The sequence below is a fragment of the Chenopodium album genome, chromosome 8 (genome assembly GCF_948465745.1).
Source record: "Chenopodium album chromosome 8, dcCheAlbu1.1, whole genome shotgun sequence".
In the NCBI taxonomy this organism is placed as follows: Eukaryota; Viridiplantae; Streptophyta; class Magnoliopsida; order Caryophyllales; family Amaranthaceae; genus Chenopodium; species Chenopodium album.
In genome coordinates this window covers 68,470,876-68,526,651 of record NC_137841.1, presented here as the reverse complement: position 1 = coordinate 68,526,651, position 55,776 = coordinate 68,470,876, and the positions used below count along the sequence as shown (strand labels likewise).

Here is a 55,776-nt window from a genome sequence, read left to right as displayed (position 1 = left end):
GTCACACGGATGTCCCTATTAACGAGTATGCTTGGGGAACAGCTGCACTGGCCTACTTGTATCGGCAACTGGGCACGGCATCACGGAAAGGTGCTGATTCGATTGCTGGTTGTCTCACGCTTCTGCAAGCGTGGATTTACGAGTACTTTCCGTGCTTTCGGCCACAGCAGGGTACCTTGACCCGGGACCTTCAAATGCCTCGTGCGTCTGCTTGGGATGTAGGAGCGGGATGTCCTAGCAAGAACCTGGAGCGCCTGTTAGCTTTTCGTACTAGGATTGATGCGCTTACTGACCGTGAGGTGAACTGGCTACCGTACGGAGCTGATCCTGCATTACGAGTGCCCCCCACTTTATTCATTGGCTGCATCCAGTACCGTAACATCATTGAGCCGTACATGCCTGATAGAGTGGTGCGCCAGCTTGGTTTCGTGCAAGGCATTCCCCGCGAGATCATCAGGCCAGAGAAGGCCAAGAGGCCGACTAACTTGAAGATGTATCGGGTAGACTTCCCGACTGAGATGACAGCTGTGATGTGGAACAGGTTTGTCGCTGGGGTATCTCAGAGTGTTGTTTTAGGTGCCCTCCCCAGGCTTAGTGCTGCAGCTCCTTCGGTTGCGCCCGGTTACATGCAGTGGCTGTACAGGTTTTCTCACCCGCGGGTATCTCCAGGTGCAGGAGTTACAAGCAACCTGCCTGAGCGGACTAACACTGATTACGTAAGTATTTATGCTTATTATTATATTAACAATGACTTATATGAATTTTTGTGTTTAAAATATGTTATTGTTTGATTTGCAGTGGATGGGTCGGTCCATGGAGATTCACCAAAGAGCACTAGCTGAGTATCCTGAAATGTCGAGTGAGACTCGAACAATGACTGAGCAGCTTGTATTTGATTGGAAGTCAAAAATGGGACTTTAGATTATTTAGATTATTTTGATTAGACTTATTTTATTTTATATTTGATGTTTTGTTGCATATCATGTTAGATTAAAAGCAAATACATTTAAAATTAATTTCATAATTCTAATTTTCTTACAAATGTTCAAAGTTAGTAAATGTACATTACAAACTACCTAACTAATGCATCCCACATGTCCCTTCTCAACTGATATGCTTGATCCCATCCATTGACACTATCCTCGTGGTTTTGCGTCCACCAACCGGCGATCGGCGGGAGTGGTGAATCAGGTACAAGGTCAAGACGGATAAAATGTGATCCACCAACTGTAGCAATCACAAACTCTCGAGTCGGTGACCGAACCCCGTTGCGTGCCCTAAGCGGTAAGACTGTGATGCATGGGTAGTAGCAAGTTGGTACTAGGCCTACTCCGAGACAAATCACCCTTGCGTTGAACCACGTAGCAATAGGAAATAAATCTTGAATTGTAACCATCCAATGCCGCTCCCCGACAGCCCCACCATCCCATCGAATACGCTCCACGTTCATCCAAAGTCGCCCAAGCCCGTAAATCCGTTCGTACAAATCAGGATGACCAGCGACCTCGTTCGCTATTGTTTCCCGAGCGTCAAACCACTTATTTTGATCGCCAAAGAAGAAGTCGGCGACACAACGAAAGCCACAGTTCCCATCACCAATGACATCCTTCCAAGACGAAATGTACGGCAACATTGGGGCTGGAAGCAAGTTCAAATACCTGCATTGACTAATGTCACTTGGATCTACAACACAAAATTAAAAGATAAATTATTAGTAAAGCTATAAGTATTAAGTTTACATATTTTTATATTAAATATAGAATTTTAGTATTACCTGGTTCTGGGTCACCACCACGTTGAGTGTGTTGACGGTTCACATGCTCGAAATAGCTACGATCACGCCTGGTGTTATTTCTTTTCGGTCGACCACGAGTGTTAAGGTTGATATGTGGTTCTTCAAGGTGTGAATGATCTGGATGTAGCTGCTCTTCAATGATTCGCGTTACATTTCGACGTACGGCCGGGTCACTTTCCATGACTTCGTCGATTAGGGACCGAAAATGTGCAGCCTCCTCGGTCGAATCATTTACCACTTCAGGAATGTTAACACCATCACCAATAACCAATATCTTCCAGAAAGAATGAATTTGGCTGCTATACAATCCTGTCTGTGCAACTATCGAATCATGTATCTGGCAAGCACATGGAAGACCATGGGTCAGACGCATAGCACATCCACACCGTTCATGGACCTGGTAACTCAAATCTCGCATCCTTTTCGTCTCGTTATCCAGAACTTTCAAGCAATGTTGAGACACTTTGCCATTTATACATGACAGTGGCAACTGTCTGTACATCTGACCAATTTTAGACCTTGATGCCTCCAAGTCATTACGAATTTGTATGATGCGATTACCGATATGACAATGGACTCGGGCCCATACGGTATCCAAAGCACCTGCCAATGATTCTAATTAGTAAATTCAAATACAATTACAATTACAATTACAATTACGTAACAACGAGAACAACTAATAAAATAATACAACTAACCTGTGGATGATTCTAACCAAGTTTTCACTGCTGAATGTTGGCTCTCAACTCTGCAGTTGGTGGTGTTACCAAAATGAAGAACCTGGTTCGTCCAAAATTTCACAAATTTCTCCTTATGACAAAGCCAAGTTCTCTGAACATACTGAATCACTTCCGGATATTTTCCCCACCTCACTTGCATGGCAGTTAGAGCACGATCATACTCCGCCTGTGTTGTTGCATTCACGATTTTGAACCATCTCCCAGCTCTAAAACTGACACCAACCATCTTGTTTCCAAACATCTTCGTCACCTTAGCCTCCACATCTCTGTTGATGTGCCATAGACAGAGTAAATGTGACGTCCCTGGAAAGACTTCTCTCAAAGCCGCACATAGCCCAAGATCACGGTCTGAAATAAATACAGATGGCTCTTTATCAAACCCAATCAACTCCCTTAATCTCTGCAACACCCACCGATAGCTAGCCGTGCACTCGTCGCGCATGAAAACATATCCAACTAGAAAATTCTGGTTTGTCGGTGTCACGCCTACTATCTCAAAGAAAGGCATGTTATATCGATTGGTCTTGTAAGTAGAATCCATACCTATGACATGTGGGTATGTGCGGAGTATGTTGACCATGATCGGGTGCACCATAAATGCATGTTGCAAAACGTTGTGATCATCGTTCGTGAACCAGTAAATGTATTTACTCTCTCTCGCCAGATGAAGAAATTGCTGAACAACTCCTCTTCCTTCGGACATTTCCATCCTGAAGTCATTTCGGCAATTGTAAATGTGTCGGATGTTTGGATGATCATCAGGAAATTGCTCGGCAATAGTGGACATGATGTTACGGGGAGCAACCTTGGACTTTGTCATGTCCCGCACAACCTGTTTTGCACCCGGACTCAATCCGCTCACTTTACGGTGACCCTCTGGGTACACAATCATTGGGTGGTTATGTGTCCCGGTGTGATCATTTTTCGCAATGATCTTCCAACTTTCGGTGCTGACATCATAATATATCTTGATGTAGAATGGACAACCATTAGCTTTGGTTTTGGTGTCCTTCCGTATCGCGTTCTCCAAATCTCTCGGCTTGCTCCTTCGTGACCGATCACATCGCAAATACCGATACGGCCGACCATCTCTGGTTTTGTTATAAGACGATTTCACCAATATAAATCCCAATTTTATGAAAACACCATCAGCCCATGTAACAGCATCGTCAAATGTAGGAAAAAACGTATCGGTGACAAAATTCCCACTATAATTCACACCGTCACCGCCTTCCTCAGATTCCATATCCTATACAAATTAAACAAAACATGCTTTATGTCAAAATAATAATAATAAAAACAAAAATAATAATAATTATTATAATTAAAATAATAAAAATAATAAAAACAATACTAATAATAATAATAATAATAATAATAATAATAATAATAATAATAATAATAATAATAATAATAATAATAATAATAATAATAACAATACTAATAACAATACTAATAATAATAACAACAAATACAAAACAATAACAATATTAATGATAATAAAAAATTATAACAACAACTACAAAACAATTTATAAGACCATAACATTAATTAATAACAATAATAATAATAATAATAACAATAATAATAATAATAATAATAATAATAATAATAATAATATTAATATTAATATTAAAATTATATTTCTACTAATTAATAATAACAATATCAACAACAACAATAAAAATAACAGCAACAACAACAATAATAATATCAACTACAACAACAACAATAATATCAACATATTACTAATAATAATAATAATAATAATAATAATAATAATAATAATAATAATAATAATAATAATAATGAAACAAAAAATAAACATATTACTAATAATCATATTAATACAACAAAATTACATTAATTATCAAATACTAAATCACAACAATAATCACAAGACCACGAAAAAAAAATACATAAAAAAAAAAACTTAATAAACATAAAAAAATTAAATAAATGTACTTAACATTTAAAAAAAAAATTAATAGGGACATCCGCCTAAAATTTCCGGATGTCCCTAGGTACATCCGCCTGAAATTTCCGGATGTACCATGGAACATCCGGATTTTTTAGGCGGATCCCATCTTCCGCTTGAAATTTCCGGATGTTCCATGGTACATCCGGAAATTTTAGGCGGATGTACCTAGGACATCCGGAAATTTTAGGCGGATGTCCTAATTACCGAAAATAAAAAAAAAAAAAAAATAAAAAAAAAACTTACAGAATGATCCGACGCATTCTCCGGCGTACGTATGTTCCACTCGCCATCCATGACCCAAGACCCGTCGGAAAATTTAACGATTTTTGAAAATAGAAAATTTAGGTGGTCGTGGGGAAAGATTTTGGGAAGCTCGGGACAGCAATGTCGTGAAGTGAGGGGACCGTTTCATGTATTGTGTCCAAATGGGGAACAAGGTCATTTTTATAACCCACATTGCATAAAGGGCATAGTGGTCCATTCAAGTCAAAAAGGGAGCGTTACCTGGTAATTTGGGAGCGACAAATAGCAGTTGAGTAATGAAAAGAATGCAATAATAATCTTAGTAAGGGTATTCTTGTAAAATTGTTATTTATTCCTTATATATTCTCACTTACTATCCAAACATGGTATTGGCATATTTTCATGTATTCCCATCAATTAATTCTCCATCACATTCCCACCTTTTAATCCTCAAACTCCCATTCCCACAATCCAAACGCCCCGTGTATCTTTTAATTAAAATACACCAATCAATTTATACTACTATATATATTTAAAAAAAAAAAAAAAAAAAAAAAAAAAAAAACATGCGCACGTGAGGCATGCGGCGCATGCCCGTTTTGTTTACAAGATAACAAAAATATTATTTATTGGGTCACAATGGATTGATTCAAACATAATTAGTTTGATTTATTTAGGAATATTAATCTCTATTATGCGTTAAATAGTAGTAGTGTGTCATAGTGGAGTTTATGTCGATATTTGATCATGGCTTATGGGCCCTAATCTAGCAATATTGTTAATTGTTATGGTTCCTTTTCCAGTTTTCCTGTAAATTGATTCAAAGGATTGTGGAAAGTTATTCTTTTTCCCTTCATTTCCATTTATGATTTCAACATCTATTCCGATCCATACTAACGCTCCTTTGATTAGTTTTTGTGCTTAATTAATTAATTAAAGTTGTATTGGTGTTACTTTGAATTATTAAAGTTTCCACTTTAATCTTTCACTTTAGATTATTTTGTAAATGTATTACTCCGTATTTAGGAAAATACACTTTAATAATCTCAACTAGGCGATTTACTTTTGATAATCTCATCTAAGGTTTATTACCAAATATTCCCAATTATGCTATCTCTTTACCTATTATAGTCCCAATGATAAGTAACCTGTTGAAAGTTGGTTTTTTTTTTTTTTTTTTTTTTTTTTTTTTTAAGTCCATGTGCTTATAATTTGCTCTAATTTACCTAGAGGTAATGTTTTTCACCTAATTGTTATTAAAGCATATTACTGAATAGTGTGTTATAGTCATTTATAAAAACCTTAAATAAAATTATAAGATTACCCTTAAAAATAGTGTGTTATATGTCAATTATAGCCTTCAAAATATACATTTACATGTTTATCTTCATTTATATATACAAGTTTTTATTTCGCCATTATTAATGTTAATAGGTTTTTTTTTTTTTTTGTCTTTATTAATGTTAATTGTCTTTTCTTTGAGCTATTTATAATAGTATGCAGAAATTTACATCCTTAAAAATATTTGTTTATATAATTTCCCTTATTGATGTAACTAACAATTAAAAGAGTCCCTGAACATGGCTTGGAATGACACGTGCATTAGTTGTCCTAACCTATATCTATCTATTTATCTATTGGTCTATCTATCTATACTTCGTATTTAAAAACACAAATCACAAATCTTTCATATACCATATGTTATCATAAATTACTCATATGCCACATGTCACCTCCCTTAATCTTTCTTTTTTGTATTACCTTTTTAATATAAAAGTTGAAATAAATATATTATATAATTAATGTTAAAAGTCGTTTTTTTTTTAATTTTGTAAACAAATGTTAAAGTATGACACATGCATTAGCTGCCCTAATCTATGTTAATAAAGTCGTTAGGCATTCCATAACTTGCAAATTTAAGTAAGAAAATGAATTATTTTATTTCCACCATAATTAAATAAAATTGAACTAATAGTGCACATTTCATAAACATATATATGAAGTACTCAATAGAATTAGTCTTTTCATCTATTAAAGTTAAAATATAACTAAAACTAATATGCCTTTTTCATAATATTCATGTATAGATACCTAACTAAATTCGTTCAACTTCTTTCACAACTTTACCCTCACACTATATTTCTTATAAGTTTTAGCACATGAAGCTTTATTCACCTCGATGGTAACAATTACTTCGTACTTTATATTAAAAGTTAATTTATAATTTCAAACACCAAATAATTGGTGGTAGCTCCAAGCGCAGGAAAAAAAAAATAAAAAAAAAAAAAAAAAAAAGTATATTTGAAGGAGGAAGAGAGGAAAAGGTGAAGTGAGCTCTCCTGACCTTCTAGAGAAGCTATTAATTAATGCATGCTCGAAACATGTAACGTAGTTTTTTATAGTACTAAATAATTTCGAAGCATTAGTTATATATTACTTGCGAGTATACCACTATTGACTTGCCCACCATTGCTCAAATAAAAGGTTTCTTTAGAGTGAGCTTCCAAGAAAAATATAATCCATCAAATATGTCTCCATTCATTGATCTTGCATTCTTATTCTTAAACAAATTAAACGGGTATAATTGTATTAAAGAGACAAACACGAGTACAAAATTGCAAGAAAACTTGTACATGAATTCCCTCCCATAAAAAATGGAAGCACAAATAAAAAGAAGCCGGTCACTTGCTATAACAAGGCTATATGATGCAGCACTCGAGGGAGATGTACCTTCGTTGCTTAACTTGCTCGAGGAAGATCCACTTATCCTTGATCGATGCATCATCGAAAAGTCAGGAAGCTATATGCAGTCACCGTTACATGTTTCAGCTAATTTTGGGCATGTAAACTTTACTAACAAGATAATAGAAAAAAAGCCAAAACTAGTAGAGGTGGTTGATCAATTTAAAAGATCAACTCCCCTACACATTGCTTGTGCTGAAGGGCAATTGCAAATCGTCGAAGACTTGCTTGTGGTGAATTCAAGCATTTTCTACACACATGACCAAGATGGTAAGACGCCTGTTCATGTAGCTGCCTTGAATGGTCAAATCGAAGTACTTAAAATTCTTTTGAGGGTAGAGCCACAAGCTGCTTGGGAGAGGACTATTGGTGGTGAAACTATTTTGCATTTATGTGTGAAACATAAACAAGCAATGGCTCTAAAGTTTTTGGTAGAAACTATGGACGATGATGAGTTGCTTAACTTCGATGATGCCCTTGGCAATACGGTCTTGCACCTAGCTGTAGCTGCCAAACAATCGGAGGTATGATGAAAATGAACTAGTCTTTTTCTATCCTATCCTTCTTATTTAAACAAAGTACGTACTATTATAATGTTTGAATATATATATATATATATATATATATATTGAGTAGCACTGTCAAAACGGTTTGACAGTTCAGTTTCGGTTCGGTTTGAAATCGGTTCGGTATTTAATCGGGTCGGTTTGGAATCGGTTTAATTGTCTCACGTGTCGGTTTTGGTTCGGTTTAAATAGTTATCGGTCCGATTCGGTTTCGGTTTATTCTTAAGCGGTTTTAATTCGGTTCGGGTTGTAAACAGTTCGGATAGCAAACGGTTCGGTGCAGACGGGTTGCGGTTTGTTAACGGTGCGGTGTAAATGGTTTTTATCCCGGTTCAAACAGTTTCGGGTAGGAAACGGTTTCGGGTTAGAAACAGTTCGGTTCTTTTTTGGTTCAGTTTATAACTGGTTCGATTTTTTTCGGTTCAGTTTTTAACTGGTTCGGTTCTTTTTTGGTTCAGTTTATAACTAGTTCGGTTCTTCGATTGTTTAACCACTTTAACGTTATTCATATCGGTTCCATTTCAAGTTTACTAAATTATAGTTGAATTTGAATTAAAACATAGTCTATCCATAGTATATTCATGTCACTAGCACACTCCCATCTTTATTTCATTATTACTCACAGAATCAATGTAATCATATGCTTAATAGTCTCTGTGAATTAATTTTATTTATTACGCCTTCAGCCAAGCCTTGGTACTTAATATTACAAGCTTTTTGTTCATTTGGTTTCATCACCTCAAATGTATACATGACTAGAGGCAGTAGTGTTGCTAATAGTTTGAGGCAGGGCCTGGGCCTGCTTGTTTTGCTCTTGTTTGTGAACACTGATTATCCTTAAGACCTTAATGAATGATTTGCCTTGCTATTTTAAAAAAAATATTCTAAGATTTCTAATATTTAATCCATAATTATATCCCCGTAAAAAAAAAAAAAATCCATTTAATTATATAAAAAAGTTTGTAAACGGTTTGATTTAGAAGCGGTTTGGTTCATAAACGGTTCGGTTTATAACCAGTTCGGTTTACAATCAGTTCAGTTTTTAAATGGTTTGGTGCAAACGGGTAGCAGTTTGCTAACGGTTCGGTGTAAGCGGTTTTTTTGCCAGTTTAAACGATTTCGGGTTGGAACCGGTTTCGGGTTAGATACGGTTCGGTTTTTTTTCGGTTCGGTTTTCTTTTAATTCGGTTTATATTCGGTTCGGTTTGTTAACGGATTCGGTTCTTATACGGTTTAACATTATTCGGGTCGATTCGGTTTCGGGTTTACTAAAATACAGTTCGGGTCGGTTTTCGGTTTCAAAAAAATCGGTTTTTAATCGGTTCGGTTCTCATTTGGGTCGGTCGGTTTCGGGCAGTTAAACGGTTTTGGTTTGAAATTTGACAGCACTAATATTGAGGAAAGAATATAATGTTTCTTTCATCAAATAATGATATCATGCACTGCATTTGTTTTATCTTTTAATTAAAGGTAAAATTGGTATAAATTACCTTTTTTGTCCAACTTTTTTTTTGAAAAAACCACCTTTTATGTTTTTTTATTTACTAAACCACCTTTTAATTACCTAAATTTTTTATTGTACCACCCCTATTTCAAATCTAACAAATTGCATCTCAACCACCCACTTCCAAATCATCAACCATAGCAAAACCTTCCCTTCCATCTCAACCATCACTTCAATTACCTGAATTTAGGGTTTGAGAATAAACAAATACTACAATTTAATTTTTGTTGCAAAACTAGGTTTGGGTTTTTAGAGTTTTACTCAATTTAGTCACATATTTATATAGAGGGAAGAGTCAAATGTTTTTGGGGTGAAAAAATTCATGATTTAGAAGCGAAAGGCACAAGTTGTGGGTCCCTTTGACGTCTCAGTTAAATTTTTTGTCAAAATTTGAAATAGGGGTGGTACAATCAAGAATTTATGTATTTAAAAGGTGGTTTAATAAATAAAAAAATAAAAGGTTATTTTTTCAAAAAAGTTGGACAAATAAGGTGGTTTATACCAATTTTGCCTTAATTTAATCCCATTTTGCATTTTAATTGGACTCAATAGTCCAAGTGGATCTACATATACATTTATAATTTAAATGTGTAATCATGTTTGGGTTGAATATGGGTCGTAAATACAAAGCCAATCAATTGTGTACATCATCAATCATCATTGTTATGCGTGCAGATGGTAAAATTTATACGTGAACATCCAAAGATTAAAAAGAATGCTATAAACAAAAAAGGATCAACAGCCGTGGATATTCACAAACGAAGTAAGATGAATTCAACGAGTAGCAATGGACAGATTTGGCAATATCTCAATAGTGCCACAGCATTGCCAGCAAAAGAAGCCTTAAAACCGAAAAAAGACCATGCTTGGTTGGAGAACCAACGCGCAGCTCTAATGGTGGTGGCGTCCTTGATAGCAACCATGGCCTTCCAAGCCGGAGTCAATCCCCCAGGAGGCGTTTGGCAGGAAACAAACAATAACTTAGGAGGAGAAGATGTTAACCACTCAGCAGGCACTGCTATATTGTCGTCTGAATTTGGAATGGTCTATAAATGGTTACTAATTAGCAACACAATAGGACTATTATCATCCATAAGTGTCATTCTTCTCCTTATAAGCGGCCTTCCCTGCAAGCGATATTTCTTGTTATTTTTGAGGATTACCTTGTGGACTGCTGTCTCTGCAATTGTATTGACTTACATGTTCTCAGTATCAATTCTAATCGATGATGGATATGGATTTAAGATGGTCGACGTGATTTTGAACACCGTGCCAGTGGTGATGGGAATTATACTCCTAGGACATGCTTTGCGGTTCATATGGAAGCTTGTTGGTTGGCAAAAGAGGCAATCAATTATTACATTTTGCAAGATGTGTTATCCAAGGTCAACAAACACTACGAATGAATCAAACTTGAACAACATCAACAACGTCTAATAATGGTCACAACTCAAATGTCTGTTGTCATCACATTCTTCGCAATTATCTACTCCAATCATGTTTGCTTTCGAGTGTGTACGGGCACCCGGCCTGCCTCCTTATAAAGTTATTATAATTAGCTTATTTGTGAAATGTTGTTCACAATTTTCATGCATGTAATAGTAAATGAAAATAAAACATCATCAATTTTAATTAGACAAACTTTTAAATAAAACGGATGTTCAGTAAATTATTGAACATATGTTATAAAATGACAATAAAATGTGTAAAAGTTACACTAAAACGCACAAAAGTTACCCTGACATATATATAAGTTATTTATGCTTCATTGATAAATTTGACAAAAGTGACACTAAATTTGACAAAAGTGACACAAAAGTGTACCCGATGTTCAGTAAATTACTGAAAACCGGGTGTATACAAAAGTTTTCCTTTTAATTAACCTATCTTCATTTTTAATGACAGCACTCTTATCTATTACATAATTACTTAAGTTTGCATCCCAGAACGTATATATTGTTAAATAGTCTGTAGGAGATAGTACTGTTTACTTACGCTAAAAAAAAGTCAGAATTACGTTTTAGAGCTGTGTGTCACGTGCTGACTGATCCCTTTAGTCTCTTGCACGCGCGCCCACTAACTTCCTTCCCTAAGGTTGCTAGTCAAGGCTTTCCCCGAGTACTGTTTGTAGCAACTATGGCAACGAAAGCTAAAGTAAGTGAGTAAGTAAAGCACAAGTGAGAGAATGATTAAGAGAACTTTGTATTGCTTGAGAGAGAGTGTTTACAAATGCTTGGATGGTCTACAAAATGAGGGGAAGGACCCTATTTATAGTCCTCCCAAGTAGCTAGAATGTTCTATTCTAGAGCTTTCTAACCTCCTTAAATGGAGGGTCCTAGAAGCTTATTCTTCTAGAGACTTCTATTCATTTCTGAGTCCCTACTCATATGTACAAGTTTCCGGAGTATTCTACATTACTCTAGAGGTTACAAGTATGTACAAGAGCAACCTAGATACTTCTAGAAGCTTCCGGACGTATCCCGAGCCTTGTAGCACGTTCTGGAAGTTTCCGGACCTTTCCTCGAAATTCTGGCTGCACCATTGTGTTTATTGGGCCCAAAAACGGTGGACCACCAAGTTTGGGTTCATTTGGATTCCATTTGGTCTCCCAAATGACCCATTATTGTGTTACTGTCACTTGAGTGTTCACTAGGTTTATAAGCAGGTTGCTATTTAAAGCTCTTTAGGGGAGTGGTGCTTCCTAGCACCCATGGGCAACTCCCTTGGCCCGATCTGTTGCCTAGTGCCCAAGTGACGTTGCTTGCTGCCATTGTGGGTGTAGAGCTTGAGTTGTGACATGCTTCCCCACCCAAGTCTTGACGACCCCGTCAAGGCCGCCCCTCGAACTCCGAGATCTTGTCCTTGAACTGCCACAAGTCTTCCTCTCGTTCCCATGATGCTTCACTGTCCGGAAGACCCTTCCATCGGACAAGATATTCGTTATAGCTTGGCACACCTCTTTTCCTTATGGCCCTCTTGGCCTCAATGACCTCGATGTCCCGATCATACGAAGTCACTACCGCTGTCGGTGCTCGGTGTGACTCACCCCTTGATGGATCTTCCTTGTCTTCATGATAGGGTTTGAGCATACTCACATGGAACACCGGGTGGATTTTGATCTTTGGTGGTAGCTCAAGCTTATAGGAGACCTTCCCAACCTTCTTGATCACCGGGAAAGGTCCCTCGTACTTCCGCACAAGGCCTTTGTGTACCTTGCGGAAGACTTTAAATTGCTGAGGTAGCAGCTTGACCATGACTAAGTCGCCCTCCATGAATTCCAACGGGCGTCTATGCTTGTCCGCCCACTTCTTCATCTTCTTGGCGGCTTTGTCAAGATGAGCCTTTGTTATGTCCAACTGCTCGTGCCACCCCTTGGCTAACTTGTAGGCTGCTACCCGCGTAGCCCGATGCAACGGCTTGTGGTGTCAAAGGTTGTTGCCCCATGACTATCTCGAAAGGACTTTGTTGTGTTGCCTCGGACCTTTGTAGATTGAAAGAGAATTGGGCTATGTCCATGAGCTTCGCCCAATCTCGCTGATTGGCACTCACATAGTGCCTTAGATACAACTCGAGCAAAGCATTCACCCTCTCTGTCTGCCCATCTGATTGTGGGTGAAAGCTTGTTGAAAAATGTAGCCCTGACCCAAGGAGCTTGAACAACTCCGTCCAGAATTTGGCGGTGAACCTCGGGTCCCTATCACTGATGATGCTCCGCGGTAAGCCCCAATACTTCACCACATGCTTGAAGAACAACTTGGCGGCTTGCTCCGCGGTGCAGTCCTTTGGTGCCGGTATGAAAGTGCCATACTTGGAAAAGCGATCGACGACCACCATTATTGAACCACACCCATCTGACTTGGGCAAGGCTGATATAAAATCCAATGAGACGCTTTCCCATGGTTTTTCTGGGATTGGCAATGGCTGCAACAGACCCGCCGGCACTCGTTGCTCCACCTTGTCTTGCTGGCACACAAGACAAGTCTTGACATATGCTTCCACATCGTCTCGCATATGAGGCCAATAATAGATCTCCTCCACGAGAGCCATAGTGCGTTGGATGCCTGGGTGTCCCGCCCATAAAGAATCATGGCACTCCTTTAACACATCGCGCCTAAGATTGTCCCACTTAGGCACGTAGACGCGTCTTCCGACGGTGAAGAGTATCCCATCCTCTACCCAGAACCGTCGGGTCTTCCCTTCTTTGGCCAAGTCAACAAGCCCTTTGGCCATTGAATCATGTTCTAATCCCTCTTTGATCCGTCCAAGGACGTTGCTAGCGATACTGCTAACACTAGCAAAGATGGCTTTTCGGCTAAGAGCGTCAACAACCACATTGACCCTTCCTGGCTTGTACTCCATCACATAATCAAAATCGGCCAAGAAGTCTTGCCACCGAGCTTGTTTGGGGCTGAGCTTCTTCTGATTTTGAAAATAGCTTGTTGCTATGTTGTCGGTCATGATGGTGAACCGACTCCCCAATAGATAGTGCCTCCATATTCGCAAACAATGAATGATCGCCGTCATTTCCTTATCATGTACCGGATACCTCTTCTCGGTGTCATTCAGCTTGCGTGACTCGTAGGCAATTGGATGCCCCTCTTGCATGAGAACCCCTCCAATGGCAAAATCGGAGGCATCCGTATGTAGCTCAAATGGCTTGGAGTAATCTGGCAAGGCCAAGACAGGTTCTTCGGTGACCGCCTTTTTTAAGTCATCGAAGGCTGCCTGGCATTTGTGATCCCAGCACCATTGCATCTTCTTCTTCAAGAGGTCGGTCAGTGGTGCTGCTCGTGCTGAATAGCTCTTAATGAATCGCCTGTATTAGTTGGCAAGCCCAAGGAAAGAACGCAACTCTGAGACGTTCTTGGGCTCCTCCCATTCATTGATGGAGCGCACCTTATCATGCTCCATCATGATCTTTCCAGCCCTGATGCGGTGCCCTAGGAAAGACACCTCTTCTTGGGCGAATGAGCACTTTTCTTACTTCACATAAAGCTCGTTCTCCCGGAGTACTTGGAACACCTGTCTCAAATGCTCCAAGTGACTTGTTAGGTCGTTGCTATACACGACGATATCGTCGAGATAGACAACGACAAATTTATCAAGAAAAGGCTGGAAAATTCTATTCATTAATGTACAAAATGTGGCCGGGGCGTTGGTGAGACCGAAAGGCATCACCAAGAATTCAAAGGACCCGTAGCGAGTGACGCACGTCGTTTTAGGCTCGTCACCTTCGGTGATGCGCACTTGCCAATAGCCCGACCTAAGATCAAGTTTTGAGAAGTACCTGGCTTTTCCAAGTCGGTCAAAGAGATCAGCGACCAGCGGGATTGGATATTTATTCTTCACCGTTATCTTATTCAAAGCCCGGTAGTCGATGCACATCCGCATGCCCCCATCATGCTTGCGTTGGAAGAGCACAGGTGCTCCGAACGGTGCTTTGGATGGCCTGATGAACCCTGCATCCAGCAACTCCTTAAGCTGCTTCCTTAACTCCTCAAGCTCCGGTGGTGTCATCCGATAGGGTGCCATGGCTGGAGGCCTAGCCCCTGGCTCCAGCTCGATCTCATGATCTACTTCCCTTCGAGGGGGAAGCCTTTTGGGTAGCTCCGGAGGCATCACATCCTTAAATTCCTCGAGCACTCCGGTAACTTCTGCTGGAATCTCGCCCCCACAAGGTTCCTCTTTGACCAGTGTGGCCAAGAATGTTTCTTGGCCCTTCTTGACGCCTTTCTCCAGCTGAATGGCCGAGATCATCTTAGCCTCGACCTCCTCCCGAGCAATAGGGACGGACCATGCTCCTTGGTCCTTCACAATAGTCATCGACCCGTCCCTTTCAAATGAGAACGGCCTCACCGAGTCCATGAATTCTAGACCCAACACAAGAGAGAAGTCGTCCATGTTGACGACGGTGAGGTCGACGGCGCCACTCCATTCTCCCAAACAAAAAGGCACCTTTCTCGCAATACCAAGGATGGGCACTGGTGAAGTGTTTACGGTCTTCAATGTGCCTGGCTCCTTGATATACCTGATCCCCAATTTTCTCGCCTCCTCCTTGGCGATGAAATTGTGTGAGGCACCTGTGTCAACAAGTGCCTTGGAAGCCCTGCCATTCACCAATGCTTCCACAAACATTAGTTTTCCCTTTGGGCGGGGAAGTGTGCTTACCTTGACAACATCGCTGCACCCCTCGGCCTCGAATGTAGCCTTGACACTTCCCATGATGCGCAACGTCCCCATCTGCGCTTCGTCTCCTGTCGACTCACCACCCGAAGAGATAATGGCATTGAGCCTTTGTCGTCCTGGGCATTCCCTAGCCCAATGCGGCCCTCCGCATAGGAAGCAGTCGCGGTGCTTGCTTTTATCCGACGAGGAAGAATTAGATGTCTGGCCCTTGCCTTTGTCTCTGTCCCTCCTCTCGAATCGGTTGTTGCTGCTGCTACTGCTTCGGTCGGCAGGTTTAGCTCCCCCACCTTTTCCCCTGTTGCTGCCACCCTTGTTATCCTTCTTGGAATCCTTGAACTCGAGCAAGGACTCGGCCACTGCAATGGCTTCAGCAAGTGTCTGCACATTCCTTCTTTCAACCTCTTGCTGGGCCCAACGTTGTAGCCCTCCGACGAAATAGATGAGTTGATTCTCCTCTGAGAGATCGTCGATCTCGAGCATCAACGTTGAGAATTGCTTTATGTACTCCTTGATGGTGCTGTTGTGCTTGAGATCCCGCAGCTTCATCATCGAGAGCTTCTTGGCATTCTCTGGATAGAATTGCCGTTTGAAATCCTTCTTGAACTCGTCCCAAGTGCTAATGGAACAAGTTCCCTTCTTGATATCTAGCTCGCGGCGTCTCCACCAGAGTATGGCATCATCTCCAAGATACATGGTGGCAGCGTTGATCTTGGAATCATCGCTCTCCAAGCGCATAGCGTCGAAGTATTTTTCGACGCCCCATAGGAAGTTATCGATTTCCCGTGCATCTCGCTTCCCATGGAATTTTTGTGGCTTGGGAACCTCCATCTTGGGTCCCGTGCTAATGGTAAATCCTCCGGTTACCGCTGCCTTACGGCAAAGAGCGAGTTCCTCCTTGAGAGCCTCGTTCTCCTTCTTTAAAGCGAGGAGCTCCCCCGAGAACTCCTCCCGTAACTTGGTTAGCTCGCACATCAACTTCTCCACGGCTTGATTAGCGAGTGTGTGAGCCTCCGTTGTGCGTTCCAAGCCCAACTCTTCAAGTCGGTTGTCTAAGTCAACCACTTGATCTTTGAGCGCTGACACGTCAAGCTCTACTTTGCCAATGGCGTCGGACAAGCCCCCCATGGCTAGCTCGAGCTTGGCCGTCTTTTCATCGCCTTTATGCACTCGCTTCTCAAGCTTCTGGAAGGCCTGAGGCATGGCCTCAGCCTCTCCTTCGAGCACCTGTGATGCGCTCGCCTCCTTGTTCTTGCCCATCGTCCAACACTTACCTTTCTTTCGTAGTCTACTGTGCTAGCTAAGCCAACAGAACGTCGCCCCTCACGATCGTTGCTGCTCTGATACCATGTTGTCACGTGCTGACTGATCCCTTTAGTCTCTTGCACGCGCGCCCACTAACTTCCTTCCCTAAGGTTGCTAGTCAAGGCTTTCCCCGAGTACTGTTTGTAGCAACTATGGCAACGAAAGCTAAAGTAAGTGAGTAAGTAAAGCACAAGTGAGAGAATGATTAAGAGAACTTTGTATTGCTTGAGAGAGAGTGTTTACAAATGCTTGGATGGTCTACAAAATGAGGGGAAGGACCCTATTTATAGTCCTCCCAAGTAGCTAGAATGTTCTATTCTAGAGCTTTCTAACCTCCTTAAATGGAGGGTCCTAGAAGCTTATTCTTCTAGAGACTTCTATACATTTCTGAGTCCCTACTCATATGTACAAGTTTCCGGAGTATTCTACATTACTCTAGAGGTTACAAGTATGTACAAGAGCAACCTAGATACTTCTAGAAGCTTCCGGACGTATCCCGAGCCTTGTAGCACGTTCTGGAAGTTTCCGGACCTTTCCTCGAAATTCTGGCTGCACCATTGTGTTTATTGGGTCCAAAAACGGTGGACCACCAAGTTTGGGTTCATTTGGATTCCATTTGGTCTCCCAAATGACCCATTATTGTGTTACTGTCACTTGAGTGTTCACTAGGTTTATAAGCAGGTTGCTATTTAAAGCTCTTTAGGGGAGTGGTGCTTCCTAGCACCCATGGGCAACTCCCTTGGCCCGATCTGTTGCCTAGTGCCCAAGTGACGTTGCTTGCTGCCATTGTGGGTGTAGAGCTTGAGTTGTGACATGTGGCAATAATACATATCAATTCAAAATTATTTATATACAAAAATTTTTAAAATACATATTCCCTGTGGGCTGTGGCAACTCTTTTTTTTTTTTTTTTTTTTTTTTTTTTTTTTTTCCTCCTCTAAATAGTTGCATTAGGATATTGACTAAATAATTTAATAAAATATGATAAATCTTAATATACCTAAAGAAAATAACGAAGATTTTATTATTTTCCGAATAATTTTTCAAACCTACCTTTCTTAAGATTGTAAATATCCTTCATCATCAAGTAATTATACGGAATATGTTATCTTAATTTAGAAAAACCGATTAGTAGTCAAATTAGGTATTTTAATAGGAAGTGGGAGCACTAAGAGTGGCAGCATATATGCACAAATCCACGTATTTTTGCACACTCCTATATAAAATAGCATAGAAAATTGCGCTCTCAGTCTCTCACATAAAAGGTGTGTTAAAACTTATAATCATTTTTGGTGTGTCATATCGTTTTGCATTCTTTATTGTTCTACTCATTTTACTATGACCGTATTTAGTTATTTACGTACATAAGCAACAAAAAATTTGAAATGGAGTTTTATACTTTTATTAGATTCGTTTTAAATGTGCATTATTTCAACTTCTCATAAATTATACAATTGCATATTTACATAATTAACTGGTCAAATATGTGTGTTTAGACCAAACTAAATACAAATATATATTAAAAAAAACGAATAAAGTAGCTAGTACAGAATATGAGGAAATTGATTTAGTGCATCATTAATTGATTTTAGTACACCCTTATGTAAGACAGCATAGAAAATTGTTCTCTCACATTAAAGGTGTGCCAAAATCATTTCTCGAAATATGATTGAATAGATACAAGGACTATGTATCATTTAATAACTGTACTACTGCCACACAAAAAATTTGTTGATAAGTCTCGAATAATGATTTAGCTTGATCAAGATAAGAAATAAGTGAATGAGGCTTCGAATAGTAATTTAGCTTGACCAAGATAAGAAATAAGTGAATATCTGCAGTTGTTGAAAATATTGCGTATGTCGTATACTCGTATAATTTTGTGACAAAACAAAAGACAATGTAGCATGATTTGTTTGTTTCCAGTTTTGTTATTAAATAGTGCTTAGTTTGTATTCTCTCTAGTCTCTACGTACCAATATTAATACATCAATCGATTGGGATTTTTATATCTGATCAATTGAATATACTTCGTATTAATGTTCCCAAAGCACAAATTGGTATCAATGAAGGAGCCGTGGTTTATACACTCAACGGCTCAACCTACCAACAAAACTTCCATTAAAAAATTAAATTAAATAAAGATAAAGATAATAAAAGATTATTGTTATAAGGTAATTTTTTTCGCACAATTTTACTTTGCTCGTTTACAATATAAATGTTTGGAATGTTACACTATTCATACACACATTTTGTGATTTATACGCTCAAAAGTATAGTCATGTAGAAATTCACTACTCCTTCCGTCCCATAATATAGTTACTATTTGTGTTTTTTTACAATATTTAAAAAAATTGTAGGAAAAAGCTAGCAAATAGAATACATTAAAATGGGTAAGAAAAAATATATAATTACTGACTCAAGTGAGAGATGAGAAAGTTAATGAAGTAGATAAAAAAAATAAAAATAAAATAAAAAAATAAAAAGGTGAAAAGTACAATTATAGACAAAAGTTAGAGAGAAAGCTAAGTGGAAAAAGTATAAATCAAGTGGAAAATTCAAGGATAATTTAGAAAGTACAATGAATAAAATTAAAAAAAAATAAAAGGTATAATAGTATTTACATACTAGCCAAAAATAAATATATTAGGTTTCCAAAACTCCAAAAGAGAAAAACAGGAACTATAGTATGGGACGGAGGAAATAGATTTGTTTTACTAACTTTCAAAATATCTTTTATATTGCACATAAACAAAGTGAAACTCATAAGTAAAAAATAAAAAAAAAAAATAGACTGGACATTAAAAAAAAAAAAAAAAAAAAAAAAACCTTTTAATATTTTCAACTTCTATTTTGGGTAAATAAAAAAAAAATACTTGGTTATCAGCTTATCTAGCATGGCTGGACAACAAGCAGAGAGACCACATTCTCTAGCAACAGAGCTCCATGATGCAGCACTTAACGGAGACGTACCTTCATTGCTCAACTTACTCGAAAGAGATTCGGTTGTTCTCGATCAATGGATCAATGACAAACTAGCCAAATTTATGCACCCTCCATTAGCTGCTAATTCTGTTACACGGCTACTGAATGCAGCACTCGAGGGAGACGTACCTTCGTTGCTCAGTTTGCTCCAACAAGATCCACTCATTCTAGATCGATGCATCATTCAGAACTCGGGTTTGCCTTTACATGTAGCCGCTAAAGCAGGACAGCTAGAGTTCTTGTCAGAGATTTTACGCCGTAAGCCAGAATTAGCAGAAGAGGTTGATCAATCAAAAGGTTTGTCGCCTTTACATATTGCCTCCACAAAAGGGCACTTGGAGATTGTCAGATTATTGCTTGAAGTGAAGCCTAGCATGTGTTTTGTACGTGATCGAGATGGAATGAACCCGGTTCATGTTGCAGCCGTAAATGGTCAAGTTCAAGTGCTTGATGAACTTTTTGGGGCTATGCCAGAGGCGACTCGGGAACGAACGACCGGTGGTGAAAATGTACTGCACTTGTGTGTAAAACACCATCAGCCAAATGCTCTCAAGTTTTTAATAGATGTCACAAATGATGATGAGCTGCTCAACTCCAGGGACAGTGATGGAAATACTGTGTTACATTTAGCAGTGGTTGCCAAACAAGTTGAGGTAAGAATAAATCATTTTACAAAATTTTTGTAAGGGTTTTGTAACAAAATAACCTTAAATTTCTAAAGGTACTCAAGGTAATATTACTCTTGCCTAATTATGCCTAAATCAAAATAATACTTCCTCTTTTCCTTAAATATTATGTGAAATTTTTATATAAGTCGTTTAAAATAAGGCTATCATAATGTTTTAGTAGTTCGTAGTTGACATTTTTTTCCATGTAATTAATTATATTACTTTACTTTTGGTATAAAATAGTATCATTAACATTTTTATTTTTATTTATGCAATTTTATTCTTATTTTATAGTTTCTTGAAAAATATTTATTTTATGTTGGATAAATATTTTTAAAAAGTATATTTGTGTGGTAGATATTAGAAAACTAATTGTGTTCATTTTTTAACATGAAAAAATGAACTGATGATATTATTTATTAATGATATAATACTCATTTTTCAAACGACCACTATAAAAAGGTCTTTAAAAAACAAAACAAAACAAAACAAATTCCTCTCTATCTTCCAAGAAATTAAAAAAAAAAAAAAGTGAATGATGATGTTCTTGAAGTTGAACTGAATTGACATGTTGGGTGCAGATGGTAACATTATTACTAGAGCACAAAAGGATTGATATAAACGCAGTGAACATAAAAGGTATGACAGCTTTGGATAGCCATTTGCTAAGAAGAAGAAGAAAAGTAAAAATGTATTATTGTTATCATCAAGCAGTGATAAAATGGGGAGATGACGATGAAATTGGACCGTACCTTGAGAATTCCAAAGCATTAAGAGCTCAAGATGCACTGTATATCAAGAACAAATATAAGACAATAACAAATCAAAGCAACGCACTAATGGTGGCAGCATCTGTTATAGCAAGCATAGCTTTCGAGGTCGTAATAAGCCCTCCTGGAGGCTTTTGGCAAGAAGATTCTCCTAAAGGAACCTCCTATCCAGAGTCCCATGAAGCAGGAAGATACATACAGGAAAAAATGGTAGCTTGGGTTTATTTAGTGGTTTCGAATACAATCGCACTGGCTTCATCTCTAAGTGTTATCCTTCTCCTTATAAGTGGTTTTCCTAATACCCGACTCTTTGTCGTGGTTTTAAGGATAACCATTTGGATTGCGGTGACAGCAACGGTTGTTACTTACTTTCTATCGGTGGAAATATCTACTACTGCTGAATATGAATGTACTACGTTTAAGGTACCTATATACACTCTCCTAGCTTGGATTTGTTTGATGGCGATTGTTGTCCTTGCTCATGCTCAGAACTTCCTAGTCAAGTTCATCATCAAGCAACCAACTTTACGCTCATTTTTTATCAAATGGTTCAACCCAATTTGCTGTGTTTGCACTACCGGGGCCATTGATCATGTTTAATATATACCCCATGGATCGGACATACATCTTATATTCCTGTGTATTGATGATAGTGTGATGTTGGATTACTATATCATAATGTTTCAGTTGCTCTATCATTTAATTTATATTACCTCCGCTTCTGAAAGTTCGACTCTGTTACTATTCATATAGTCAAAATAAAATAATTTTGACCGCATTCTATGAGCTATATACAATATCAATGAGTTAGCATGTGAGATATTATTAAATTCCCCTTATTATAAACAATCCAAATATCTACTTTTTATAATTTTTACTTGTACATAACCCGAGTTATTCATGGTCAAAGATGTTTATTGGAGATCACGCAATTATAAAGTGAGTCAAACTTTCAGGAATGCAGGGAGTATCTCAGATGTACACATATCAAAGTCTCATCAACAAATCAGATCAACAACTAAGCTAATTCGTTATAAAATGAAAGTCAAATACAAGAAAGTTGACTTTTTGACCGATTTTCATCATTAAGATGTCAATTTTAAAACAAAATTTAATCGAGGTATTAGTTAAAAAAAAAAAAAAAAAAAAAGTAAATTACTAACTAGTTCACAAAATGATATAAAAACAAAGTATTTTTAGACAACTTTGCCTAAATATATTTGACAACATATATAGGTTCATACCAATATATTTGACAACATTATAGCAAATATATATTTGACAACATATTGTAATTAAATATTTAATGCCATAATATGATGTTTATTTTCTAATTCCATGTAAAATCTTCCCATAAAACCTTTATATAAAAAATAAATTAAAAAGCCTTAAAAAAAATCTATGACCAAAAGCATCAAGAAAAACTACTCCGTATTAGTACTAAGCTACGTCATTTTCGAATTACACTATATTTCAACAGTTTTTTTTATTAGGTTTTTTTTTTTTTTTTTTTTTTTTTGAAAGAACAGCTCTTTTCTATTAAACGAGCACAGATTGAACATAAACTAAGGCTCTGTTCTTTTCACCTTACAAAAATAATATTAAGTGAAAATAATTTCAGTTCAGTAAAAATAAGTTCAGTTCAGTAAAATTAATTTCAGTTCAGTAAAAATAAGCTCAGTTCAGTAAAAATAAGTTCAGTTCAGTAAATTCAGTTTTCTTAAAGAAAAATTATAATAGAAAATCAGTAAAAATAATATCAGTTCAGTAAAAATAATTTCAGTTCAGTAAAATTAAGTTCAGTTCAGTAAAAATAAGTTCAATTAAGTAAAAATAATTTCAGTTCTGCAAAATTAAGGTGAATCAAATAGGGCCTAAGGTTCTCTATTCCTCTTTTTACCTTCTCTTTCTAGCTGCACTTCTCCGGACTCCCTTCATCTAATTTATTGTTTGTTTATCTCGTTTCTCTATTAAATTAAATAGTAATCTCGTTTTCTCTACTAATTTTTTTTAGTTATTTTATTCATGCATCTTTCATCCTGGAATTATCTCACAATGGCAAAAAACAATTCTTTTTTCCTTTGTGTGAAATTCAATATCTTTTTATTCTTTTTAATCTCTACAACTTTTATCCCCAATAAGCATTGTGAGTTTAGGACAAAGCCAATAACATTTTTTTTTAAGGAAATAATAATATATTATATTACTTTCTATATACCTAATTTTTTTGCCCAATTGTAAAAATTTGGTTCAAACTTTTTTTTTTTTTTTTTTTTACTTTAAAATTTTTTACTTAATACTCTTAATCTTAATAATCTATAAAATGTTATGAAATATATATGTGGATGCCTATTATATCATTGTATCATTCCGGAAAGCAAACCTATACCTCCATGGCTCTATCATATGAAATACAAGTAGAATGCACATTTTATTCTCACTCAATCTCTGATTTTCGCCATTATTTCATAACACGTTATCGTCACCAATTCATCATTGCTACCCAATAAAGAATTAAAAAAAAAAATCAATCATATTTGAAAACCATACACATATTATAGCCATGTAGGAATTTTTAGACTCGTCTCGTTATATATTTTACTAATATTTATTTTTTTAATTTTTACCCAAGAAAATGAAGATAAAAACGTTTTAAATTGTATATTAAAGACCGTGAAAATTTCAAATATATCATTAAAAAAATGATTAAAAAAAAATGACTCATGACCCGACCCGATTGACATGTCTACACACAATATTAAAATTATACTCCATATTAAATAGTGAAGTATATTATTTAATCGATTAGAACATATTATAAATGGATGATGTACATTTTGAACTACTTGCTTCGCTTCAAAAAATATTATATGATATAAAAAAAATTAAATGATGATTATTTGGAGTTATAATCTAATTTTTTTAAATAAAATTATAATTCAATTTGAATACGAAATATTTATATTTTATTGAAAATAAAACTCTAAAAACTAACAATTTTATCCAAAAATTCTACCCAAATTTGATTGAAAATAAAATTCTAAAATAATTTTTTTATCCAACGAAGTCTATATAAATCTAATCAACATGGCGCGACACTTGGCGAAAAGTTGAAACGCCAAGTGTCGTTGTCTCGTGATTTGGCTAAAAATTTAGTTTTATATATTAGTTATTATATGATATGATTATTGTCAAAACAGTGCTTACTTGGCAAGTGTGTTAAAGTTCATTGTATCACCTATATATTAAGGAGTACATAAGTTATCAAAAAACTAAATTCATGCGTTTAATTACTTGAAAAATAGTTACATAAAACATGCATTTATTTCGAAATAGAGGGAATACTAACAACTAAATAAAGTAAGAGTACAAGACACAATATCTCATCACATATAATTTCAACAATCTAACTTACAGAGTTACAATAACAACTTCAATCATGCATGTATCCATGGATTACACTCTCAATTTGTCCTGCATATCCTTAGTAATGGCAGGTATACAACTCGAGCTTCGAGCGAGGCCACCCTTCCTAGGAGGAACACCACCCTTAGCAGCCCTATCACTATTACTTTTCTTCAACAACTTCTTCACATCATCAGCCTGGTACAAAGCAGGGTAAGCCCTGCCTAGCCTATTAAACCTTACACAAGCATTCATATGTACTTCTAAGGCTTCCTCCCTCGTCTTACCGCCATTTTTCTCCATTTCTTCCTTCACTGCCTCGGCACACAACCCACATATCAACTTCCCTGAGTACTTCTTCCTCATCTCTTCGATGTACTCGCCCGAGCACTCTTCACTCATCCCACAACACTCACATTTTGCTAGCTCGACTTCAGATAATGTAGGGAGGCCGGTTGAAGCAGGATCATCATCATTCCCTTGATCAAGTATATGTTGTAATACACTTGAAATGTCGGATTTTGTTCTATGGAGGTTATCCATTGAAGATGTTGCAAGTTTACTTGGTGCCATTGTATGATTAGTTGTTTTATGTAAAAATTGATGAAAAACACTAGAAAAAATTGGATATTTGAAGAATGTACAAGAAAATTTTATATGGGGTTAGTAAGGCTTAAGATACTGATGAGCAAATTACGAAAATCACGAGATCGAAACCAACCATCATATAAAAGATGTGGAATTTGGTTAAGTACACATTAGAGAACGATGGAAAGCAACTAAGAAAGTAAAGATTAAACACAAAAGTGTACTTTTTGGCGATTTTAATCACGAGAAATGGCTTAAAAATAAAAAGTTGAGGATAAAAAGACAGAGGAAAAGTTATATGAAAGTTATTGAAAGCAGAAATTTGGCTTTAATTTGAGTTCACGGTTCAGAGAATGGATGTAGAAGCAAGTAGATGGATTACTTGCATGTTTCTACAGTGTCCACATAAAATATATGATAGTGCCTTCATGGAAAAGACAACCAACAAAAATATCAAGATATCTTTTTTTTTTTTTGTTTGGTGTATGGAGAGTCGTAATAGGCAATGATGACATCAGTAAATTTGATCTAAGATTTTGAGTGATGTCTCTAAATCTTAACCGACTATATAGAAACGATATGTCAATCTGACATCCACAAATATTACATTACTTATGATTGTATTGAACTTTGAGTCCATTGACTCTTGCATAAAATGTTTAACTACCATCCTAACATTTAAAAGAAAAAAAAATTATTGATTGTTTAATTTTAGTAAATTAATTTTTACATTGGTAATTTCTATAAAAAGTCATATTATTCTAGCTGTGAAGCTGTTGTAGCTCTTTCTCTAAATAACATAGGTTAGTGTCCCAAATTGATAAAAGAAGATATATAGATTTAAATCACTTTTATAAAGGTAAAAGGCTAGTAATTCAACGTCATTGACGGTTTTAAAGTGAAATCTCATTTGGCTTTGCACGCAAAGTACAGTTCTTTAACATAATTATTTCGCTCATATATCTATCGTAATCAAATGAGTCAGATCATTTTTTTAGCTTTTGATATCAAAGTGATTTCTACTTAATTAAACAAGGCCTATGTATATTCATTCGGATAATGATTTGTCAGTTTTTCCATCTTTTTTGTAAAAAGTTATCCACTTCTAATAAATTAATGAAGGTTTTATGTAACCAAAATCTTTAACCTAAATTACTGCTTCATCTTCATCTAATTATAGCGCAATTATCAAATATGCATAGGTTAATTGAACTCTTAATCTTGTCTCCTAAATGCATGTAATCATCATCTCTTAATCAAGACATTCAAAGGTAATCCGTTTTGATTAATATTAAATTATGTATGATTGTTTAGTAAAGCTTAAAGCTTACATAATAACAATGCGATAGCTTAGTTTCACTATCCCTTGTGTTGTAGGCAAATGTGAAATGTCACATGATTTGTTTTATGTTCTAACTTTAAGGCACTTTTTATGATCTTGTACTTCTGCCAAAAAATAAAAATAATTATTGAAAATTTAAAAAAATAAAATAAAATAAACTAGACTCCATTCATTGTTGGAGCAAAGAATTTACGTAATCAAATCGATATCTTGCTGAATTTTAGGGTACTTATCAGTTATCACGTAAACAAATCTATTGCCTATATAAAGTAGAAACCTAGGCTTTGATTGTTAGTTGTTACCCTCGATTTTAGGGTAGGTTTATTACGTTAACCAAAGGGTTATGTATTTTCGTCACATATGATAGTATGATAAAAAGATATACAAGTACTTTAAAATGGAGGAGTTATATGAATTTTGATTTTATGTACTATTGTATGTTCGTACTCTTGATTAGAACTATATCATCGATCAGCAAGCAACTTGCTAAGAGTTTAGGTGTTCATCATATAGTCGATTATAAAGCTACACTCTTTCCCTTCTTCGTCTATGTTGTTACAATCTTTTTTTTTTTCTCGATGGTGTTCTACTCGGTTCACCCTTTGGGCTAATATGGATTCGGGGATGAATTCTGGGTAGTTCGGTTCAAATTCCCTTCCAATTGTTGTTGTGGGGGATCAAACATTGATCCTCTCAACCAAATGCAATCTCAATCACTATTGCACTAACAACCAATTAGTAACATGTAAGTACACGTAAAAAAGAGAATTTAAAAGGTTGTAAAATTACATCATATGTACTCTGTAGAAGGAAACGTAACAATGAATTTTTTTTTTTTTTTAAATTGTAAAAAGAACCCTGACCGCATCAGCCATCACTAGGGGTGTCCATTCGGACTTTGGATTGGACTGAAGCTTAGTCCAAACCAATCCGAAATATATTTGAACTCTCATTTTATAGTCCAAATCCAAAGTTTTTAAAATCCAATCCGATCCAATCCAAATTAAAATTTCATAGTCCGAATCCAGTCCAATCCAATCCGAATTAATGAGGGGATTTGGCATATTTGGGCTATTGGGTTTGGGCTTACTAATGTTATATAAATAAATTCGGACTATTATTTTTTAATTATTTATATATATAAATATATATAAATAAATTCGGACTATTTGGACTGGATTGGACTTTTTGGACTTAAAAAATTTGAGTCCAAATCCAATCCGAAAATCCGAATTTCAAAATTTTTGAGTCTAAATCCAATCCAAAATTTAAAAAGTCCAATCCAAATAGCTTATTTGGACTAGATTAGATTGGATTGGATTTCGGACTGGAGTCCGAATAATGGACACCACTAGCCATCACAATTTTTCAATCTAGTAATCTATAACGGAGTAGTTGGAAACCTGGAAATCTGGAATGCATTATAAGAGGATATACTTACAACGTTACAAGTTACAGTTTACTGATACAGAATTTGGTAATTACAACTTTATTCCCATAAAGTTTGGCTATGGCCCATAAGGCCACTTCACCGGGCCATAACTCTAAAAAGGGCCATTGATCCGGGAATGGGCCCACAGGCCCATATTGTGCCCAAAATAAAGGCATGCAAATGTAAACGTACAAAATTGAGGGTTTACCTAATTTTGGCCCACTTATAATTTTTTTTTTTTTTTGACAGGAGGCCCACTTATAATTTGGTATGTCATGGAATATTAAGCAATAAGTCTATGGTAGACCCTGGTCCATCTAAAATAGGTGGACCACCAACCCAAATATAATCGGCACAAACACACTACAAATAACGCGGCCCAAACTCTCGTTTCTTTCTTTCCACTCCAACAAAACTAACATAACATTAAATATGAACATTCACTCTTTCAAGTGCTGAAAAATTCTCGTTTTTCTCTCCTCTGCAAATTCGAGCATAACCATGGATGAAAAGCAAGAAACCAATGCAGAAAGGTAAATAAAATTTCAGAACCTATACTTTCTTTAAATTTCTTTGAATTTGCAATTACTCGTTCGTAGTTGTTATAATTTGTTAAAATTTCATTCGTAGTTTTTGTAAATTCTGTATAATTTCTGAACAATTTTCACATTTTTAGGGACCCAAATTCTTCTAATAGTAATGAATATAAATTGTAAGTAAATTAAAACCCTATATAATTGTTGAATTTTGAAATTAAATGGTGAATTGAAACCCTAAGTTATTTGAACAAGACAATATCTCAAATCCAAAACAAAAGGAAGAAGAAGTTGGGTATAAATAACAAGTCAAATTGTTGATCCAAATATTTTAAAAGAGATAGACAAGCAACATTCAGAAAATGGAGAAACTAGGTAAATCATAGATTCAAATATTTAGTGTTTTTAGTTCATATAATTCGTGATTGCTGTTCAAATGATTTGTGGTTTTAGTTCATATAATCTGTGATTACCGTTCAAATATTTTGTGGTTTTAGTTCATATATTTCGTGATTACTGTTCAAAAATTGATATTTTTATTTTTTAAACTAAGAAGCATTTATTTTATAAGTTCAAATATTTTGTGTTTTTAGTTCATATAATTCGTGATTTCTGTTCAAATATATTGTGGTTCTAGTTCATATAATTTGTGATTAATGTTCAAATGTTTTGTGGTTTTAGTTCATATAATTTGTTATTATTGTTCAAATGTTTTATGGTTTTAGTTCGATCATATAATTTGTGGTTCCTGTTCAAATTTTGATATTGTTATTTTTTAATCCAAGAAGCATTTGTTTTATTACAGCAACCAACCTGAACTTCAACCCAAATCCACCACCCAACATCAATCCAAGAAGCTAAGAATCAAGCTCAAAAGGAGGCTAAGAATCAAGCTAAAAAGGAAACTCAAAAGGAGACTGAGAATCAAGCTAAAAAGGAAGCTCAAAAGAAGGCTAAGAAAGAGTCTCAAAAGAAGAAGGTTCAGAAGAAGCAAAAAATGTTCAGAAGAAGAGAGAGGATGTTCAGAAGAGTGAAATTAAGGAGAAAAAAAGAAAAAGAAGAGATAATGTTGATGATTTCATTGATCTAGACAATGTTGTGGATCTAAATTATGATCGAAAAAGAAGTAAAAAAATCAGATTAAATAGGAAAGAGGGATCTTATAAAGAAGGGAAAAAAAAAAGTTAAGATGGCGGGATTTGAATAACAAGGTGAAATTGTGTTAAATTAAGAGAAGAGTGAGTTTAATGTCTGGTCCACATAGGATAGGTGGACCAGGGTCTATGTAAGAATTTGTAGAATACTAAGTTTTGGTCTATGAAACCTGACCTAGTTTATGTTGCTTTAACATTTGTTCAGGCCCAAAACAATGAAGCAAATGTGAGTATGTGACATGTTTCAATCTATCTCCATTCTCTAAGTTTAGTAGGAAAAAAAAAATTAAGGTCACAAACTAACAATAAACAAATGATGCAACACTGTTTTATCAATGTTCTTTCAACAAATTGAACACCACATCCACATTCTCCACCATTATAAGAGTGAGATATAGCTCAAGTAATTAAACTTCCCCTCACGGTTTTTCAGGTGATCCCTGTTCCTGAGATCGATTCTCCTCACTCGCTCTTGTGGTTCTCTTAACACCAAAAAGAAAACATCCTCCACCATTATCTAAAATTTAATTTTTCTTGTAGTTATAATTACGTCGATCAAGAAAAGGACGTATATGTCATTGCAAAGATTATTGTGTGAATAATCCTTTCATGTATTATAGATAGCAAGCTAATGACCTCGAAGATGACATATTCAGATTAATCATTTTCAATACTATTCATACAAAATTTTCAATACATCCAATTAACATTAAATTTCCAAAAATATACTAGAAGTAAAGATTCAAAAATTAATGTGTCTTCAATTAATTTTATAAGACAATTTTTTTTTTTTACCTTGTCCTCTTAAAAAAAAAATGAGCCTAATTAGTTTATTATGACACTCTCTTGAAACTCATCTAAATAATTAGACAATCTATTGAGTAAAATGCATCATCACGTATCAATAAATCCATATGCACAATAAGTCAATAATACTTCTCTTGTCTTAGATATTCTAAATCAAGTTGTTACATCGGATAGTTACTAAAAGAAAACGATGGTACAAATTAAAGTCAAAAAATGTATCCTGGCCATGAAAATTGCATGGTTAGAATTGTTATTTGTAAACCTTATTATGAGTTTGACATATAGTGGCTAGACATGACTTCTTGTTTGTGTGGACAGCCAGAAAATTTAAAGGCCACACCATATATGACTTTACAAGTTACAAGCACTTGAAAGCTGATTTATAGTCGTGTACGTGACCGTTCGTTCATTTGGGATTCTCACTTACAAATGAACCGATGATAAGTTCATAACTTTTATTGACAAAATTGTTATTTTTTATATTGGTCATTGGAACGTAATTGGAGTGTCGAACTTGGTGTACAAAACTAGAAGCCCCGAACGTTCAATTATATAGTCGAAATTGTGAATTTAGAGTGATCGGTTTTTTTTTTTTTTTTACTTAACCTTGAAACCATCACAAGTACTGACGTACTATATGATGTTGTTGCTATTAAGGATTTGTTCTCTTCGGCTTGATTTCACTTCAGTTCCTAATTTCCTTCTCTAATAAACAATTCAATTCAATTCAGTTCAGTTCAACTCACCTCAATTCAATTCAGTTCAGCTCAACTCAGCTCAGTAAATCAGAATAAGTCCCAATTCAAGTACCCTGTATTATTGGAATCCTTTCCAAAAATTTGACACGCTTTGATTTTTGTTAAATTATACAATGCACAACGGTTTTCGGTCAAGAAATATATATAGTAGGGAGGGGAGGAGAAATGGGCTTCCATGTCCCTCCAAATCTTACCAATCTATCTTAAGATTTTATGAAAGGAAAAGAAATTGCATTCTTCTACTTTCTTCATTTATTTTCTACTCAACTGCATGGAAAATGGTCTATCAATCTTTCATTATTCATCCCATTATCTTCTCTTAAAATCTTCTCTTATCATTTCACATTCATCGTGATTAAGATATTATACTTCGTAATATAATTGAAATTAGAATCTCAAATAACTCAACCAAACCTCAAGTTTAACAAGGTCTAGTTGAGCTCATCTATTGAATGACTAATTTTAATTGAAGTTTGACACACATTGTTTTTCATATCAATTGTCAAATCAAAACGATATGATCAATTTTACCTATCCCAATTTAGTCCCAATTACCATTGTACTCCGTAACAATTATGTTTGAAGCCCCTACCCTAGAGTTGAGCATGGGAGCAAGTGGCCGAGTGGCTGTCCAAGATATATGTCTTGCCATCAAGTCTTGTAACCCATATTGGTATGGGTCAAGAAAATTATGTTATATCAATCTTTTATATCCAAACTTTGTGTATGGCTCCGTCTGCATTATATCAAGCTAGCTTGCCATTTACAAAGTAACAGATTTTACTAGTTACATTATAGTAAATTGGTCATAAAGGACATGTGACAAGCTTGTATTGAGTCGAGTCAATTTGTATTGTACCGATTTGACTTGACTAATCTCCAACTTCATCCCATTCCTTCTCCCTTCGACTAGGCTAAGGAGAAATCTTCCCACACTTTCACACTTATTCTCAAAACAAGTTGTCCAAATCTAGCTTCAACTCTTAAAGTAAAACACAAACTTCTCTCTAGAAGGTCAAAATTGCACAATGTTTATTTGGTGCATTATTCATAGTTGATAAATCTAAGTCAAGGTCTAGATGACGTTGACCTAAGTAAATAAACAATGTTGATTAAGATTAAATAGTTAATTAATCAAATAATTAAATAATAGATTAGTACATGTACCTTTCGAATTTGTTGGATATTAGTGGGCATGGACATCAACTCCTATCACACAGCTATCCAAGATGAATTGTCTGTGGTCACTGCCTTTACACCGCTCTGCTTACTTTGAAAGCTATCACTTGTTTTCATCTTCCTAATCCAAATCTCTAATGTAATTTATCTTACAATTTTACAAATAATTACCAAGTTATATATGATAAGGTAAATAAAAGCACTTTCACTAGACATTACAATTTTTTTTAATCTATTATTTACTAGACACTTTGAATTTTGAAAGTAAGAGGAAAGAATAAAATCAGGGTAAAGAACTTTCACTTTCAGAATATTTCTAGTGTGAGCTGATCATAATATATAGTCCGTTGTAAATAATCTCTATCTATCTAGAATAATGATAGACAATTCTAAGAAATCATGCATGTTGTCTACCCTATCTTCAAATTGTCGTGATCCAAAAAGGACCTGGAATTTGATACTCATACAGCTTGCTACATACTACTAGTAGCTTTTTTCCAATAGTTCCTTTATCAGCTTGCATTAATAAAATACTCTAAACATTCTTCTAATAATATCAATTGGTACTCTATCCAATCCCTAAGCAAATTTGGACATAAAAAAAAATCTAGTCTGCTACTCCTTATTATCTTAACTTTTTTTTTACATGTCCTGATCTTAATTTATATGTTATGACCGATTAATAAATAAATGAAACATAATAATCTCAAATTGTATTATATAATAAATATACAAAATGTATAATAATTAATGAGGTATGGAGTAATATATGTTACGGAGTATAATATTGACTATAGACGAATGTTTTACGTTTTTCTACAATTACATAAAATATTGACTATCCAATCACGCAATATAGCCTCAAGGCATCAAGCAAACTCCCCTATAATAATACTTACTTGCATCATCTATTCATCTTAGAAGTTAGGAGCTCATGAGCTAGGATACATAAATAATACTCCCTTGCATGCTCAAGTGCTAATCATTTGCCCATGCTCTTATTATATATATTACTCATATTAATCCATGAAATTCGGATCAAATTGATTTATTGTTAATTGAAAAGAGTCTATACGCTAATTATAAGGCAGATTCTTGTACTAGCTAGTCATTAATCAATATGCCATTTTTTAATTTTCCACGAACCTAATAATTTGTTGTCGAGTGTTACTTTGTTGACTTGAATTCCTTATTTCACGTCCTAAAGTCAAGCGGAATCTAGTTCAACAACATATTGCCAATTTCCTCCTTTTATCTTTTCTTTTTCTTTTTCTTTTTCTTTTTTTTCTTTTTCTTTTTTATTTTTTTTACAAAACCAATTTCCTTTTTAAAGAGGATTTTTTTTTTTTTTTTTTGAATAGTCCTTTTTAAAGAGGATAATTTCAACATTACATCACCAATTCTACAATTGAAATATTTTCACTAATTAAAATTTAATTGTAATAATTAAATAATTATTTGCTAATTAATTTTTTTTTACAAGTATTTACTAATATATTTAAGTTTAACTTAATTAAAATATATATATATATAATATAATATCAATAAAGTTATAAATCGGCTTATATGATCCCTGTTTTTTTTTTTTAAAAAAAAAAAAAAAATTTAGAATCTACTATATAATATGAAGTATGAGTACATAAGAGTACAAACTAGAGGCACTAGTAATAGAATTCAAAGAAGACAAGATGCAATGAACAATGAATAAATTAAACTTTGAGGAATAATTTGGTGTCCTACATTAGTTATAGGGCGTGTTCGGCAAAATATAGCTGTGAAGGTAGCTGTAGCTGTGGAGGTAGCTGTTAGCTGTGTAGGTAGCTGTTAGCTGTCAACAAGCTGTTAGCTGTGAAGATAAATAATTTAGATATGAGTGTTCGGTAAAGTAGTGGTTGACTAACTGTTAAATATAAAAATCAATTTTTTATTTTTAAAACTATAGATTAAATTTTCAACAGCTACTTGAAAAGCTACCTCTAATTTCAAAAGCTAATGTTTCTAACTTTTCACAAAAGCTACCTCCACCACTAAAAGCTACCCTAACCACTACTTTGCCAAACACTCACATTTTTTGTTGAGTAGTGGTTTGACTTGGTCAAACCACTAAAAACTACCTAAAAGCTACTCAAAAGCTAACGCCGAACACGCCCATAGAGTCAACCATTTAATTAGCCCTAAAAATATGATTATGTCTCCTACGATCAAATCTTTGAAGGAGCTTATAAACATCTTTGATTATCAGTCATCCCCTAAGAAGACTCCCTACCAAGTATATTTATAGCCGGCAATCACCTTATATGCTACTATTATTAACACTTAAATGTATATTAGTACAAGATTGCTCATTCTTACTTCATTTTTTATTACAAAAATAAAATGTATGATAAAATACTCTTAATTAAGTCCCATAGATTGCATATTCATCATACATTTTTGTACTTTTGTAATCCAACTTTGACAATAGAATGCGTAAGAGGTGTTAATTTAGGTATTTGAGTCCGATAAGGTTGGATTAAGTTTAATTTAAAGTTGAGTCTTGCTAAATTATTTTGGTCATACTAATCAAAAACTGAATTGGATTTTTTTAGATCAAATCAGATCGATCAGATCAGTTTTTGACATTTCTCCTCTAATTCCCTCTAACAATTTTGACATTTTTTAAGACATTTTTTTTAAAAAAATTATAAATATTTTTTTTTAAATGCTTGACTTGCTCATAAATATAAATAAAATTTAAATTAAAAAAAAAATTTATTTTATTCCCCTAAAAAAAAAATAAAAAAAAACTTTCTCAACCATCACGCGGTAAAAAGGTTGGAACATTAAACGCCCACCTCCTCTTCTCTCTCTCCTCATTCTGTCTCCATTTTCCAACCAACCAATCTCCAATTTTGATTTTTCTCCCTTCTAATAAATAAATGAACAAAACTACAATTCCAAATTTCCAATTTATTTCCTTCCATTTTAAAATAAAAATAAATAATATAAAAAATCCCTCTATAAAATTTCCCTTAATTTCTTCAAAAACATTTCTTCCTCCTCGTTCTCTCTCTAACAAACTCTCCACCATCATCTCTCCACCGCCTCAACTCGCCGGAACTTCGCCGCATTTTCTCTCTCCTCCGCCGGAACCACCGTCAATGGCGGCGACGAACGTGGAGGAGCTTACCTCCGGCGCAAGCGGCAGAATTATTCCTCTCTTTCACCGAGCTAAATCAATGGCGCTTCTCCTTTTTCCGTCCTACAATTTCCTCAAAAAATTCATCATTCTTTTCTACTCTTCCTTCCTTTGTTTCCTCCTCCTCCTTCTACCGCGCTCTCAACGGTTATCGGAGTCGGAGTCGGAGCCGCGTCCGGCGGCGAAGTTCCGGCGGAGGAGATTGTTGGAAGAGGAAGAAGATACACGGCGTCGTCGTGCGCTTGCTGAAGCGTTGGAGATGATGCCGGTTAAGATTGATGGAAAAGAGGAGAGAGAAAGTGATGAGGATTGTCGTTGGAGTACTTCGCTTTTCTTTGGTGTTCGACGAAATGCCCTTTTTTGCCGGTCTTGGTTCCCGGTTTCCGATAATCCCAAGTACGTTTTTATTTTAAATTATATATTTGATTTGATTTCTGTTAATTGGGGATGCAATTTCTTGGAAATGTATAATTATTTATTTGCATGTTGTTAATTGTTTAATTGAAATTGGATTTCTGGGTAATTCTAGGTTTAATTGTCTGTCATTCTTGATTTTTTAATTATTATTTTTGAAGGGTTTAATTTTATACTATGTATGGAAGTTACCGGAGTATTTGTGATTAATTTTTGGGTTTTAATTGAATTAACTTTGGAGTTTGGCTTGTGGATTAGCTGAGTTTATGTTTGAGATAAGAGAATTTCTGTGCAATTTTGATGGATTTGTGAACATTAATCAGTTTCGAGGCTGAGTTTGATTGTTAAGGAGTGATCATATTTTGCTTCCTCTGTAAAGATCTCTGTTTTGGTAATTATATTCGTTTTCCTGGTGACGAATGAGCTAATATTCAAGATATGCAGTAGTTGAGAGGTTGAGGATTCGATTCTTTAGTGACCAGAATTTTAGAATAAGGAAATGAGAAGCAGCTTAAGGGTTGGATGAAATGAGGAATTGCTGGTTTAGCTCAAGTTGGAAGTCTTAAATGTCATCAAATTTATCATTGATTTGGAAAATTTTGGGTTTGAAATTTGAATTTTGGGCTGATTGGGCAATTTATTGCTTGGTGATGAGGTTGGTTGTGTAAATTATACGAAGTACTACGTATCATTTTGAGTGATTGTGTGTTTGATGATTAGTATACTACTTATAAGGGATCCTTCTGGAGGTTAATTGCTTTGCATATTCATATTTTGTTTTGTCAAATTTGAGGCAATTATGTTATTATAGTATGTACTAGTCTGGCAATTTGATATTGATAGGGCAAGTTATTGTGTGTGTGTGTGTGTGTGTGTGTTTTTTTTTTTTTTTTGTAAGATTGAACAATCAAAGTCTTGCTCTACCCCCCCCCCCTCTCTCTCTCTCTCTCTCTCTCAAGTTTTTCTGTTTGTATATTGGCCTGTGTGCTGAACTTTCAGTGCAAATTATGCTTGTCTCACTTGTTGGTCTATGTCGAAATAGCTATTAATTGTTGACCATTCAAATTAATTGAGTGAGGAATGGTGAGAAACTGAGATTGGCATGGGAAATGTCAAATGTGTGTTAAAAGCTCTTGCTGGGAGTAAAATCATAAGCGGTTTGACTGATTGTTCTTCGAGGAAGCAAGAATGAATTTGCATCCTGTACAAGTCTTTCCTTATCTACATAATAGCTGAGTCAACCTATTTGAAGACAATTTTCCTATAGCTATAATTATCCACCTAACATTCCAAACCAGCACTTGATCAACTTGAAACATATGGCTTTTTAAATTGAAATTTTCCTGCTGTAGGACATGACCACCTCACTTGTTGACTATGTCTTCCCTATGTAGCTTACCTAACAAATACTCTATCCGTTTCTTAAAAATTGCCTGATTTTCCTATTTGGTTTGTCACTCTCAGTTTCCCCTCTGAACTACTTTGTATTTAGTTGCATTTTCCCCACTTAACATCTCACAAAAAGATAAAAGACAATCCCACATGCGCAACTTTTCCTAAAATTCTTCTAGAGAAAACATTGATGGACTAAGGGATAATTAGCTTGTAGAACTCAGTGCCCCTAGTAGCTGACTTATTTATTCAACTCTGCTAGATGCCTAACTACTGAACAAGGACCAAAGTGTTTGTGTGTGCGTGTGTTTGGGGAGGGGGGGGGGGGGGGGTTCATTGAGGGCTTTAAATTTATGGACCTCATTTAGATCATTGGATGAATGTAGACTTTAGCTGTAAAAAGATATGGAGTAAGAAAGCTAAATGCTTGTGTACTTAAGAGGTGTCTTAGTCAAAATTTATCAAGTAGACATCTCTCACAGTCATCATCAACATCAAAGAAATTTAGGTCCCTATAGAAGAGTTTCAGGGTTCTATCAGTAACCATCTACTGTTTCTTGGAGATTAATGTGAAGCGGTGTGGAGGAGAGTTAAGGTAAAAGACCAGATAGGACTGTCGGTATTTGAGGGACATCTCTTTATCTCATCTTCTGATTGAGTGATGGCCCAATGGTGTCTTTATTAATGGGCAATTTCTTATTTCATCACAGTCTCTCTTTAACGTTCATATGTAATTGGGAATTAGATAGTGCTGTGGCTTAATCATATGCCTTTGTCCATTGTTGAAGGTTAGACAGCTAAGGCAGGGAAAAATAAATTGAATTAAGGGAAGAAGATGGTAGAGTGAAGAATAGAAAAGATATGAAATATTTTGCTGTTTTCTATACCATTATTCCATATTTTAGTATCGTGACATAAATTTTGAGGTCCTTGATAAAAGTAAACACCACACTGTAGCTGCTGGTTGTATTGTAAACTTGTATATGTTGCTGGATAGGAAAGATACAATATATTAATGTTGGAACACAATAGGGCAAGGACATAGTCAGTTTTGAAGACATACATTATTGAAATTGGATCTTTTATGTCCCAGAACTGCATCCAGCCATCCAGTAACTTGTCCTCATAAGGAGACAGCTCTGGCCCTTCTAGTTTACTCAAAGTGTTTTTCTTTTAAAGTTGTTGCTATTGTATGCCTCAGTTCCAAAACAATATTTCTCTTCATTTATGGTACAGATAATGAAAGTGATTATATGACTGAAAACTTTTCCATTTCATAGCACCTTTTCTTCTGTCAAAACTATGTACTACAATTAACTAATCATTAAAGAGGCATTTTAGGAGGATACGTGCACCTTGACTGCCTTGAAAATTTCATTTTTGAACATCTATATTTTATACCGAGTATTATTGAACTTAAGTGTGAATTCTATAGCTGTTTGCCTTTCTAAGGCTCTGATCAACTGGTTTAGAGTGACAGATATAAGGTGTTATCTTGCTGTGTATCATTCTTCGTAGAATTTCTTCTGTGTATTCTTGTAAGAAATAATAGGTGTTATTTAGTGCTTTTCCTTTTTCTGACTATTCCTTACTCCTTAAGATGGACGTGTTCAGGTAGTTTATGATGTCTTGGTTGCATGTTGAAGTAAAAATGAAAAGTGATTTGTATTATTTTAATGATAAAAAAAATCCTTTTTGGAGTTTTATCTTACTATTCCCCCCCCCCCCCCCGGTGTTGGTTTCACAAGCTAGCAAATTTGAGCAATTTCTATTTTATACATGGGTCTTTTGTACGACCACATGAGCTAAAAATTGATTTTGGGGTGCACAGTGTGCATGGTACACCCTGTTGTGTAGCAGACATCTTAGCAAATCTAGCCCCATCTTAACACTTATCAAAGGATAAAACATTTCATCCAAAACTAATTCAAACATAATCCCTTATTCTTTTCAAGTGTTGAATGTACATGTTGCATTAGCAGCAAGTGAAGTGTAATAATGATACCCTCTGAAACTGGTTGTTTTTGGTAGGTTAGATAATGACGAGTTCATGCAATAGTAATAAAGGTTCGATTTCAGTAGCAGACTTCAGATTTGTTGTGTCATGTAACTGTTTTTACTCTCTCCCCTCCCCCTGGTTTTGCATATATGTGGTATCTGGCGCAAAACTACATGCTTTCTGGAATTTTCAGACAAATTGCACCTTAGTTTTTCTATATTATATTTACTAGTTTTTATATGATTTCAGGGGCATTATCATTATCATTCACGGACTTAATGAACACGGGTAATTACTGAGAACCTTCTCAATATTTATTTGTTGCCTGCAATGGTGATCTGAGCAGCTTTTCGGGTCTCTCAAAATAACCTGATTTACTTTTTTTTGGTATATTTGCAGTGGAAGATATGCTCACTTTGCAAGGCAATTAACCTCTCGCAACTTTGGGGTGTATGCTATGGATTGGATAGGTATTTTTAGTGTTTACTTTAGTTAAACATTACTTTCACACTAAAAGTGTCAAATATTGAGTTATTACTGTACTGGTCCTCATTGTCTTATGCTGTGACAGCTCTAAGCTCATTTGTCAGATTATTGCTTTCCAAGCATGTCTTGCATGGAGGCTAAAGAAGGGGATACCAAGAGAATTTTTACATAGGATATATACTTGAGCTACAGTTTAATTAATTATATTTTCTTATGCAATATGTTAGTCTTAAAGGTCTGCTATTAATACCATCACATGTGATAGTTGGTGTGTTGCATCTTGTAAAAGCTAGGTAGGTATTATTATGTATGCTGCATTCTGGTTTTGGTATATATTTCAAAAATGCAATCGCTTATAAAACATATCTGCATATGCAACAATTTGTAATTAGGACACTACTTATTTCGTGTTTGAGTATCAGCGGATTTCCCTTTCAGGATGATTAATGTAGTAATCTCATTGTTTTTCTCTCTTGTAGGCCATGGTGGTAGTGATGGGTTGCATGGGTTTGTTCCCTCCCTTGATAATGTTGTTGCTGATACTGTGAGTTGGAACTTTTTTTATTTCATTATTATCTTGTGATTTTAGGATTTTGAGCATATATGCTTGTAATGTATGAAAAATTTCTTGTAAATAGAAGACCCCCCTCTTAGTTAATTCTATGCCTAAAGTTCATTTCTTGTATGAATAGGCCGCTTTCTTGGAGAATGTTAAACTTGAGCATCCTGAGGTACCTTGCTTCCTGTTTGGTCACTCTACTGGAGGTGCGGTGGTTTTAAAGGTTAGCCATCTCACTCCTACTGAGTAGTTGATAGTTTGAGGTTTTTTTTTACACTCTTTGGAATTTGAAATTGGCTGAATTTTTCTTAATAATGCATATATTCTGCTGTTGTACAGGCAGCTTCTTATCCTCACATTGAAAGAATGGTTGAAGGAGTTATATTGACCTCACCTGCTTTGCGCGTGAAGCCAGCACATCCTGTGGTCAAGGTATATTTGTACACTATAGCTTGAAAGTCTTTGTGGGAGCATATTTACCAATTTTATGGCATATCATACACTACCCTAGTAAAAAATTGTCTTAGCGTATCATATAACTTATTAAGGGCTGGAAAATTCTCCCCATTAGGCAGCCATCTGAGATGCATAATTGTTTCTGTACTCCCATTATAATGTTGAATGCCTTTTTTACTCCATTACCCATGCCTTGGCATGCAAGATTACTATGCAATGCCAAGGGAGATAACACATGTGTAAAAAAGACACGGGGTAACCATAACTATCAATACCCTGCTAATGAATCAATCTAAATGTTTTGTCTAATTTACTAGCAAAGTAAATGATTATTGGGAGTATTTTGTTAGTTAATGACCAAGTTGCTATAACTGTCTGCTTACCCTGGTTGGTTACTTTGCCTCTAGTCTGGCCATAGGATTGGATTTTTGGGTATGATGGGGGCCCTTTGATCTGACAAACCTTACTTGGCTCAGGCTCCCCTCTCACAGACACACATTGACAAATATATACTACCTCCGTTAATTGTTATATGCAACTTTGGAATATTTTATATCTCACAAATAATACCCCAAAGTTGCAGATAACAATTAACAGAGGAAGTATATATTTTTCCCAAAAAGAATAAGGAAAAATTTTTAAAAGAAAATGTCAGGAAGAATATATGGATGCTTATGCTTATGCTCGTGCTGCTGTCTATGCAGGTTGTAGCCCCTGTGTTTTCCTTGGTTGCTCCAAGATTTCAGTTCAAAGGTGCCAATAAGAGAGGCATTCCAGTTTCCAGGGATCCAGCTCAACTTCTTGCAAAATACTCTGATCCGCTGGTTTATACTGGTCCCATAAGGGTCCGAACTGGGCATGAGATTTTGCGTATCACTGCTTATCTGACACGCAACTTCAAATCTGTCACTGTACCATTCTTTGTTCTTCATGGAACTGCAGATAGGGTGACTGATCCACTGGCTTCTCAGGATCTCTACGATCAAGCAGCCTCCAACTTCAAAGATATAAAGCTTTATGATGGCTTCTTGCACGACCTCCTCTTCGAACCTGAGCGAGAAGAAATTGCATGGGACATTATCAACTGGATGGAAAAGAGGCTAGACGTGGTTCAGGACTTTGGAAAATTAGTTGATTGATTAGGTGTTACTCAACATTCAAAAAAAAAGATTGGTGATTGCGAATCAGTAATCACTGTGAAGCGTTTATAGTACTTCTGTCCTGCATAAATTGTGACGCTGATATCGTATTCTGAACTCATAACAGCATGTGGCAAGTATGTTTGGACAGAGGTAGTATTTGTTTTGAAAATAAGTGTGGAGTCTGTAAATTGTATAGCATATAGTCAGGCCTTTTTGGTAGATTGGTGTGTCCGATTACAGTTGCAAACTGTTTTCTGGCAAATTTGCCTTCAAAACGTTTGCTGTGATCTGTATATGTATATGATATGAAATCGTCGTTTTAGTTGTTTTGGGGTGTCCTGTAGTCTACCTGGATTTCGATGAAAGCGGAACGTTTGTACTTTGTACTGGTCTAGGTGTAAACAGTCTTACTCGCAATGTAGAGAGGCTGATTAATCTTAATACATATATCTTTTTGTTAAAAACTCGAAATATTGGGTATTTATATAAATATATATAATTTTTTTGGTAGCTAGCTGTATTGTTATTGAAACATAAGTCTGATTAAAATGAATGTCATTTACTAGTTTGCTGAAATATATATAATATTATCTAAGTTCTGAAATAGTTTATTTCCAAACTAAATAAATGTAAACTAGTTTGCTGCTTGCGTGTAAGAATAATGTTGTTTAATTTAACACAATGACCCCTAAATCAGGTAATAGAATAAATAGGTATCGCATTGACTAAACTGCAATAGCACCGTCCAAATCTTGCATCAGTTGATCCTCTTTCGTTTCTCTCTTATAAAATGCAGTTAACTTCTGTCTTTTCTTTATTTTATGTGCACCACATTAGTGATATTACCAGCTCATCATCTTTTCTACCCTATTATGCGACTAGTCTCACCAACACATAATATGTCATATCTGACAATATTACAAATCACCTTTTAAGGCCTATTGACTTACTGAACTCAACTAATTGGGGTTGAGAGCTAAAATGAATTTGTTTATAAGAGAAGAAAATTGAAAACTGAATTTAATTAAAATTAAGCTGAATAGAACAGGCCTTAGTATTTAAGATACTTTATCATTAGTGGTCATATGACAATGTAATTTGAACTAAATACACGATTATTGTATAATATATATCGAGTAGTTAATAATCTTAATATATAACCATCTTTATCTTTACAAAAAGAAGGCATATTTTAAGAATCTCACAAGAAAAAAAACCTGAGGACTGTAGTTAAGCATCTATGTTTATACTCTATATTTTTTCGGCAGAAGACAGATTCTTTTTATTAATGATTTTTTTGTGAACATTTAGTGCTTTTGTCGTTATAACCTAGTTCATTTTGAATTTGAAGTCGTTTGTTTCCTTCGTTTATTCTAATTCACAAAAGACAGAATAAGCTTTTTGCAGCATGATTGTCAAATTGATATTACTTGGTATTATTTTATTAAGTGAATACAGTAATTTGGAATTTGTTCTGTTATTAGATACTTCTATATTCGATGTCTTTGGATCATGTTCACCGCCCTTATCTTCTAAGCCAGCAAATGCGTTGTATAAATTCGGTACAACATCATAACTCAAAAGATTAAGATATAATAATTATTTTAAGTTATTGTGCTATCATTTTGAAGTATTATTAGTAATGTAATCTATCTATCTTTAAGTACGTGTTTACTACCTATTTGGTAGATGGTAATAATGCTAATTGATGTTGATAATGCAAGCGGATTTTGAGTGTAAATTATTTATGTTAATGTCTTTGGTATAGTGTTAACTCACAGTCTGAGTATATATATTTTTTTAATGGGTGTTAATGGATTTATAATATAAAGAAAAAACACAGCTACACAAATTTGGAATGGGTTGCTTTACCATAAACACAATGACAATGTTTTTCCTTACAAAATTACACTAATTATATATTCTCATTGTTTTTTCTTCAAACAAATGTTTTAAAAATCGAATGTACAGTAGTTTACTACTGTGTGACGAGAAGGAAAAAAGGAAAGAAATATGAGTATTTTACACTAAGGGACTGTTCTGATTTACTGAACTGAGCTGAAATGAATTAAATTAAATTAAGCTGAACTAAAATGAATTGTTTATAAGAGAAGGAAATTAGAAGCTGAACTGAATTTAATTGAACTGAACTGAACTGAACTGGTTGGAGCTAAACTGAAATTAAGCTGCCCTTAGAGTACGTAACTTCTGATAGTTTAAAGATATTTCTGTGAGAATAAAAGTAAATGGGTAATTATCTAAAAAAATTTTTGATAGTTTAAGGGTAATTTTGTGATAATATGGGTAACTTTTAGTAAACAATAAACAGATATGCATTAAATTCATTGTCAACCCATTGCATGCAAAACTTTTGTTTTCATCCTCACTACCTATCAAACAAGTCAAAATGCTAAATAAAAATTAGTTGATAAATAGTCGTAAAACATTAATTAATTAGTGGTCTTGTAAGTTATAACCACCAAATTGCTAGCAATCACAATAAAGAAATAAATAAAATTATACACATTCGGGTACAGGGGCCTACAAGGCTACAACTATACAAGGGTATTTATTGTATACTTCCTATGTAGTAGGTTGTATATTTAAGGTGTTAGAGAATCACAAAATTCAAATTTGAGAATCACAAAATTCAAACTAACATGAAATTGTTCCATTGGTCGCTAAACTTAGCAATTAACATTAAAATCGCTAAATTAGGAAGAAAAAAAATATATATATTTCCGCAAGTTATGCTTAGATCTAGCTACGTAATTGGTGTAGTATAGTTAAAATAAATTATGGTATTAAAAAAATAATAATAATGATCAAGATATATAAATTTTGCATGTGTACTTCTTAGTCTCACTCTGTACTAGCGCAAAATGCCAGCCTAAAAAATCACGTTGGCTTGAAAAATTGCGATGGTCCATACAAAATAGTTTAATTTACGTGCTTGGACAATTGTCAACTGATATATCTACGATTTGTGGAATTGTAGGGAATTTTTTTTTAATGTGGAACCTTGTTTCACCTTTTTCCACAACTTTATTTTTATGGTCCATTTACACACTTGAATTTCTGAGGATGGTAGCATCAAGACTAACAATTGCTCATAATTTATTGGTTTTCTTAATTACCTTCGATAGAAGGAAACTCTCGGTGGATTCAAAGCTATGGTACATCTACATCCCGTTAAATTTCATCAATAATAAAAAATAAAAAAAATTAATTGCTCATGGATTGAGCTAGTATATAATTCGATTGGCACGAAAGGCACAACATAATGACTGTGCATGGACATCATTTTTACTACATATAGTGTAGTATGACTGTATGAGTTTAGCATGAGCAAGCTAAGCGTCAATCCACTAGCTTTTACCAATAGTAGTTGAATCAAAATAGTAAAAGGGATAGGACACGTACTAATAATATTACTCTCACGTCTATTTAGAATGATTGATACAACATATATTCTCCTTATATGTATCAAACATGACTCGTTAAAGCACAAGGCATTTAAGCTTAGTAGCTTATACGTACAGTCGGCCTCAATTCCAACACTATCCATGTTTCTTTACTTGGGCTTTTTTTTTTTTTTTTTTTTTTTTTTTTGCTTAGACTAGTCAATGAGCATATTGATTTTGATGACTATTTTTCCAAGCCCTTATCATATCATTAGTTTTCATTCTTCTTTTCTAATTGTGACTATTAGTTTGTGACACTTACCTCTTTCAAAAACTCTTTAGGGAGACTTCTCTTAGAGTCCTAATGCATTGCTCAATCATTTAGAATATACACATCACCTATATATATGGCTATATCATATCATATAAACACAGTACAGTTTTATAATTGTCATTTAGGGCTTTATTTTCTATCCATTTCTTTCAATAAATAAGTTACCTTTCTTGTTTTATGATTAATAATGGGATAAGTTTGACAGTTTTGAATTGTTTAAAGTATGGAAAAAAACAATATTTAAGAAATTATGAACATGCAACCGGGCTATTACAGCCACGTGACTAAATTTAATAATCAACAATCCAACATTAACAAAATCATGAGAAATTACAAGTTTATTTGGCAGAAACAAATCATTTATATTATGAATTGTGAGCTCAAATATCATGTTGACTAAGTTTTTTTTGTTAATTTATTAACGAAACTATCAACAAATAAATGGGAACTTCCTCCAAAATAATCCGGATAATCTTTTAATTTAAGGAAAACTTCATTTTACAATGCCCAACATAACTTTCCATAATTATACAATAATCTCAACTTTCACCTGCATTTTCTTTCTTAAATCCCAATTACTGATTGCCTAAAGACAAGGTTAAACAAATTGTTTGACACATGTTGAATGTTAATTTGTTCAAAAAATAAAAATTAAACAATTTAAATTAAATAAATTTAAAAAAAAAATAATAAAAAAAAAAAAAACAAAGACCACCAACCACCAACCGCTGGTGGCCACCTCTTCCCCAACTGACCAGCCCCACCCCCAAACCACCCTCTTTGATCGCAACCCCACATTTCTAACGAGAAAATTGTACTTGTACTACACATACAATCATGGTTTGGACGACAAAATTGAATAACGGTACGAAACCAAGAAATCAAGCATTTTACTATTCAAAAAAAAAAAAAATGAAATAAAAAAAGTAGTCTCTAGAAAATCAAGCATTTTACTATTCAAAAAAACGAGTAGACTTGGAAATCAAGCATTATACTAGTCAAAAAAAAAAAAAGCAAGCATTTTTTTAGGATCAATAAGTTTAGGTTATAACATGAATTACATGATATACTATTGTCTACCAGTGATACACGCCCACGATGAGTTGGAAAATAATGTGACTAACAATGATATGTACTGTAAAGCTCATATTATAATGGGCAATTAAGTGAACTCAACTAGCATTCTCTAAGATTATAACTCAACCTACCTGAATAACGAGACAGATTCAATGAGTTAATATGACATCCATATAAAATTTATCAACCTTTATTCATTTAGAATATTCTCATTACAACAATACTTATTAAATTATTAAGACCTCCAATAATATTACTAGCACAATATAAATGACTACTTTTAACATACATAGCATCAAAAACAAAAGTGAAATAATTTTATGTATAAGATTAGTAATATTTAATCTTTTAATTTAATTAGCTTCACATTGACTATAAGCTTTTTCCATCTTAATGACCATGCCATGAGCAATAGCCTTAAGAAGGTCACAAAGAGCTTCAAAAGTAAACCCTTCAACAGGATCAGCTTCAAACGTCCACACAAACTTACACCCACTTCTTCCATCATCATCATCACCGCCGTCGCTCGGAAACAACCGCATGGTTGAGACATAAGACTTGAACCCTGCGTTGTTATCAACAACTTCATAGGACAAACACATCTGTGATGGGTCAATGGATATAAGCCTTTCCTTAGCAAACCGAGCCACGCCGTCGCCTCCGAACGTTGAGGACTCACAACACCTAACCATGCCTGGCTCACCTAGCTCACCTTCTACTAGGTAACACTTCTCAAGGTGAGTAAACCATTTGTCTAAGGAGCAAAAATCTGCTATTAGTGGCCATACTTGTTGTGGTGTGAGTTTTAGCTCTACTATTGTCTCTCCTTCCCATTTGGCTGACTCTTGAACTTGATCTCCCATTTTTAGTGAGAAAATCAACAAGTTTTAATTTTTTTTTTAAAGGTGGTTTTTTATGGGGTGAAGAAGCTAAGGATGATTAAGAATGAGCTTTTATAGACCAAGAATAGTTGTACATACAATTAATTAAGTGGACCAAGAAATTAATAAAGTAGAGAGTGCTTGTGGAGGTTATGTCTTACCTTAAATATTTCTTTGAGATTTATTTTTTGTTTGGGTTTTATTAACTAGTACTTTGTGATGAGACTATTGAATTGTCACGTTAGTAATTTAAATGCCTAGAAATTTTTGGAAATTTTGATTTTTAACACCTTGAAAAAGACGAAAATAGTTTTTAATATTATAATAAAAAAAAAAACTTTTTTTTATCAAACATCGAAAGTCTAAAATATGATTTTACCACCACTTAACAGTTTTCGTCCAAATTTCGTTAAGTGAGGTCCATTGGTCCACGTGTCGCTATATTATTAGTTTAGAAAATAGAAAGAAAAAAAAAAAAAAAGAACCAAAACCCCCTAAAACCAACCTAGCACCCCAGCCCCACCACTAACGGCATGCCACCACCACATCCTCACCCTAACCCTACCATTCCTAGCCCCGCCACCGAAAAAGCGCCTCCCAACCCATTTTTATAATACTATATTGGTTATCTGCATAAATACATGACATGAAAGGAGTACTCCGTAACTAATAGAGACTCGTTAAAGAGTAGCTTCATTGTCAAGAGGTAATATTTTAATTGTCTAGTATTTGTCTATTCCCTCTGTGTTTTAATAAGTGTTGCAGCTTGACTGCATTTTATAAGAGAGAAATACGACTTTGATCATTAATTTATTTAATCATATGTTAATAAAACTATAGGAAAATTGATATTATGAAAGTAAACATTATAACGAATCCAACAATGTATAATACAATAACATTTATTTTTTTATATATTAGTAAATTAATCAAGTCAAAATCATTATTTGATAATGAAAAAAGTCAAATTATAACACTTATTAAAACACAGAGGGTGTAGTATTTTAATGTGTAACGTTGACATCTTGTAGTTATTCTCTAATATTTTAATTTTTTAAAATTAAACTATAATATTGTCTAGTATTTGTATAAGCCTTACACCATTGACATTTCTTTAGATGTATGGAGTGGATTAAAAGATAGTGTATTGTTGGCATGGGCCCTAGTTGAATATGAACCACAACACGTCAACACAAGTTTGTTCTTCTAAGTTGGTTGATGCCTTGATGGTATGTTATGATTTTATTTTTATTTTTTTTTCTATTTGTTCTTTTAAACCTTATATTTAGTGGGGAGCAAAAGTGAATGCTTGGTTCATCTCAGAGAAAGAAGAAAAACAAATCATAAATCAAAATACTGTTCAACAATGTGAGACACGAAAGTTTTCATAAAGTACTTTAGAACCTTTTTTTTTTTTAATGGAACGTTAATTTGGCTAGCTTGAACATTAAATCTAATATAAGTAGTTCTACTTGTTGTTTATGAAAACAAATGATATCTTGATTTAATATATATGGAGTAGTAGTTGGTAATGTTAAAATTTTAGTTTAGTTGGATCGCGTTCATTGACATAAATATAAGTAATTATAGAGATGGGATCTAAGATTTTAAATTTGAGTGTCAACATTATGTTTATATTTATATTTATATACGTATGTAGTACAAGATAAAACAAAAAATATTTCATAATTGATACTAGTATTTTATTTTCACTGGAAAAAAAATATATAGTACAAACAAATTGATTATGTATATACTTTTTAATTGCTTTATTATTTTAGTGTAAATCTTGTGACATTGTGTTTGGCTAACCATGCACATGGTGTAGCCACATTTGTTCATTAGTTTAATCATTATTCGTTAAAATGATTAATCTTAACTATTCATATGAATAACGAACCTAATTTTGCCCATAAGAGTAATCCCTATTTCATAAAAGAGTAACATCAATTTTTTTTAAAAAAAAGTAATCAAATTTGTTCATTCTAGTAAAACATCCTTTCTTATATATTTTGATTATTAAAAGAATAACTCTACTTTGTAATAAAAGTAACCCCATTTTCCATTGCGATAACCCCTCATTTATCTAATAAGTAACCTCATTACTCATTTAATTGCTTATATGTGAAATGGCCCTCTGATATTTTTTTGAATAAGTTTATTGATAGATTTGATGCGTAATTATCAATTAGTTGTTTTAGTAAGTACACATTATCATAAGATATACTTCTCGCGCTACGGCATTATAATAAGCATAACTGCATAACACATAACATAAGTACATAATAATACTAATGCTGCAATGCAAATATTTTCTTCTTAGTTCACCAATTCAGTTAATGTAACAGAAGTAGTATACAATTGGTCAAATTATATTTATATTGGTCAAATATGTAAGTAAATAAACTATTGCATGAGAATGAGACAAGACGAAGGAGAAAAAGAGGACATCTATTGGACTATTGGAGAAGGGGAAGAAGAAAAACAGACCATCAATTCATTAAAAAAAAAATTAAAAAAAAAAAAAAAAAGAATTCGATCCTCATCACAATTTAAAAAATAAAAGACAAACTTTTAAATAAATTGGATATACATCCGTTATAAAATTACCTCTAAAATGAAAAAGTTTCCCTAAATTTGTAAAGAGTGACCCTGATATAAATAAAAGTTACGAAATATTTATGCTTTAGTGATAATAAAGTTATCCAAAAAATTGTAAAAGTGGCCCTAAATTTGATAAAAAGTGACCCTCAATGTACAGTAAATTATTGTGCACCGGATGCATACAAAAGTTTTTTATTAAAAAAAAAAAAAAACATCTATCAAAAGCCAAAAGGTATCTCTTTTTTTTCTCAAAAAAAAAAAAAGGTATCTCTTTAGAAGCATCTTAATTGATTTGTGAACGCTATGTTTGCGAATAACTTCGTTGCAAACTTACAGTTACAAATAGGAAAAATTAACAAAAATAATCCAAACTATTGACTTTCTTCTTATTTTAATCCCAACTATAGGAGGTCCTTCTCAAATTAGTCTATTTAACCTATAACTTGTGATACTGGTTATAATTTTTGTTTTTGTTTTTTTTTTTAGGATTAAATTCTCATTCATTTATTTAAATTTATAATTGTCACCCACCATTCACCTACAACCTCAGCATTTTCCATAGCCACAACCACCACCCACAAAACACACGACCTGGTTAATAGGTGGTGAGATCAGAATGAAGGTGGTGGTACGGTGGGAGTTTAAATTTTTTTTTTTTTTTTTTAATCAAACCAATAGCAAGTTGACACATTGCTTATTTTACTTGATTGACAGGTTAGCAAAAGTTTGAGACTAATTTGAGAATGGACCCTTTATATTTGGGATTATTTTGATTTAAATCATAGTTGGGATTAAAATGAGAAGGAAGTCAATAGTTTGGATTATTTTTGTTAATTTTTCTTTACAAATATACAATAATTACTTCCCAGTCGATATGGAGTATGTTATGCAGTGCCAAGACTGCCAACTGCCAAGCAATTAGAAGAAGGGAAGTTTAATTTATTACTTAAACTTTAGACTTTAGGGGTGTCATTTTGAATGTCTAGGTAGGGTTAAGTAAGATCGGATCATATATATTACTATATTTTATGCTAATTAAATTATTGTGCATTTATAAAGTCAAAATCTGAATTTGATTGTTTCAAGGCGGATCAGTCATACGTAGTATTAGTTTTGGCATTTTTAAGTACAATGATTAATGATAGGTCTTTTATCCCCGGGTGTCACAAGTATATGACTTTGTGCCTAAATGATGCACTCGGAAGTACTAAAGTCGGAAATTCTATCTCTTCATGATTATTGTTAAATAACTTTAATTCTACATTAATAAAATAAATGAAATTAATTTTATTTTTAAAAAAAAAAATCATATGAGATGAATTTAACATAAACTATCTTATAGGTTTTTTTTAACCACTTTTTAGCATAAACTCATAATTATAGGAGAATTTGGAAGAAAAAAAAAAAGAAGGAGATACGGCAAAAAATACTTTCTTTGACTTACTTTTCACACTTGCCAATGCATTATTTTAATTGCTAGTATCTTTAATTATCAATGTAAAAATTATAAACATTTTATATTAATTAAAATTATATAAATTAAGACGAATCTAACAAAATCCCCCATAATTATATTTTTGTTTAGCTATTAGCCTATTATTAATCATCAAACTAACCTTGTTAAAGTGGAGCATATGAATAAAGTAAAATTCAAAATGCAAAAGTAAAAACAGAGGAAGTAGATGTGCGGAATAATACACATCATTCAAAAAACTTAATTAATACGCTTAAATGCTTAATTATATAGTGCACAACATAAACAAATTGGAAAACCATAAACAATTTCACTAGAAATTCCACCATAATAATAAAATTTATGAACTTGTAATAAGAGAATCTTCCATTGCTTTAGCCATCTTTAGCAAACTCACTTCATACTTCTTCACCATATCCTCATATTTTAGCCCTTGAACAGGATCAACGGTAAAACTCCACTCAATCACACACCCTTCATTCCCTTGATCATCACCTCCTTGGCTAATCATGACCGTTGCTACATATGAAGTCAATCCAATGTTTGACTCTACTATCTCATAACTTAAACTCTTGTTCACTTCATCAACGGCTATTAATCTCTCCTTGGACAAAGTAACCAATTCTTCACCGTTGATCTTTGAATCAAAATCCTTTTTTGGTTGGAAGAAACTTCTAGAAGAACCGACGCAAACTCTGATACAACCAACCTCACCATTAGTACCATGGACACCATAGGAATTGGAAAGGGTAGGAAAATATTTGTGAATGTTGAAGAAATCCTTGAAAAGTGGCCAAATTTGGTGTGGTTTTGTGCTTGGTAGGGTTGTGGACACCTTCCCTTCCCACTTTTCCTCCATTTTTTTTTTGAGGGACAACAATATAATATGTCCTAAGCGTATTTCAGCCTCATATATATAGTGAGTTAATAAGTTATTGAGGTTGGCGATTTTTTCAACATGGTATGTAGGACGTAGCTGTAAGATTCAATTTGTTAGGTACAATCTTTATCATAAATTAAATCCCTCTATATTTAGTTACACCTTTATTATGCGTAACAAACTTGTACCACATGGGATATAAATAGAGGAAGTAGTAAGTAAAAAATCTCTATCTTATTCACTTTTTTAATGTTCAAGAGTTTCTCATTTGCATATCTACTAGGAGTAATATAAATATATATCATTCATGTAGTAATTTTTACACTACCTACGTTACTAATCTATTTTTATTATAATTTAATATTTGTACTTCTTTTTGTAACTGCTAACAAAAAAAAGTACGAAGTCCGAAGTAATAAGTATTTTAATTCTTGAAATTTCGCAAAATAAACGTTTCATATATGGCTTTATTCGTTTGTTACTCCATCTATTATGAATTCAACTATAACACTAAATGCACAACAACACATGAACTTCATGGAGTAAGAAATAAATTTTCTACCAAAAAAAAATTAAAAAAAATATCTACTACGGAGTAATTGGTTCACCCGACCATTAAGACATATCTACGAGTACTGAATACTAATTGGTTCACCCATTAAGACATTCTTACTTCCTTCATTTCTTTTTAGGGTCTGTTCTGATTAACTGAACTGAGCTCAACTAAACTGAACTGAACTAAACTCAACTACGGACCTGTTCTCATTGACCGAACTCAGCTGAAATGAACTGAGCTGAACTGAAATGAATATTTTATAAGAGAAGGAAATTAGGAGCTGAACTGAACTGAATTTCAATGTAAGAGAACAAGCCCTAAATTTATTAGAGCTGAACAGAACTAAATTGAATATTTTATGAGAGAAGGAAATTAAGAACTGAACTGAAAATAAGTCGAAGAGAACAGATCCTTAGTTGACACATTTTTTTAGTCACGTTTGTTAATGCACAACTTCAACCATTCATATATATCTTTAATTATCAATATGCAAAAATTATAAAAAGTTGATATTTTGAAAATATATATCATGACGAATATAACAAGATTCCAGATGACTATATTATTCATTACGTATAAAACACAAAACACATTAAAAGGAATTGAGTAAATAGTGTTAAAGTCAAAACGTGTCAATTGAAAAAAAAAAAAAAAACGGAGGTAATATTAATTATCGATCTCTAATGAGTAATGGTAGGTAGACGTAACATTTTACAAGTATAAAGTATCTTACAATCACATTTATTTATCACTAATTGTATGATATAATTAATAATCTTAATTAAGTATTTTATTTACTGAGTACATAAATTAAGTTTCTATTTAGCTTAGACTTTATACTTCCCAAAACAACGAAACATATATTACTTGAATATGAAGAGCTTCCCCAACAATTTCCTCTATCATTCTTCTTTTTAATCGATGAATGAACAATTTTCCAATATTTTCACTATACTTCCATTGCTCTCTCTAATTAGCAAAAGTGTTGATTAGTAATCAAGCCAATGGTTGATCTTAGCCGTATAAAAACACGTGTTAAAATCTTAGCAAGGTCTCTAGGTGATATCATACACCATCACCACACTCAATCATGCCGGTCAATGGATGTACACGTGCCAGTCAACTATCCGAGGGAGTACGAATTTAGTTGTAGTAGTAGTCCGGCATCCCCCATGCACGTGATCAGAAGGTCCAAAAGTAAAAGACAATATTACCCTCGTTCATTATGCTACTACAATCACAATTATCAACACCATGATGATGCCCTTAGAATTACAAATGGTCCATCAAAAATTATTACAATGGAGAGGTATGGTTATTATGGTGATGTTGATGATTATTATGATTCTGACATGGGCAATTGTGTGGATAGTGCAGCACAAGAATTTATTGATCGATTTTACGAAGAGTTGAGGTTACAAAAGTGTGCTCTATGTGGACTGTATTCATAATTAATAGTCACATTAAAAGTGTAATTTTGACCGGTGATAATTAGATCTTGATAAAGGATAATGAAGAATATATTATTGCGAGACAATTGATTAAAAGAGGATTTGTTATCAAGCAAAAACGAGCTTCTATCACATGTCCTCTTTTATTTTATTACATCAATATTAGTACGAAGTATTTTGTGTTTTATCTTTGAATGCTTTGAGCAATGCCCAGTTAATATTGCATATTAACGAAATATGTTAATATAGGAGCAATGCCCAGTTAATATTGCATATTAACGAAATATGTTAATATAGTGGCAATATTGCAATTTTGAAAGGTTGTTGCTATTATTTTATTGCTAATTTATTTTGCTGCTAAGTTGGCAGATAACTTCATGTTATCAACAAAAGTTAACTATTCTTTTTAATTCTTTGATCTGCTTGTTATTCTATATTTACAGACTCAATTGAACCCTATTGTAGAAACACCATCTTCTTCCTCTCGCACCCCACTATCTTCTTCGTCGCGTTCTGCTCACACCCCACCATCTCTTTCGTCATCGTTCATCGTTTCGGCGGCTTCGCCGCCGTATTAAACGAAAAACCCTAACAAATATGGAGAAAGAAAGGGTATGGTTAACCCCAAATGGTAGGATTTGTCTTCCTCCTCCACTGAACATGTTTGTGAGCATCAAATTCCATTGAAACTGGACGACGAAAGACGATGAAGAACACACAGTCATTGTACTATTACAACCCTTATTTAAACGCTGGCATTTTGGAAGTTAACAGTCCTCTCACATGTTTATAATTTTACCCTTACT

At 34.3% G+C, this 55,776-nt stretch overlaps 9 protein-coding genes across 9 annotated transcripts; 3 read left to right on the top strand and 6 right to left on the bottom strand.

Moving 5' to 3' along the window:
* Nucleotides 1-1,046: 1,046 nt before the first annotated feature.
* LOC145556399 (uncharacterized) lies at nucleotides 1,047-1,885 on the bottom strand. Its single transcript, XM_081618049.1, has 2 exons — nucleotides 1,775-1,885; nucleotides 1,047-1,683 (listed from the first exon to the last, which is right to left on the bottom strand). The coding sequence occupies exon 2, from the start codon at nucleotides 1,631-1,633 to the stop codon at nucleotides 1,073-1,075; it is 561 nt and encodes a 186-aa protein (XP_081474175.1). The 5' UTR covers nucleotides 1,634-1,683; nucleotides 1,775-1,885; the 3' UTR covers nucleotides 1,047-1,072.
* A 5,528-nt stretch (nucleotides 1,886-7,413) lies between these two features.
* LOC145555407 (uncharacterized) lies at nucleotides 7,414-11,008 on the top strand. Its single transcript, XM_081617151.1, has 2 exons — nucleotides 7,414-8,025; nucleotides 10,247-11,008. Exons 1-2 carry the CDS (start codon nucleotides 7,414-7,416, stop codon nucleotides 11,006-11,008), a joined length of 1,374 nt encoding a protein of 457 aa, XP_081473277.1.
* A 1,391-nt stretch (nucleotides 11,009-12,399) lies between these two features.
* LOC145555406 (uncharacterized) lies at nucleotides 12,400-12,885 on the bottom strand. The gene has a single exon (XM_081617150.1). The coding sequence runs from the start codon at nucleotides 12,883-12,885 to the stop codon at nucleotides 12,400-12,402; it is 486 nt and encodes a 161-aa protein (XP_081473276.1).
* A 1,666-nt stretch (nucleotides 12,886-14,551) lies between these two features.
* On the bottom strand, nucleotides 14,552-17,014 carry LOC145555405 (uncharacterized). The gene has a single exon (XM_081617149.1). The coding sequence runs from the start codon at nucleotides 17,012-17,014 to the stop codon at nucleotides 14,552-14,554; it is 2,463 nt and encodes an 820-aa protein (XP_081473275.1).
* A 2,942-nt stretch (nucleotides 17,015-19,956) lies between these two features.
* On the top strand, nucleotides 19,957-22,189 carry LOC145555404 (uncharacterized). The gene is made up of 2 exons (XM_081617148.1): nucleotides 19,957-20,697; nucleotides 21,294-22,189. The coding sequence occupies exons 1-2, from the start codon at nucleotides 19,957-19,959 to the stop codon at nucleotides 22,080-22,082; spliced, it is 1,530 nt and encodes a 509-aa protein (XP_081473274.1). The 3' UTR covers nucleotides 22,083-22,189.
* A 2,560-nt stretch (nucleotides 22,190-24,749) lies between these two features.
* Nucleotides 24,750-25,856, bottom strand: LOC145556398 (uncharacterized). The gene has a single exon (XM_081618048.1). The coding sequence runs from the start codon at nucleotides 25,458-25,460 to the stop codon at nucleotides 24,939-24,941; it is 522 nt and encodes a 173-aa protein (XP_081474174.1). The 5' UTR covers nucleotides 25,461-25,856; the 3' UTR covers nucleotides 24,750-24,938.
* Nucleotides 25,857-35,560: 9,704 nt separating this feature from the next.
* LOC145642115 (uncharacterized) lies at nucleotides 35,561-42,819 on the top strand. Its single transcript, XM_081693206.1, has 7 exons — nucleotides 35,561-36,257; nucleotides 39,916-39,954; nucleotides 40,066-40,136; nucleotides 40,632-40,696; nucleotides 40,845-40,934; nucleotides 41,051-41,143; nucleotides 41,872-42,819. Exons 1-7 carry the CDS (start codon nucleotides 35,602-35,604, stop codon nucleotides 42,304-42,306), a joined length of 1,449 nt encoding a protein of 482 aa, XP_081549332.1. The 5' UTR covers nucleotides 35,561-35,601; the 3' UTR covers nucleotides 42,307-42,819.
* Nucleotides 42,820-47,477: 4,658 nt separating this feature from the next.
* On the bottom strand, nucleotides 47,478-47,987 carry LOC145555403 (lachrymatory-factor synthase-like). The gene has a single exon (XM_081617146.1). It carries the CDS (start codon nucleotides 47,985-47,987, stop codon nucleotides 47,478-47,480), a length of 510 nt encoding a protein of 169 aa, XP_081473272.1.
* A 4,340-nt stretch (nucleotides 47,988-52,327) lies between these two features.
* LOC145642114 (lachrymatory-factor synthase-like) lies at nucleotides 52,328-52,986 on the bottom strand. Its single transcript, XM_081693205.1, has one exon. The coding sequence runs from the start codon at nucleotides 52,940-52,942 to the stop codon at nucleotides 52,424-52,426; it is 519 nt and encodes a 172-aa protein (XP_081549331.1). The 5' UTR covers nucleotides 52,943-52,986; the 3' UTR covers nucleotides 52,328-52,423.
* Between the last annotated feature and the right edge of the window lie 2,790 nt (nucleotides 52,987-55,776).

What these genes read in the sequence shown, in the direction of transcription:
- LOC145556399 (XM_081618049.1), bottom strand. Translation starts at nt 1,633, where the DNA reads ATGTTGCCGTACATTTCGTCTTGGAAGGATGTCATTGGTGATGGGAAC.
- LOC145555407 (XM_081617151.1), top strand. Translation starts at nt 7,414, where the DNA reads ATGGAAGCACAAATAAAAAGAAGCCGGTCACTTGCTATAACAAGGCTA. An exon ending in TAGCTGCCAAACAATCGGAG is followed by an intron (nt 8,026 to 10,246) that starts GTATGATGAAAA and finishes TTATGCGTGCAG; the next exon opens with ATGGTAAAATTTATACGTGA.
- LOC145555406 (XM_081617150.1), bottom strand. Translation starts at nt 12,885, where the DNA reads ATGAAGAAGTGGGCGGACAAGCATAGACGCCCGTTGGAATTCATGGAG.
- LOC145555405 (XM_081617149.1), bottom strand. Translation starts at nt 17,014, where the DNA reads ATGGGCAAGAACAAGGAGGCGAGCGCATCACAGGTGCTCGAAGGAGAG.
- LOC145555404 (XM_081617148.1), top strand. Translation starts at nt 19,957, where the DNA reads ATGGCTGGACAACAAGCAGAGAGACCACATTCTCTAGCAACAGAGCTC. An exon ending in TGGTTGCCAAACAAGTTGAG is followed by an intron (nt 20,698 to 21,293) that starts GTAAGAATAAAT and finishes TGTTGGGTGCAG; the next exon opens with ATGGTAACATTATTACTAGA.
- LOC145556398 (XM_081618048.1), bottom strand. Translation starts at nt 25,460, where the DNA reads ATGGCACCAAGTAAACTTGCAACATCTTCAATGGATAACCTCCATAGA.
- LOC145642115 (XM_081693206.1), top strand. Translation starts at nt 35,602, where the DNA reads ATGAACAAAACTACAATTCCAAATTTCCAATTTATTTCCTTCCATTTT. An exon ending in CCGGTTTCCGATAATCCCAA is followed by an intron (nt 36,258 to 39,915) that starts GTACGTTTTTAT and finishes ATATGATTTCAG; the next exon opens with GGGCATTATCATTATCATTC. An exon ending in ATAATGTTGTTGCTGATACT is followed by an intron (nt 40,697 to 40,844) that starts GTGAGTTGGAAC and finishes TTGTATGAATAG; the next exon opens with GCCGCTTTCTTGGAGAATGT.
- LOC145555403 (XM_081617146.1), bottom strand. Translation starts at nt 47,987, where the DNA reads ATGGGAGATCAAGTTCAAGAGTCAGCCAAATGGGAAGGAGAGACAATA.
- LOC145642114 (XM_081693205.1), bottom strand. Translation starts at nt 52,942, where the DNA reads ATGGAGGAAAAGTGGGAAGGGAAGGTGTCCACAACCCTACCAAGCACA.